Source organism: Adiantum capillus-veneris, chromosome 30, assembly GCF_014529385.1.
Source record: "Adiantum capillus-veneris isolate H3 chromosome 30, ASM1452938v2, whole genome shotgun sequence".
Lineage (NCBI taxonomy): Eukaryota > Viridiplantae > Streptophyta > Polypodiopsida > Polypodiales > Pteridaceae > Adiantum > Adiantum capillus-veneris.
The window spans coordinates 93,102,376-93,174,464 of NC_140960.1; the positions used below are offsets into that span (position 1 = coordinate 93,102,376).

General features: G+C 42.4%; 1 protein-coding gene and 2 pseudogenes across 1 annotated transcript; all 3 read left to right on the forward strand.

Moving 5' to 3' along the window:
• Positions 1-29,188: 29,188 nt before the first annotated feature.
• LOC147418413 (uncharacterized) lies at positions 29,189-29,761 on the forward strand (annotated as a pseudogene).
• Positions 29,762-29,922: 161 nt separating this feature from the next.
• On the forward strand, positions 29,923-30,901 carry LOC147418414 (uncharacterized). The gene has a single exon (XM_086506957.1). It carries the CDS (start codon positions 30,047-30,049, stop codon positions 30,707-30,709), a length of 663 nt encoding a protein of 220 aa, XP_086363083.1. The 5' UTR covers positions 29,923-30,046; the 3' UTR covers positions 30,710-30,901.
• Positions 30,786-33,473, forward strand: LOC147418415 (MDIS1-interacting receptor like kinase 1-like; annotated as a pseudogene).
• The last annotated feature ends 38,616 nt before the right edge of the window (positions 33,474-72,089 follow it).

The window sequence follows — 72,089 nt, forward strand, 5'->3', positions numbered from 1 at the left end:
AGAACAATCAAGAATGTTGGTACTGACATGACTGACAAACATTAAAGATAGAGGGGACTGTAAGGTAAAGAGGTGGGTACAAGAGGTCATCCAGTCGGTGTAACCTTAATGACTCATCAGAGCTTTTTGCGGTAATATACGCGGTAATAAGCGCGGGAAAAGACGCGGTAATACACGCGGTAAAATTTACAGCAAAATTTTTTATATAAAGGGGGCCCTACGTGCCCCCGTGAAATTGAATGCCAAAAATTCAAAAACGAGCTCCTTCTCTGCGTGGGCCTGTTTCCCTCTCCATCTCCAAGCTGTCTCTCCTTCTCCCTCTCCATCTCCAAGCTCTATTACTCTCTTCATCTCCATCCCCACCATATCCAAGCGATCGAGGTCACGACTGTAAGTGCTGAAACTCTCTCTCTTTCTTCTCGTTCTTCTACACACACACACACACACACACACACACACACACACACACACACACACACAAAAACATACACACACACACACACACATGCACTAACATGCACACACACATTGTACACACACGCACACACACACACACTATTTTGTGCACAATCACACACTAATGCAAGCATTAGTGTGTGCATGCATTATATACACACTAATGCTTGCATTAGTGCGTACATGCGTTACAAGCACACACTAATGCTTGCATTAGTGTGTACTTGTGCATGCATTAGTGTGTAAAATTGCATTGGTGTGTGCTTGTGTATGCATTAGTGTGTTTACACACTAATGCATGCACAAGCACACCCTAATGCAAGCATTAGTGTGTGCATGCATTATACACACACACTAATGCTTGCATTAGTGTGTGCATGCGTTACAAGTACACACTAATTCAAGCATTAGTGAATGCATGCATTATACACACACGTGCATGCGTTACAAGCACAAACTAATGCTTGCATTAGTGTGTTCTTGTGCATGCATTAGTGTGTTAACACACTAACATGCACAAACACACACTAATGCAATCATTAGTGTGTGCATGCATTATACACACACACACTAATGCTTGCATTAGTGTGTGATTGTGCACAAATTAGTGTGTGAAAACACACTAATTTGTGCCCAAGCACACAATAATGCAAGCATTAGTGTGTGTGCACAAATTAGTGTGTGGACACACACTAATGCACAAATTAGTGTGTGGAAACACACTAATGCTTGCATTAGTGTGTGATTGTGCACAAATTAGTGTGTTTTCACACACTATTTTGTACACAATCACACACTAATGCCCGCATTAGTGCGTGCATGCGTTACAAGCACACACTAATGCTTGCATTAGTGTTTGCTTGTGCATGCATTAGTGTGTTTACACACTAATGCATACACAAGTACACCCTAATGTGAGCATTAGTGTGTGCATGCATTATACACACACACACTAGTGCTTGCAGTAGTGTGTGATTGTGTACAAATTAATGTGTTTTCACACACTATTTTGTGCACAATCACACACTAATGCCCGCATTAGTGTGTGCATGCATTACAAGCACACACTAATGCAAGCATTAGTGTGTGCATGCATTGTACACACACACACTAATTCAAGCATTAGTATGTGCATGCATTAGTGTGTTTTCACACACTAATTTGTGCCCAAGCACACACTAATGCAAGCGTTAGTGTGTGCATACCTCTCTAGTACACATTAATGCTTGCATTAGTGTGTGCTTGTGCACAAATTAGTGTGTCTACACACTAATGCATGCATAAGCACACACTATTGTGAGGATTGGTGTGTGAAAAAATTGCACACATTAATGCAAGCATTAGTGTGTGCATGTGTTACAAGCACACACTAACGCTTGCATTAGTGTGTACTTAGGCATGCATTAGTGTGTTTTCACACTAATGCTTGCCCAAGCACACACTAATGCAAGCATTAGTGTGCATGCGTTACAAGCATACCAAAACATACCTCCATGTGGGTGTGTGATGATGTTGATTGAGACCCCAATGGTCACCGAGAAGCCCAACGGTAGATTAAGGTCCAATACACACACACTAGATTAATTTCTTTGCCACACACTAACGCACACACACAATAGATTAATTAGAAGCACACACACACACACACACACACACACACACACACACACACACACACACACACACACACTCTAAATGGATGCAAAAAAATAAGCACACAAACCATTTTTTAAATAGGAGATAAAAGGAATCCTATGTAGGGAGGAATCCTATGCAATAAAGAATCTCACTATGACTAGAATCCAATGTTAATTAGGGTCCCTTTTTTTGTGAAATTGTAGGATATGGCATCCTCTTCCACGCCCGGCTATCGAGCCATAGAGGACTTTCTCGCCGACGGCCTCTCTTACGAGGACACTTGTGATGCTTACTACTCGCAGTCTTCTTCCCACCAGCCACAATCGTCCTTCGGCTTTCGATGGTTCCGAGATGCAGTACACGACCCTGACCTCAAGAGGGCATACGGTGAAGGGGATCGGGGAGCACCACAAACGGAGAGTGAGCGAGAGAAGGAGACACACGACACACAGATATGGGTGGGGAGACTCAAAAGAGTGAGCAGCCCCCTATACACTTATGCTATGTATAAGGTATACAAGTCAGTGGGCACCCAGACTCTGGGCGGCCGGGCAAGGCACAGACGCCTATACCCCAACAACCTCCCACTTAAAGGTGACTGTGCCTTTAAGCAAGAGAACCTAGTCTAAAGACTACAAAAGGCGAGAGAAAACCGCTCTCAATCGATGCCCACTGGCTGGCTGTGATCGTGTGCATCCGGCTGTCCTGATCCTGTGTAAGTCCATACACCACTAGACATACCACACACGTACTGCAAGTATGTACGCAATACCTGCATATCTCCCTCGTGCACTATGCCATCATCAGTCAACAAACGACTGACAACCCCAACTGCAAATGCTCCCACTGCAGCTGCGATATCCGGTCTCAAGATCAACATCTCATACATGAGACCACCGAATGCCGATGCAATGCTAGCGGGCCCTGCTAGCTCTACAGAGCATGCATCAACATATATATCCCTAGAAATAGGCATCTCTGACTGACAAGGCGTGTCAGCAACATGCATCTCCTGACTGTCCACAAAAGACGCATCAACCTGTCGTGCAACCTCAGAGAAAACCACTTGCTCTAGGTGTCTGCTGGAAGACATATCCTACACAACTATATCCCCATGCTCACTGTCGAGCATAGAAAGGAATGCCTGCATAATCTTTGACATCTCAGCCTCCTCTGCAATCATCCACTGCAAACATGACCACTCAATCTGCTGTGACTCACTAGAGCTCTCATGCTCTAACTCCGTATGCATAGACTCTTGCACAACGTCCTCCTGTTGTGACTCACTAGAGCAAGACCGCTCTACCTGTCTATCCTGCATAGAAGTATCTTGCACAACTGACTCTCTGCTTTGCTCAGTCACTAGCAAAGCATGCATGTCCGACTCTATCACCTCTCTGTGTGACTGCTCAAGTCGTGCCCCAACTGTGTGCACAACGAGCTCACTACTCTGCACTCCATGCAAAGCATCCTGCAACCCACAAGCAAAAGAGACTCGCCTGCTCTCTCGCTCTCTACCTGGCTGCGTGATCACAGAGACAACACCGTCTCTCGCGTGATCCACATGCAATGGGTAACCTGTACCACTCCTGGCACCTCTCGCAATCACTAGCGAACCCAAATGCATCACAAAATCTCGCTCTCGTAGTGAAATCTGACATCCACAATCTCTAAGCTGACCAATCGAGATCAAAATCACTGTCAAATCTGGTACATAGCACACATGTCGTAACAAGTAAGATGCACCACTCGATAATGACAGTCTCACATCTCCTGCACCTGCTATCGCATGCACCGATCCATCGGTCAAACGTACACTGCCAAGCATCCCGCTAGAATAGCTACAAAACCATGCACGATGCGGCGTGACATGAAACATAGCATCTGCGTCTAGCAACCACTGCGAAGGGAGTGCACTATCCACATGTATAGCATCTCGTGCATAGCTCGAGGTAAAAGTGACATCCCCGTCACTAGTATACTCCGACACTACATGTGCCTCAACTGTCAAAGCAACTGAGTCCATGGCATCACTACATACATCTCTGAGACTGCCATGTCTCCTACGATGTCACATACGACGAAAACAACGCCGTCTAACGTGTCCAGAATGACCACAATACCAACATGTCACCTGTCGGCTTGTTCGTGAATGTACACGTCTCACACGAGTCCGTGATGACTCAGATCTATCATACATATCATGTAATCTGCGCCAAAGTGCTCTCGAAGTAGTCTCATACATAACAAGAGCATATACAGATTCCGCAAGGTGCAAAGAGAGCGTAGATAGTGCCATCTCCTCTAGCTCCTGCCACTGATCATCAGACATGTTTGAAGGTCTACCTACATCACCACTCAATGGTCGATGCAACCCTCGCTGTGTCAATGCATCAAGCATACACTCTCTCCATGCCGCAAAGTCTGACCCATCAAACATGCGCATCTGTGAGAGGTCACAATCTGATCGATCACCTGTCTCTGCCATGAGCACAATGTAGCAAACTAGAAAGCAAAACCACCTCACCAACAACACCTGAAAACTGTATACCAATATGGCTAGAAACACAATGTAAAACCTATGAGACACACTCCAAAATAGAGCTCCCACAATGTCAATACAAGTCAGCCCTAAAATGGCTCGAATTGCATCAACAAAAGTCTGCAAATATGGCTCAAAACCTGATGCAAAGTTGCACCAATAACCGTGCAAAACCTTGCACAAAATCACAAGTCAATATGACTCAATCGCGCATAAATATCTGACAAAATTTTGGCAAAGTCTCCTTTGTAACTGGAGCAAAATCTCAACAATAAACCTCAAAGAGACAATAATATATGCCACAATGGCCAATCCGGGAATAAACTCGACCGGAATCACCTCACAAAGTCATACATATGAGCATACCCGGTCTTGCCGGAGTACCACTCAACGGCACCTCAAATGACATACATGTGAGTGATGATTGCTACCAAAATACCTTTCAATCGATGACCAAATGTCTGCCAGATAACTATAGCAACATTTCACAAAACCTTGCAAGATTTGTCGCTATGCGCAATACGAAATACGGCACACAAGGGCATACACAAGTGACTCCAAACTCCAACCAAATAATGACTGAAAATCACCTGTCAAAGTGGGAGTAAACTCAACCACTAAACTGTCAAAGAGCAACCTACGGATATGTAGAAGCTATGGCGAGAACCTAGATAAAATCCAACAGAGTTTCTTTTAGAAATTGAGCCAAATCTCAAATAATCTTAGCCATAAACAAATACACAAATCCATATATGGCATACATAAACCGCCAAGACCATGGCAACATAGCTCACTCTCGCATGAGTGGCTCTCTGGAAAAATGCATATCCAAAAACCTGTGTACACCTATGAATTTGCGGGTTGCTGCAGAAAATACTCCGTGTGTGTGAGATATACCAAAAACAGTGTTTTTGGGACCCGAAAGTGCACAAATAAACCTGCTGCTGTACCTACTGTAATTCAAATCATAATTTCAGAAAATAGACATCACCATCGCATCCGGAGCGTGCCAAAACCCTGACCTAGACTCCTGGATCATGTAGATCTGACTCTGTATGACGAAGCTACGCAAAAAACTGCGTTTTAGAGCCCGAAAATGGCCAAAACGAGCTGCACAGAGTCTTGAACCTGCTCCTACTCCACTCTGCATGATGCAATGTCCTCTCAATGCAAGCTCCAACGCAAGAGCTCTACCACAACAGCATCCAAGCACTCGAATGTCAAGCTCTCCTCCGTCGAGCACTTCTCTATTTCTTTGCTCAGATCTGTGACCTCTTCGCCATAGCTGACGAGTTCATCGCGAAGCTGTCCATCTACGCTCTCACACCTATCGCTCTGATACCAATTGAAGGGGATCGGGGAGCACCACAGACGGAGAGTGAGCGAGAGAAGGAGACACATGACACACAGATATGGGTGGGGAGACTCAAAAGAGTGAGCAGCCCCCTATACACTTATGCTATGTATAAGGTATACAAGTCAGTGGGCGCCCAGACTCTGGGCGGCCGGGCAAGGCACAGACGCCTATACCCCAACATACGGCGCCCACATAGAGTGGCTATCCTCGCAATAGAGTCTTCTAGGGCGATACACACCCGCACAATTGGCTGCCTATGGGCTCTCACCGCTTGCGACACCGGGCGCCGGCACTCCCTACGTGCAGTGTGTGCCTCCCACAACGCCTCCCTCCACCTTACCCTTGACTTTCTTGTCACCCACACCTCCCTCCACCTTGCATTCGCAGCGATCCACGTCCGCACCATCGAGTTATCCGTCGCCTACACCACCCAACGATTCGGGCTCGGACCAGCGCTCTTCCGGTGGCCAGCGCTCGTCCCGTAGTGGTGGCTCACTCTCTTGTCAAGGTAGTGGCTCGTGTTGCTTTGGTGGTGGAGGGGACATTGCTACAGATTCACTTTTTCTTACACCCCGACCTCCTCGCTCACCCCTTGGAGCTCCACATGAGGATGAGGACCACGATGCGTCCGCCCCGGACACTCGTGGCTACTACTATTATATACATCAAGGGGGGGAGGTGGATCTAGGTTCCTCTTTGGGGAGGACATTTCGAGGGCACCTTAACCAGCTGATCCACTTGACATACCGAGATTTCTTTAAATCTTTCAAAGATCAGGACTCGGCCGACTTGACGTACATTCACACGACATTGCTCATGCGGTTTCCTAATCCGGAAGTGGAAGAGTTCTCCAGGCAATGGCTCGAGGAGTACGTCAAGAATTTCTTGAAAAATAAGAAGTCCAGTGTGCGAAGGGCGGCAAAGCGAACATTTGAATATGAGGGTCACAACTATCACCCTGGAAATGTTCACGACGAGGAGTGGGAGAAAGCCCAGGGCGAGCTGGAGGACGAGAGAGTGGCAGGTGCTAGGGCGCACACTCGTCAGGTAGAGGCAAGGGTGCAGCAAACTCCCACGCATTATGGCTCGGGCGAAAAAGCAACATGGAAAGATAAATTTGTGAGTGCGCGTATTTTTATTTGAATTGATTTAATTTGTGGTAATAAGGTTAGGTTTGTGATATTTTTTAATTGATATATAGCAAAATATTACTATGACCCGCCCAAGCCGAGAGATCTAGAGATACAGAGAGAGCAACTCCGAATATCAGACATGGTGCTGGCTGTATGAAAACAACAAAATCAATCGCGAAGAATGTGAAAATGCATGTCGTACACTACAGCCTGTAAGTGTGAACTTTTAAAAAAAATGAGTGCATGCAGAATTATGTATCCATTTGTATTAATTAAAGGTTATGTTGTTTTTTTCTTTTCCAGAGTCAGGGAGTCCCTCGAGAGGTCCCAGGATCCGAGTAGCTCAATCCTCCGAGTGTTTTTGGGCCCGTCTTCTTTTGGCCACAGTTGTATAGCCCCCATGTATCGCCTATTTGGGCTATTTTGTAATATCCAATATAATTAAACACTTGATTTTGGTGCAAAGTCTTCTTTTGGCCACAGTTGTATAGCCGCCATGCATCGCCTATTTGGGCAATTTTGTAATGAACAGTTTCTCCAATAGAATTAAACATTTGATTTTGGCCCAAAGTTTTTGTGCAATGAAATTGTTGTTTTTTTATTTATTATTTTTTGTGCAATGAAATTGTTGTTTTTTTATTTATTAAATGTATAGGAAAAAAAAGGAAAATGACCATTTGGATGGGTCCTACCAAGGACCATCCAAATGGTCATCTACTTTTTTTTAAAATACTCGCGTGTGCGGTAATGCTTGCGGTAATTCTTGCTGTAACGCCCGCGAAAATAAGCGCGGAAATATAGCCGGGCCGATTACCGCGTGCATTGCTGAAGGACCATTACCGCGAGCATTGACTCTAGCATTACCGCCTCCGATATTTTTTGACTTGAACTTTTCCTTTGTTTTTGTGCGTCTATTTGAGCGGTAATGTGCTCCAAATGTCATAGTGTCATAAGAAATTGGTATTTCAAAATTTACTGAAAGATATGGGTTTACTGGTCCAACCTTTTCAAATGCAAGAAGTTTGTGACACAATTGGGGTGAGTAGAAGGGGTTATAGAGCCATCTCTAAAACCTGGTTTCACGTTTTAAAGTATTACAATATTAAAGCTTTTGGGTTGCCTAGGCCTCACAATGTTGGGAAAGTAAGGACTGTTAAACGAAGAAATACCCGAACATTTTGGAGAGTACTATCATATAGAAGGAACGATGCCATACAAAAAACAGGAAAAAAAATCTTCTTTTGAGTATAATGCTTTTAATAACATTTGGATGAGTATAAAAAAAGTTCAATCTGCTATGGTCAGATACTATAACATGTGAGAAGTAGATGTGAAGGAAAACTTATATTTGTTATGAAATTGGATGAAGCTCAAATTGAGAAATGTCAAAAAATGGAAAGAGTATCCATATCCCTAACGAATAGAGCATTGGATTAGAGCCAGGGTAAGCTTGATTCCTCATACCACAAAACTCAATAAAAAATGGAGCTTTGCTGGATTGGAGCAGCTCAAATACCAGTTGAAAATCACGATATATTGAAATGGCTCTTTTTGCAGACCGATATCCTTCTGTTATACAGGACCAAAATGCAAGTGAACAACTCCGTGTAGATGGCATGGGTGACTTTATTGTAAAATGACACTTGAGTGCCGACCTAAAAGCATTGAAGTGCATGAAAAGTGTATGTGGACGTGCCAATACCAAGTATCCATGTCTGTATTGCATGGCAAGCACTGGAACAAAAGGATGGCTTGTAGAACACGAGATTGGAAAACCACCATCGAGAAATAGTGTGAACGTCATCAACTACCCATTGTCTTCTATGATTTGGGATTCAATTCTAACAATAGATTTAAAAAATGTGTATATATGTACAATGCATGCAGAGATTAGAATCTTCGACAAATTGCTTTGACTCCATCTTGATTATGCATATTCTATTAAGCCAAGTAAACTTGCAGACGAGTGCATAGAAAAATGCGAGGCTTTGCTCTCTCGAATGGCTTTTCATGGTGGTCAAGTGCATCTAAAAAAAGATCCTACTCTTTCAAAAGGAACGGGTGATGTTTTGCAAGATGTTTCAATGGGTGGAGCAAAAGCCAGAAGATTTTTGTGTAACCATGACAACAAACAAGTTGATGCTATGTGAAACTGCTTGAAGGATCTTTGTGTAATAACAACCAATGTCAAAAGTAAACCAAATGTAACCAACAAACGCATGGAAGTGTAGAAGAAGCTCGATAATTTTTTAAAGTTTTGAGACAACAAGTTAGCTCTGCTACTTATGTAGACGACTTTAAAAAGACAATAAAGCTTTTAATAACTGCTATCACAGATGCTTGGGGAGAAAAAGATATCACATATTACTTGGTGAGTATTCAATTACTTTTTAAAGTCTTGGATAGTATTTTAATTGCATCCTATGAGTTCAACTAACTTTTTTTTTAATTTTAGCATATTTTGTACCTGCATGGACTATATTTTGCAAAACAAGGACCCCTTGCAACATGGAATACTCAGGGAATGGAAAAATCTCACTATCAAGCGAGGACTTCTTTTTTCAAATGCACGAGAAAGGGAGGGGGAAAAAGAAGGAGCAATGCACCAAAGAAATTATTCAATTGGTTCTATAGGAGGCAATTACAACTGATGAGATCAAACAACCATGCTGCTCAACCATAGATGGAGATTAATGCTTCACTTTGGAACTTTGTACCAAGTCTTTCTAAAGAGATCCAAATTCACAAAATATAGTTTTGTGCAAAAAATTATCAAATTTACATCAGTTTTTGATTTTTTTGGTATCTCTAGGAATGTCACCCCTATATCTCAAAAACTTTCTTCTTTTATAGCCCCCAAGAAGGTTTACATTTTTCTCCTCAGCCGATGCTGCATAGCTAGAGTAGCAAAGAAAGTATCCTGCTCTTGAGGCATTGAATCCTGCAGCATACCCAAATATTCTAAGCGTTGCAGCTCTCTCAAGTAGCATGATCTTGTTTGCATTGATTTGAAGGGGAGTCTACCCCAAAAACCGTGAGAATATCTTCAGGGAAAATATTGGTAACTTAGGATCTTCAAAATACTGCATGTGAAAAGCACAGAAGGTGGCACTATCCAATGTAGACATTTAGTGCATGAGAGAGGAGGCATCCCTTCTTGAAGTGCCCTCTATTGCTTTCCCTCTCGAGCCTTTAGCTCTCCCAAGAAAATTGTCTTTGTCAAGGAGTTCAATCTGCAAAACAAGACATAATGAGTATTTAAAACAAACTTGAGAAAAAAGAAGATTTCAGAAGGGAGATCAAGGTGAAACTAAATCTACCTTTTGCAACTCATCCTCGGCAATGACTTTTTCTTGAAGGAGATTGCATGATCCTCTCATCTCTCTTATGTCAACGTTCTTTTCAATTTCCTTCACCTTAAAGTCTCTGCCAAAAGATTGGATGCCAAGCTCAACAAGTCTCTTCTCAAAATCCTCATCTTTGAGAGTAGACTGCTCGTCTTCCACTCTTTTCATGCATAGAGCAAGTGCATCAGGAGATTCAGGAAGAAATAGTTTATTGGATGTCTAAAGATCAAGTGCCAAAAACTCCTTTTTTGACTCTTCTTCTATGTCAATGAAATCTTTGGCCACCTCAGAAGCTTCAAAATTGGTTGCAATACAGTAATCCTCCCTCATATTACGCAGACATTGGATATGATGGAGAGGGATATACTCTTTTCATTTGATATAGAAGTAGGGAAGGTTTGGAACAGTAAGGGAGGCCTCAGACACCTCTACCTCCTCTGTGGGCTCATCAATGACAATACTAGCTCTAAATTGAACCACATCAAAATTTGCACTCTCCTGCTCCTCAACTGCAACATCGATTTCCTCCTCTTCTAGAATTTCACTTTTCTCAAGCTGCAAAACTATGGAAACATTTGTATTTTTTCCCTCTTTGTCTGTATCTTTCACTTCATAACCTTTGCCTTGTATATCAACTTTAAGGAACAAAACGAAAAGAAAGGCAACTTCTTTTGGAACAAGGTTGCAAGGCTTTGAATGTAATTGATAAGAAATCTTTGGTGGACAAATAAATGGTCTTCTTAGAAAATCTTCCTAGCCTCCTTGTTACTTTGACTTTCTCGATTGAGTTGGTAGTAAATTCAGTTAGATGGCAATAAGTCTTACGATCTAAAACCAAATAATTGCCTTCAACTGCCTCTTCAAACTCTTTGAATTCTTCTGACGAAAAGTCCTTCAAATTGTCTAGCATAACTGCAAGATCAAACAAAGGATTGAATATTTCATATGCTTTGGTGTACATTTCCATGTCACCAACATCCATGATAGCAACCAAGAGCTTCTCACTTGGGCTCTCCTCTAAAATCTCTTCACGACCTTCATTCATGGTTTGGTTGGAAAAAAGTTCAAACCAAAGAAGCTAGACCAAAACAGAGCGATAGAGGCTTAGGCCGAAGGAGAATCCAAACGGCATGATAGAAGCACCAGGCATACTCTGCTAGCTACGGCTATCACGTCGTGGAGAGGTTTAGGCCGTGGAAGCAAAACCCAAACGACGCGATAGAAGCACGAGGCACAATCTGCTGACTGTCGCTATCGCGTCGTGCGAGTGGTTAAGAACGTGCCAATAGAACCCGAACGAAGCGATAGAGCAATGATCCCGTGATGGATAGAGAGATCAATGAAATAGAGTGGAGAGAGCAGTGAAACAGAGATTTGAAAAGATTAAACTTAAAGATTCTCGCATCATGCGGCACCAAAAAAATTAAAACACCATAAAAAGACGAGTTATATAAGGGGGTAAAAAATGACCGTTATGGACAGGTATCACTCATGCACACATGCCATATGACATGCTTTCAACAGACACTATACGGATGGTTGATTGTATAAAAAGCTTGTGTCACGTGTTCATTTTCCACCACCCCCAAACAACATATTCGCGTCGTTTTGTACCTCCATCATTCTCCACCATCTCTTCTTTCATCTTTATATTGTATTTTTCTCATAGACCCGCACACCCCCCCTTTTGCTTTATTTTGTCGACCCGCACACCCCCTTTCTGTCCAATTTTCTCTCCGGTTGCCGCATTTTTTACAACTTCCCACACAACACGATAGCAAGTACTTCCATACTTTGGGAGTACATCTTATCGCGTCCTGTTGTATTTCATCATCTTTCGGGACGACGCGATAGCGAGTACTTCAAGACTGTGGAAGGACCTGCACACCCTCTTTCTGCCCAATTTGCTCTCCGATTGCCGTATTTTTTTACAACTTCCCGCACGACGCGATAGCGAGTACTTCCAGACTTTGGGAGTACATCTTATCACGTTCTGCGGTATTTTTTCATCTTCTTGGACCACACGATAGCGAGCACTTCGAGATTGTGGGAGGACCTCTTTTCGCATTGTTCTGGATTTTTTAGAAGTCTCTTGGACCTCCCGCGGGCCTTGTTTTGGAGAATTTTGTGGCAAAAGACAACAGTTTCCGACTATCAAATGGCGAGGACAAAGAAACTGCAAGAAAAATTTACCAAGCCCCAAAAATTCAAAGAAAGATGATGACAGCCAGAAGAATCAGTCAATCTAGAGGTTGTGAAGAAAGAAGGGAAACCACCTACACAAACTCGCCAGAGGCCTACTGCTAGAAAAGGATTGAATTATCAACTCAAATCTCTAAAGAAAATAAGGAAAGCACAGAAGTCTTCTCATTCCAAAGCTACCTTTCATGAGAGTTGTCAAAGAGATATCAGATAGACTTGTGAGCATGATAAATATCAAAACCTTTGTTTCAATAAGGTGGCAATCTCAAGCCTTGATGTGCCTTCAGGAGGCTGCTGAGGATTTTCTTATAGACTTTATGAATGATAGCTACATTGCAGTTGCATTTGCTCACAGGGTCACACTGATGAGCAAAGATTTTGTGCTTGTGTCAAGGCTGAGGTACAAGTTTGATAAGGCTCTTGAGCTTATTCCTAGTGAGGATCTTAATGCCTTCCAAATTTTAAATATCCCCCCTTCCATGCAGCAGAAGAATTCAGGGGTTGTCATTGAAGATGTTACACCTCAGTATGAGACAAGAAAGGCCCAGGATATCAAAGCAGGCAAGGAGGTTGAGAGGGAGCAAGACATGATGTCAGAGGATGCTATCCTTATAGAGCAAGCAGAAATTTTAAGAGCATCCAACTCTCTCCTTTATGAAAAAGTTACAAGCCAAATGGTTGTGGATGTCTCCATGTGTGGGGATGATGAGGTGTATTGTGACATATTTCCTCAAGACACAAGTATGCTTGTAAACCCCAACATTGAGCTTGGTGATACTGTGCTCTTTATCTGTCTCAGGTATGTGTTTCCCCTTTGCTAATTATTAGTGCATGTGCAGGCACAAGGGCCTCATTGAGGGATGTGTTTTCCTTTTCAGGTGTCTTATGAGGGATCTTCCAAAGGCTATAGCTATGCAAATTTCCATACTTGATCCTCAGTGACATAGTGCCTATTTAACAAGCAAGGAAGACTTTCAAGTTTTTTTTGAAGATTTTAACATGCTGACCTGCAATTACATAATATACCCCTATGTTGAAGAGTAAATCTTAACTCCTAACAATTTATAACATTTTGTGGTATTCCTAGCTAATTGTTATTTTTTTGTAGAGGACATTGGAGTCTTATTATCTTCAATCTTTTGGAGAAAAATATTATATTTATGAATTCATTGTCAAGTATCCATGGGAGAAATAAACTGTAAGTATGAAGTATGATCTATGCTTAATGGCCCATTGTTTTCTATTAGTAGATTTTTTATTGATGTCTTCTTGCAGTGCTGCCAAACTTATCGTTGGTCACCCGAGTACCACAAATAAGGATTACAATATAGAAGGTTTCAAGTACTACAATCAAAAAGTGCCTTTACAAATAGACTCAACATCTTGTGGATGGAGGATGCTTGCCAATGCATGGAGATATCTTGAGTCAAGGTGCACGATGAATACACTCATTGTAAGTGTGTATCTCATGTGCCATTGATTTATTTTGACTTCTTAACTATGTATATATGTACTCATGTCCTTTAATTTCTTTTTCTATTTGTTGCAATTACATGATTATCTAGAGTCTTGGGTCACGTGGGTGAGAGAGAAGGCTGTTTCTATGGTTTTGGAAAGATCAATAAACCAAAATGATCCAAAATCTCCTATGGCACCAACTACAGATGAAAAAGAGTCTCATTTGCCACCAAAGAAAGGTAGAGCCACCAAGGGTTTGGATGCAAAGAAAAGGGATCACAAGAAGAAGAGTCCTGCAAAGAAAATCCATACAAAGAAAAGCTCTTCAAAGAAAAGGGATCATAAGAAGAAGAGTCCTACAAAGAAGAGCCATGCCAAGATGAGTATTGCCAAGGAGAACAATCCCACCAAGAAGAAGAGCCCTGCAAAAAGAAAAGCCGACACAAAGGGCCATCCATTCCACTCACCATTGAAATTCAAAGTTCAAAAGCGTCGTATAGCTAAGAACATTAAGGGGGAGGCACCTAGCTCACCTTTCAAGCTACCATTCATGTTGCCAAAGAAGGGAAAGTCACCCAAGCCAACCACTCCTCAGGAGTCCAAAGAACCAACCCCCTGCCAAGTCCCCCGTGCCAAGCCTTGAGGAGCCTAAGTCACCACCACCCACTCCTGAACTTTCACCCTCTCCTGAATACAAAAGAAAAAGGGTCTTTGAGGATGCAGAATCCTCTCAAGCAAAAAGAAAAGTGGAGTTTCATGATTGATTACTCCACAAAAGTTATACACACTTTTGTTCATTTTGTCCATATGAACATATATCCTTTGGTGATTCATAATTTTGTACTTCAAATACTTAATACCAACTATTCGATTCTTTAATGTGTATCATGGTGTCATGTAAGTTTAAAACAACATAAATAATGATCACAAAAAGATAGAAAAGAAAAATATATTTGCAAAATGCAATGATTACAATAATGAACTTTTTTTTTCAAGTCCTTGCAAGTGGCTCAAATACAACTCTTTTTGGGGGAAGACATGTGATAGAAGAGGTTGAATTCTCCATCCTTGTGCTCACCACAATTCCATCCACTTTGAATCTATACTCGGGAGATGTTTCATCGAGAAACTCAAGAGATTCTCTAACATCCTGTCATAATAATCAATATCTAATTCTCCTAAATGATTTTCTCATATTAAACTGATCATTTAATGTGGGGAAGGCCAGGGGAGAAAAAGCTAGAATATTGGTTAAGCTAGCAGACCGGCCACAGTAGGGATCCAAAGGAGGGAAAATAGGGATCCAAAGGGGGGGCCATCTGCAAAAGAGCCATGTGCAACAATGGGCTAAAAAGACCCTAAGGTTCAGCCCATTAATACTTCCAAAATGCTAAGGTTCCAAAATTCAAAGGTTGTGTCCAAAGGTCAACCCTAGGGAAAATAGGATGCTTTGTGTGTGCCCTAAAAGTCTTTGCACATCCCTACATGGGAGGGGGCGAGCCCTAAAGGTAGGGGATGAGAGAGAAAGCCACACACACACACATAAGCTCCCTTTACACAAAGGGAATGAGGGACACATGTCAGCTCCCTAGGCCAGATGCCCACAAGGTGTGCCCAATTTCTATTGGATGACCCTTGAAGTGGACCAATGAAAATTAAGCTAGAGTAAATCTAGTTTAATTAATTTAAAAACATTTAATAAAAGAAACCAATGAGAATTAAGTCTCCTAGAAGACTATTGGGCAGTCTCCCAAGGGGTCCAATGAGCATTCAGGAGCCCCATGGCTTGCCTGATTCCTATTGGCCAGGAGGCAAAGGGGTCCAATGAGAGTTTAGTTTAATTATTTAATTACCTAAAGCTCTCACAAAAGGGGAAAGCGGGACACATGTCAGAAGGCTATCACTTATGCTGCTTAATTGTAATTGGCTTGACTTGGGGAGGGCCAATGAGGCTTCAGGAAGAGCATTTAGCAAGAGGGCTCACCCAAGAGAGAGAGGGGGATGGTTTTTGCAAGGCATTATCACACACACACTTACACAAGCTCATGTGTGAAGAAAGAGAAGACTATCTCTTCCCAAGCTTTAATGGAGAACTCATCACCTACTCCAAGCTTGTGAGATAGAAGCCTACATCAACACTCTCTTGGCATGTGGATGCAAATCCAACCAAGAACCAAGCTTCAATGCATGCTCATCTCCTCTACCAAGCTAATTACTAAGCTAAGCTATGCTACATATGAGTGATTATATGAGGAGATGTACATCTTTCTCGTAAGATACTCCTTCTTCCTCTCAATCTACTCTCATACCCTGCTAGCTCTCACCATCTTCGAAGGTGTGTGAGGTCTTGGGTCTGAGAATGGGGATAATTCAAGTTGTGTTTGTTAAGTGTTTTGCTTAGTGAATGAAGTTTCCATCTTCATTGCACTAGCTAGTCTTGAAGGAACACAAAGAATTGTATTGTACAATGTCTCTCTTGATGGGAGAAACCAGAATACAAAGCCTTTTGGAGGGGCGACCGGCTCCATGAAAATCCAGTCCTCAACTATTGTCAATAGCTTAATTGCTCTCTCTTTTGAAAGTATTGTCGATGCTATCTAACTAGGTGTTATGCTTTTTTTTGCTCTCTCCACCCAAGCACGCTTGTAATTCTCATTAGGAATCTACTCTAATGAAATGCCCACTATGTTCATGCTAATTTCCGCTACACATAAGTTATTAAGCCATTAAATGTTACATTGGTATCAGAGCTCAAGGTTTCTCTTTTCTTGCTCAAGAAGGGAGGTCCTCAAGCTAGCTACAAATGGTTGGTATTATTAATTGCCTGTTAGTAAGTAGAATAGGGATTTTTCAGCCTTGCAGTGCGCCTGCCTTCGTGCAGTTAACGGGGCATCACCGTCGAGAGCTATGGTCTTAATAGTGGAGTCCTACGGGGCTTGCCTACGGCTTAACCACTATTGAGCTATTAGAAGCTTGACAGGAGCCGGTGCTGTTTTGGTGTCGAAAGACCCTCTCTTCTATTCCTTGCAATTAATGGTATTCGAGCCGCGGGTACAGTAGCTTGAGTGCTTTTTCTAAAGGGGTAAAGAGGAGTAGCAACTAGGGCTTGAAGTGCCAAAGTACACCTAAAAAGTTTACACCTAAAAGTTGTTAGAATGACTGACAATAGTAAAGAGAGTGAAATTAATGTTGATAACTTTGATTTTGCTCATGAGCAAGCTACTAATGATGCTTCAATGCTTGTTAACTATCTTGTTTCTAGGCTTCAACAAGCCATGGGCAATCCATCTCTCCAAAGTGAAGTGCAATGGCAGCTCCGTGCTCACGGGATTCTCCAAGCTCATCACCATGACGAGAGAACACCTAGGAAGCCTCCTTGTGAGACTACCAAAAGAGGTCTCTCTCCGATTCGTGAAGAAGAAGAGAATCCATATGAAGGGCTCAAGAATTTACTTCTTGATGATGCATCTCCTTCCCAAAGGAGAACTCAAGAGCCTCCACCGAAGGAAGGAGAAAGAAGCGAGTCTCCCGCCACCTCGACGGAGATGGCTCCACGAAGACGGCGGGCTAAACGCTCTCCATCACCACCAAAGCGGAGAAGACCATCACACTCTTCTCCACGCCATAATTCAAAGAGGGATGATAAAAAGCAAGAGAAGAAAAAGGCGAGAAAGAGGACACCCTCTTCTCCATCTTCTTCATCCTCTTCCTCTTATGAAAGCTATGGTGAAGACCACAAAGATCAAGACAAGAAAAAGGCGAGAAAGAGGTCACCCTCTTCTCCACCTTCTTCAAATTTTTCACCTTCTGAAGAAAGTGATGGTGCAACCTTTGAACCATCAAAAAGAAGAGGTCATAGGAAATCCTATGCCGCATGGAAGAGGTCGTCCAAGTTGAAGAAATTCAAAGAGGGAGGGAAGAACATCTCTTTCCTTACCTATGATGGTACCTTTGGTGCTACGGACAAAGTCTTGGCCTTTATCCAACAATTCGATGCGGCGTTTGGAGATGAGGGCTTCACGGAGTCCTCTAAGCTACGCCATGTAGCTATGCACTTTCAAAAGTCCGCCAGACAATGGTGGTCTAGCCTACGAGCCAACGGTGAAGCTCCACGAACATGGAAAGCTTTAAGAGCTTCCATTATGAAGCAGTTTTTGGCCACCGATGCCAAAGACAAAGTACTCACCAAATGGCGAAGCTTAAAGCTCTCTCCCAATGAATCCATCCACAAAAATGTAGACAAGTTTTGGGACCTACAACTCAAATCCACTGTCTTCAAAAGGTTGGATTTTGGAGAGCAAAAGCAACAATTTTGTGTGGGCTTAACCGAAGAAATGGCGGAGTATGTCAACTCCCAAAGACCACGTACCATATCGACGGTAATACACCACACTATGGTCGCCTCTCGAATCAATTTCCAAACGGGGGCAAAAAGAAATAATAAGCCCCCGGAAAACAAGGGTTCCAATAGCCTAAGGGGAAGGACAATGTCCAAAAGTCTCCTAAGGGCAACTCCAACAAAGCTAAAAAGAAGGGAGTTTATAAAGGTAAGAATAAACTCTCTCCTGAAGAGCTTGAGCGTTATCGTAAGGATAACCGGTGTTTCAAGTGCGGCGAACAAGGGCATGCGTACCGCGCTTGTCCCCAAAAGAACAACCGCCAAGATCCTCATAGAGCTTCCTTGGTTGAAATCCAAGAGGAGGAGACTCACCAAACTCACCACAAAGGATCTCCTCTATGCCATGCTTGGGGAAAGGTAAGAGAACATGATGCTTTTATTCTCTTTTATCCTGGTTCTACTCACAATTTTATATCTATAGAGTTGGCCACCAAGCTAGGAATACAATCCTACGAGATGGGAGATGTCCTACCCGCAGACAGTGCCTTCAAGGGGCAAGAAGCTTCAGTCACTCCCTTAATTGGGAAATTGAGGCTTCATGTCCAAGGCTATGTGGACAAAGAGGACTTCTTTATCTCCTCTCAAGCATGAGGATGTAATCCTAGGGGCACCATGGTTTGACCGCCTGGCTGTCGATGTTAAATTTCCTGAAAGGAGAATCTCCTTTAAGTTCAGGGAAAAAGACATGTATATAGATGCTAAGGAAATGGGTAACACCATCCCCATTGTACATACACCAACTTTCAATAAGTCAATAAAGAGCTCTATTTCCGTGTACATGATTTTTGTTAAAGACTCTCAAAATGAACCTAATGCTTTAGCAAAAGAAAATAAAAGCAACCAAAAGGAATTAGAGTTATCCAATTTTCTCAAGGGGTTTCAAGATGTTTTTATTGATGACTTCCCTTGTGAGCTACCTCCTAAACGAGGTAATGATGACCATGCAATTGAACTTCTTCCAGGAAGTTCACCGCCTAATAAACCTCCTTATAGAGTTTCTCAAGCTCAACAAGAGGAGATTATGCGGCAAGTGCATGAGTTAGTTGAGAAGGGCATGGTTAGGCCTAGCTCATCTCCATTTTGCTCACCTGTGCTATTAGTGCAAAAGAAAGACGGCACATATCGTATGTGTGTCGACTATAGAGCACTAAATAGGATCACTATCAAGAATAGGTTTCCCGTTCCACGGGTAAAAGACCTATTTGATAAGCTACAAGGATCGACCTACTTCAGTAGGGTTGACCTAAAGAGTGGCTATCATCAAATAAGGATAGTTGATCAAGACATTGTAAAGACCGCGTTTCGCACTACATTTGGTCTTTACGAATACATTGTCATGCCTTTTGGCTTGACCAATGCACCAGCCACATTCAACCGCTTGATGGAGAAGCTGTTCAGGCCTCATCGAACCTTCACTGGAGTGTTCTTTGATGATATTATCATCTACTCTAATTCATTGGAGGAACACAAGCAACACCTCCAGGTAATATTTCAAGTTGTAAGAGAGAATAAACTTTATGTTAATCGAAAGAAAAGTGAATTTTTCTTGCAATAGATTCAGTATTTAGGTCACATTATCTCTCAAGATGGCATCCAAATGGATCCATCCAAGTTAGAGGTAATAAAAGGATGGCCTAAACCAAGGAATCTTCATGAACTAAGAAGCTTTATAGGTATGTGCGCATACTATAGACGCTTCATAGAAAAGTTCTCACAAATTGCGGGACCATTACATGACCTAACAAAGAAAAGCGTTAGGTATACATGGTCTGCTAAGGAGAACAATGCTTTTGAAAAGCTTAAAGAAAAGCTTATCTCTCAACCTGTGCTTACACTACCGGATCTCTCAAAACCATTTGAGGTCCAATGTGATGCTTGTGGTGATTGCCTTGGAGCTGTTTTGTTCCAAGAAGGGCACGCCATAGGCTATGAGAGCCGAAGGCTCGACCCTGTTGAGCAAGCTCTAGGCATATACGAAAAGGAACTCCTTGCAGTTCTACATGCCTTAGACTCATGGAAGCACTATTTATTGGGGACTCCTTTCATTCTGCGAACGGATCACCAAAGTCTTAAGTACTTCATGACGCAGACCAAGCTCTCCGACAAACAAATGAGGTGGGAAAATTTCCTTTCGCAATTTCATTTTCATATTTCTCACATTGCTGGCAAGCATAATCAAGTAGCCGATGCACTCTCAAGAAGGCCAAGAGTGAATGCGGTTTCCATAGCAACTCACAATGATCTATCTTCAATGATAGATGAGTATGCTATTGATCCCGATTTTAGAGATGTGATTTCAGCCCTTACATTAGGGAAGAAAGAAGAACCATTTATTTTACAAGATGGTTATCTTCTCTATGGCAATAGACTATGCGTTACTAACTCCCTGCGTGAGAAAGTAATGTATGAATCTCATGCTCCCCCATATGCGGGGCATAGAGGGATTCAGTCTACCTTAAAGGGAATTGAAACATATTTCTATTGGCCTACCATGAAAGTGAACATACAAGAGTATGTTTCAAAATGTGTGGTATGTCAAAAGACAAAATTTGATAGAGGGAAGCAACCTGGATTGCTTCAACCCTTGCCAATCCCTAATTCACCATGGGAGAGCATATCCATGGATTTTATCTTTGGATTGCCTAAGTCTATCCATGGGAGTACGGGAATATGGATGATAGTAGACAGGTTCAGTAAACAAGCTCATTTTATCCCTGTCAAAAAGACTATCAAAGCCCATCAAATGGCAACCCTCTTCATTTCACAAATTTTCAAATACCATGGCTTGCCAATGTCCATAGTGTCGGATAGAGATCCTAGAATGACCAGTAATTTCTGGAAGGGTCTCTTTGAGAATTTAGGGACAAGGCTAAATTTCTCTTCGGCCTATCATCCACAAACGGATGGCCAAAGTGAAATAGCTAACCTAACAATTCTCGATCTACTAAAAGCCTATGTAACGGAAGTAGATCAAAGATCCCAATGGGAGAAGTACTTACCCTTAGTGGAGTATGCTTACAATAACACTGTACATACTTCCACAGGAAAAGCACCTTTCGAGGTAATTGAGGGAAGATAAAAAAGTCCCTTGCTACTTAAGGTACATGGGAAGATCTTCGCTGCAGATGAGTATAGCCGAGACCTACAAGAATCTTTCCAAAAGATTAAGGATGCTATCTCTATCTCACAGCAAAGGCAAAAGGCTGCTGCTGACAAGCACAGAAGAGCCCAAGCCTTTAAAGAAAACGATTGGGTCTTGTTAAAGTTTCCCAAGGCTCGATTAAGGCACACAACAGGCAAGAATCCTACGTGTCACCAAAAGTACTATGCTAAACTAGCAAAAAGGTACTATGGTCCCTTTCAGATTCTTAGGCCAATCAATGAGATGGCCTATCAACTCAAGTTGCCCAATCATTGGCTCATACACAATGCTTTTCATGTGAGCCTATTAAAGCCTTACAAAGGAGAGCCACCTCAAGAACCAACTATTGAAGACCCACCGGAGATCGAGGACCAAGAAGAGGTGTTGCAGCCCGAGTCCATTCTCCGACATGAAGACAAGGTACTAAGAGGTGGTAAGACTATCCGACGATATCTTATTAAGTTTAAGAATTATCCTTTTGAAGATGCTAGATAGATGCAAGGCATACAATTAAAGGATAACCTAAACCTTGTCAATGCTTACAATGCTTCCCAAGAGTAAACAAATGTACAAAATGTTAAAAATGAACAAAATTTTTGTCTTATAAGACTCTCTTTTTCTTTATTTGTGCACAAAAATGAAGTAGTATGCATGCTTAGATCAAGTTTGCGGAGACGACGTCTCCCAAACACCAAGTAGAACTTGTCACTCTACTATGGAAGATTGATAGGACTAATGTGCAGACATGCTTGCGAAAACCTCAGGCTCTCAAGCGCCAAATGGACTAGTCATCCATTGTGGAATGATGTCGTAGGGTAACATAGGGATCCTCTACCCGCTAAGAAAAGGACTCATGAACATGCTTTATCTTCTCTACACCATAGTCGAGGACGACTATGATTTCAAGAGAGAGGTAATGTCATAATAATCAATATCTAATTCTCCTAAATGATTTTCTCATATTAAACTGATCATTTAATGTGGGGAAGGCCAGGGGAGAAAAAGCTAGAATATTGGTTAAGCTAGCAGACCGGCCACAGTATGGATCCAAAGGAGGGAAAATAGGGATCCAAAGGGGGGGGCATCTGCAAAAGAGCCATGTGCAACAATGGGCTAAAAAGACCCTAAGGTTCAGCCCATTAAGACTTCCAAAATGCTAAGGTTCCAAAATTCAAAGGTTGTGTCCGAAGGTCAACCCTAGGGAAAATTGGATGCTTTGTGTGTGCCCTAAAAGTCTTTGCACATCCCTACATGGGAGGGGGCGAGCCCTAAAGGTAGGGGATGAGAGAGAAAGCCACACACACACACAGGCTCCCTTTACACAAAGGGAATGAGGGACACATGTCAGCTCCCTAGGCCAGATGCCCACAAGGTGTGCCCAATTTCTATTGGATGACCCTTGAAGTGGACCAATGAAAATTAAGCTAGAGTAAATCTAGTTTAATTAATTTAAAAACATTTAATAAAAGAAACCAATGAGAATTAAGTCTCCTAGAAGACTATTGGGCAGTCTCCCAAGGGGTCCAATGAGCATTCAGGAGCCCCATGGCTTGCCTGATTCCTATTGGCCAGGAGGCAAAGGGGTCCAATGAGAGTTTAGTTTAATTATTTAATTACCTAAATCTCTCACAAAAGGGTAAAGGGGGACACATGTCATAAGGCTATCACTTATGCTGCTTAATTGTAATTGGCTTGACTTGGGGAGGGCCAATGAGGCTTCAGGAAGAGCATTTAGCAAGAGGGCTTGCCCAAGAGAGAGAGGGGGCTGATTTTTGCAAGGCATTATCACACACACACTCACACAAGCTCATGTGTGAAGAAAGAGAAGACTATCTCTTCCCAAGCTTTAATGGAGAACTCATCACCTACTCCAAGCTTGTGAGATAGAAGCCTACATCAACACTCTCTTGGTATGTGGATGCAAATCCAACCAAGAACCAAGCTTCAATGCATGCTCATCTCCTCTACCAAGCTAATTACTAAGCTAAGCTATGCTACATATGAGTGATTATATGAGGAGATGTACATCTTTCTCGTAAGATACTCCTTCTTCCTCTCAATCTACTCTCATACCCTGCTAGCTCTCACCATCTTCGAAGGTGTGTGAGGTCTTGGGTCTGAGAATGGGGATAATTCAAGTTGTGTTTGTTAAGTGTTTTGCTTAGTGCATGAAGTTTCCATCTTCATTGCACTAGCTAGTCTTGAAGGAACACAAAGAATTGTATTGTACAATGTCTCTCTTGATGGGAGAAACCATAATACAAAGCCTTTTGGAGGGGGGACCGGCTCCATGAAAATCCGGTCCTCAACTGTTGTCAATAGCTTAATTTCTCTCTCTTTTGAAAGTATTGTCGATGCTATCTAACTAGGTGTTATGATTTTTGTTGCTCTCTCCACCCAAGCACTCTTGTAATTCTCATTAGGAATCTAATCTAATGAAATGCCCACTATGTTCATGCTAATTTCCGCTACACATAAGTTATTAGGCCATTAAATGTTACACATCCTGTAGTATCCAATTTGTTGTTTACTATAAGGCTTCTATGCTCGGTGTGTGGATGGACTGTGACCTTTAGTTCAAACTCTGGACAATTTTCCTCAGAGTCGAGAGGAACCCAACTACCTAATTTGCTTCTCCATCTCCTATAGTCGTAGCCCAGAACTAATGATTGAAGACATAGTTGATATGAGATAGACATAGAATTTGGGCTTACTCTACAACTAATATTATTGCCAATATTATGGAAAGTTTCTTTGGTACTCCACCCGTCTCCAAGTACATTATCCAATTCAGTCATAGAAAGTCTTCTATTAAGCCACATCGTCTTTTTCCTCTGCAAGTCCATTGTTTTGAAACATGCCACAAAGACATGTATAGGCAAGAACCATTGAACTTTAATCCTTCTTGATATCCTGCCCGGAGACATAGCTTTAAGGATGTATTCTTTGATCTTGGATTTGAAGCTTGATATAGTACATGCATCAGGAGCTTCCCAATCAAGTGAACTTATGGTGGGAACAGGTAACTGATGTAGTTCTCCATATGCACCTTCTTGTGATGGAACCTTGTATTATGCAAAATAGACAAACAAATTCATTGTTTTGTAAAAAGAAGGTGGCTTGTCAGCATACATAGCATCTGCAATCCCTTTATGCATTGCTTTGAACGTCCCACTTAGACTCTCCACAGGCTGTCATTCCACAGCTGCTGAAGGAAATATATATGGAATGGAAATCAAAAAATGAGAAAAACAATGGGAGAATGAAAAATTCATTGTATCAAATAAAAGTTTTTTTTTTACTTATAGTAAGAATGCAGTGTGGGATGTTTGTCTAAGTCTAACACCATATCCTTGGCCATGTACACATGTTGATCCTTCGATCACTTTGAAAGCAAGAACACGACCTTTCCAATGGTTTTTTACTTTATCACGTTTAGTTCTCTTCACTTTGTGTACACCTTTGCATGAAGGAAGCATTGCTACCCAGTCATTCACACGAAAAGATATGGGCTTTCAAAGACCATCCTCTCTAACATTATGGAAGTCACAAGAAGTTATGTTATGTGAAGGGCGGCGTGCAGAAGACGCCATGGAAACTCAGAGATTAGAGAAGAAGAAAGAAAATACAGAGATAGAAAGACTTAAACCTCTCACAAAATAGAGAGAAAGTGAAAAAGGTATATGTTTGAAAAAAGTAGGTGATTTGTCATTAATGGCCTTGTTTTGAGAGCCTTCTCACATAGATTTCATATCTTTTGACAACGATTTTGTGAAATATAAAATAGAAATAAAAGATGAGACTTCATTAGTTTGGCCTGCAAATTTAATGAGCTCACTCGCCGAAAGCACCTAAATATAGTAGTTTCAGTCTTACGATCAAGACATTTAGCCGCTCTCCGTCAAAATAGGACCACCAAAACCCAAAATGGAGGAGACAAGACTGCCCTACTTTTGTATATGTGTCAAATGACTATTGAACTATTCCTTAATCTTTAGATTGACAAACAACCCTTTTTGAGTCGTTTTTGCCCCTAATGATGTTGAAATCGCCCAACACAAAAGTTCTCATTGGTTGGATTGTGCGTTGCAAGGTGCTGCTAAGAGTTTCAAAGATCATGTGTAGTTTTTATTGTACAGTGTGATTGTGCTATTTTGTGGAGAGTGAGAAATTGCATTGTATAATGTTCGCTTATTTGTTATGATGGAGTTGGTGTCTTTTGCTTCTTGCAGACAAATGATGTCACTATATCTATGTACCTTTAAGTCCTCAAAATACTTAGGTAGTGATCTAGTGTTCAGAGTACTTATGATGGTTGTTGATCTTTGTTTAAGAGAAACGGGTCTATTGAGACTTGCCATTTTCCTTCTGTGGTGGACAATATGTGATCTTCATTTTGTACATGTTGATCTAGGGAGAAATTTCTAACTTGTAACGGTTGTAAGAGAAATAGTTGTTCTTTGGTTCTAACTCTAGATAATGTTGTGTAGACTAACCCATGTGTGTGTGCTTTGTTAGGTGAGAAGGCCATGGTGTCTAGAGATAAACCTTGGGATCGATGGATAGTTCTTCTTGATGCTTGTTGAATGGGAAATTGTGTTCTGAATAGTTTGGTTGTGTATGTTCTTTTATATATGGAGCTCCTTTGTGATTGGCAAAATACATGTCCATGTAGATTTATGTGATATTGCTGAAAATGCCCATCGGCACCATTGACAAGGCCATCTGCTATGTCATAATTTCCTGAGCAAAGCTCAACGAGCATTGTTGGTTTAAGCTTGAAACTCTTTTGAAGGCCCGTTGTTTTGTTAACGTCTTGCGCAATTCCTGAAGGCAATGTTGGAGGGGAGTTTATTGCTATTAGGATATATGTTGGACCTTCAATTTCTTGGAACACTTGTTGCGTGTAAAACATGTGTGGCATGTGGATATTGTATCTTTCTTTTGCAAGGCAAATGTTGTTCATGTACTCAATGTCGTGGATATCATGAATGTTTTTCCTTATTTTATTTGAAATGTTTACAAAAGTGGGATCTGTTGGTGCATGACTTGTGTGAGTTCATACTTTTTGAATTTTGCTCGCCATAAATTTGTATGCATTGGTGTAATGTCTATGAAAATCCATTTGTCTTTCGCAGGTGGAAGTTGGTATAAGTCACCAAAAGATATGACACATAACCCTCCAAAGGGCAAATGATGTGTGTGCTCTAGATTGTCTGCAACCTTTTATTGATATGTGTCAACATTGTTGCGCCGATCAACAAGATCTCGTCAATAACGACTACTTTTAGCTCGCTATAATTTTTTGTCAAGTATCCAATTGTTCGTCGGGCACTTGGGTGAGCATGTTTTGATTGATGGGGATTACAGGAGTGTATCGTTGTTCCGTCTTTGTTGTATGTCCCTTTCCCTATGAATGTCAGTTTGAGTACTTTGATTTTAAATGGATCACTTTTGTGGACTGTATTGTAAAATCTTGTTAAGTAAATGTTTGAATATCAAACTCTAATGCTAGAATGAAAATATTCAATAAAGTACTGAATATTCCAAACTAAACACATTTAAAATCTATAATATATACAATTGGTGTTTACCACCAAAAATATATACAATAGATGTAATACCCAAGCACCATAAGTCATTTAAAGTAAACACATAACTTACAACATGTTTATAATGAATTCCATTTCAAACTTGAAAAAGACAATCATGAAATACACACATATCTATATGGATGCATTTATTTCACACAAAGTATCTATGCACCTATTCTTTAGCCCATTTGTAAATGCAATAGAAAGAGAGAGACTTGCAAAACTTTGTTGTCAACCACATTTTGTATTTTTGGTGTTTATACAATAGATATGTTATGTACTGTGGGGGGAGAGAGAGAGAGAGAGAGAGAGAGAGAGAGAACACTACACTATTCATATAAAAATTAAGTAAATGTTTGAATATCAAACTCTAATGCTAGAATGGAAATATTCAGTAAAGTACTGAATATTCCACACTAAACACATCTAGAATCTATAATATATACACTTGGTGTTTACCACCAATAATATATTCAATAAAGTACTAAATATTCCACACTAAACACATCTAGAATCTATAATATATACACTTGGTGTTTAACACCAATAATATATACAATAGATGTAATCCCCAAGGGCCATAAGTCATTTAACATAAACACAAAACTTGATGTCTGACACATTCACAATGAATTCCATTTCAAACTTCGAGAAAGAAAATCATGAAAGACACACATATCTATATGGATGCATTTATTTTACACAAGGTATCTATGCACCTATTCTTTAGCCCATTTGTAAATGCATCAGAAAGAGAGACTTGCAAAACTTTGTTTTCAAACACATTTTGTATTTTTGGCGGTTATACGATATATATGTTATGCATTAATTATGTACTGTGCACAGAGACAGAGAGAGAGAGAGAGAGAGAGAGAGAGAGAGAGAGAGAGAGAGAGAGAGAGAGAGAGAGAGAGAGAGAGAGAGAAGTATCGTTGAGAGCGAGCAATATAGTATATAAACATCAATTATTCACTGTGTGTGTGTGTGTGTGTGTGAGAGAGAGAGAGAGAGAGAGAGAGAGAGAGAGAGAAAGAGAGAGAGAACTACACTATTCAGACAAAAGTTAGGTAAATGTTTGAATATCAAACTCTAATGCTAGAATGGAACACATCTAGAATCTATAATATATATACTGGTGTTTACAACCAAGAATATATACAATAGATGTAATCCCCAAGCGTCATAAATCATTTACTGTAAACACATAAATTGTTGTCTGACACGTTCATAATGAATTCTATTCCAAACTTCGAGAAAGACAATCTCTATATGAATGCATTTATTTTATACAAGGTATCTATGTACCCAATCTTTAGTCCATTTGTAAATGCAACAAAAAGAGACTTAAACAACTATACACACATATAATATGCCTATATGGGAGAGGGAGACACACACACACACACACACACACACACACACACACACACACACATACATAGAAAACAAATAATCGGGCATACTTATTACCCAATTTCTTCGCCCACTGACTTTGTGAGTACGTTTCCACTATGATAGGCAAAACAATGAAATAAGTCAGCAACAGAATGTTTGATTTTGTGAAGTGGCTCTAGAAATCTCGAAGATGTCAATTATTAAGAATAACATATATATTCATGGAAGGCAAAAAAAGATACAAAGAGTCATAGCATCTCAGACTCTCTCTCTCTCTCTCTCTCTCTCTCTCTATATATATATATATATATATATATATATATATATATATATATATATATATACATATATATATATACATATATATACATATATATATGTGTGTGTGTGTGTGTTTTGTTGATTTGATCCCTTTGCTTGTCTCTCGTTCACTCTTCTTTGTGAATTAACCTTCCTGCTTCTCTCTTTGTAATTTGCTTTGTGAGTTGTCTCTATCTCCCTTTTCTCTATGTGAGGTGGTAGTATATGATCAACTCTTTGCCCCTGTCTCTCTTCTCAACTTCCATCATCTCTACTCTTTAGCATCTTCATCTTGGTGGTAGCTACTTCACTGGCACAATTCCGCCCGCATACGGCAAGCTTTGAAGCCTGAAATATCTAGGTCTTGTAGGCAACCTCCTCGTCGACGGAAATCCACCAGAGCTCGATAATCTTGCAAACCTTGAGCATCTAGTTATTGGCTACAACGGGAGCATCCCACCGGAGTTTGAAAGGCTATCCAAATTGGAATACATGGATCTCTACTGCACTAATCTATTTGGCGGTTTATCGCCCGAGCTCGGCCAATTCAAGGCTCTCGAGACACTTTCCCTCTATCGCAACAGCCTGATAGGGAGCCTACCACCAGAGTTTGGCAGCATGACCTCTTCAATGTCGCTCGACTTGACCGTCAACAATTACACCAGCACTATCCCAATGGAATATGGCAACCTACAGAATTTGACCTTCTTAAGTGTGATGCACAACATTTTGAATGGCCTGCTCTTTGCCGAAGTTGGGCTCTCACAAAACCTCCTTGGAGGAGTGGGGGGAGAGTAAACACTACATTCAGCAAAAGCGAAAGACAAGCCAGGAAAGTCGAAGCGCAAAGTTAACCCTGCTAGCATAGGGAGGACATCTTATATCCTCTTGATATGCCCTACAACCTTCTTTATGGTGGCCTCCCAATACCATAGGGAGGATGACTAGCATTCAAAGCGTCCACGCATCTGACGACAACCTCCCGGGGCTCTGTCCCGATGGATTTCGAAGATTGTGCTCCCCTGGGCCCTATCTGTGCTCTCCTTGTCTCGAAATCAAATCGTGGGTGACATTCCAGTGAATATGAGCAGATGCCGCCGCCTCATAACCATTCAACTGCAAGAGAATCAGCTATCTAAGAGCATCTCTGTCAAGCTAGCAAGCATGCTGAATCTTGAAGTTCTTGATGTATCTCAAAACCTGCCGACAGGTGAAATTCCTTACCAATCTCGAAACTCCACTACTTTAGAAGCTTTCAATGTGTTATATAACAATCTCTCAGGCCCACTCCCATTAGAGGGTATGCTTAAAACAGCTAGCATAAGCTCTTTCCTTAGCGCGCTCGCAATGGGAGGCAGCACTTGGTGTAGTGAGGGAAATATTGTGCATGACAATGGGCAATCATGCGCTCCTAGTGTTCTGTACTCAGCTTCATGGGATAAGACAGTAAAAATCTGGAGCTTAAATAGCTACAAATGCATAGAATCCTTCTATGCTCACAATGATGCTATCAATGCAATGATTGTGATTGATGGGTTTATGCTGGTGACAGCATCAGCCAGATTACACAATCAAGCTGTGGACGCGGTGAGGGTTCTCGGGGAAGAAGAGAAAACACAGCCTGCTCACCACACTGCATGGGCAGGGAGCCACGGTGAACGCACTGGCGGTGTCAGTGAATGGGAAAATTCTCTATTCTGGGATTTCAGATGGGGCTACGACAGCATGGAAAAGGGCGTACAATAAGCCTCAGCCAAGGGTGAGCTATTCTTCTAGCAGTGAGAGCAGGAATGTGAGTGGGGAGGGACATAAGGCTGCGGAGATGGACTTGCTCATGTTAGGAGAAGCAAATGATAACAGCAGCTACAAGGGCTTAGCAGGTTTGAGGAGGATCATAATACTAGAGCAGTGGTTGGTGGTGCTACCTTTGTAATGAGGAAGGTGCTGGTGGGCCCACAAGGGCTGTGCTGTCATTGAGCACGGTGGGGAACAATACGGTGTGCAGCAGCTCTGCAGACAAGACCATCAGAGTTTGGAGGGAGGGAGGGAGGCAGGCACTCGCGATCGGCCGGAGAGGCTGGGGCACCGCAGCGGTCATGAGTATGGCTCCGGTGTCCGGCGCGTCGCTGCCCATGAAGCGGGAAGCTTGGTACATTGGGATTACAGGTGCATTGGTCACGAAAAAGCTATCGACAACGAAGAATTGCGAGGGTTCCAAATCCAGTCCGACCTTCTCGACAGCATATGCCATCGGAGCATGTCGTCCTACTTGGATATTGCTCCACAATGTCAACTCTCTGTTTGTTTATGAATGCATGACCAACGGCAGCCTAGATGATCCACTCCATGCCGAGGACAGGACATACATTCTGGCGGGATGGGAGTCGAGATACAATATTGCAATGGGAATCGTACAAGGTCTCTGCTATCTGCAACATGATTGCTTCCCACAGATAGGCCATCGCAATATCAAGTCCAACAACATCTTGATAGATTGCAGTATGGAGGCTCAGCTTGCAGATTTCGGAGTGGCAAAGCTGGTAGAAACCAATGAGACTATATCGATGATTGCAGGCTTTTACAGGTACATCGTGCCTTGTAATGTTCTATGCCTAGTGCCAGGGCTCTTCTTTCCCTATGTTGCTCAGTGTAAATAAGAGAAGAACCCATGTCGACATTGTCATGCACTCGTCTGCATTTCAATTGTTTCTTCTAACTGAAGTGGTGTTTTCTTGCATGTAGAATATGCATACACCCTCAAAGTAGACGAGAAGACTGACATCTACACCTTCGGAGTGGTTTTGTTGGAGCTCTTGACAGGCAGAAGGCCCACCATTGCCGAATTAGGGGAGGCGGTGAACACAGTAGAGTGGGTCAGGAGCAAGATGAGAAGCTCCACAGGCATTGTGGACACGTTGGATGTGAATGTCGGGGCCACATGCAACATGGTGCAAGAGGAGATAATTTTGGTGATAAGAATAGCACTGCTCTGCATAGGTAAGTCGCCACGGGATCGACCGTCCATGAGGGCTGTAGTGACAATGTTGTGGGAGACGAAGCTGAGAAGGAAAGCAATTTCAAAGAGCATGCTCTGTGAGGAGTTTCATAGTACGTGCATACAATGGTCCAGTTAGGTCTGACAAGCCTAAGCTGCCTCCATGATGCCCTGGTTGGGTCATCCACTAGGGCAGTAAAGGATGGTTTTTGTAATGACAGTGGTGCCGTAAGTGCTCGATTATCAGGAGATGCAGCATAAGCGAGGGTGATAGTGGATGACACTTTGTCTCCTGTAATGTAGAACGCTGGCTGTTTTGTGGTCGCCCTTGCCATCGCTTTTTCTGCCAGTTGGCAGTTGTCACTAGTAGTTCTTGCAATTGTCTCGCTCTTAGGGCTGCAGGGCTTTGCGCGTGCCACAGTTATGAAGGGGTTCAATGCAGATGCAAAGGTAACACCCATACAAAGGCTCATCTTGCCATGCAATGCCAGCCCATGATTTTGCCCATATCTTGTAACTGTTGGATTGGTGTTAGGTAGACAGTGTATGAGGATGCAAGTCAAATGGCAACCGATGCTGTCGGCAACATTCGTACCAACGCATCTTTCTGTGCAGAAGATAAAGTGATGAGTCTGTACCATGACATTGTCGCTCTCCACTGCAGAAAGGTGTTCATCAGCATACTGCTTCCCTATATTGGATCAATGACCTTCGAAAGTAGCTGACATGGTTGGCGTTGGACAGAAACATCCACAGACCTTGCTCATCCATGAGTGTTGGAATTATTAAAGGCTCTGTGCGAAACTGAATGAAAAGGGCAGAGAGAAGTTGTTTTTGGAAGCTGGGTTGTCATTGGAGGCTCCTGTAGCTCCACGCAAGCATCAGCTTTCTCACTCTTTTATGTGCGAGCAGCGAAGGTCATTAGGCTGGAGAGGTAGCTAACCAAATCCAGTGGCATGCTAGATCATCTCTGCAAACTTCTAACCACGGTTCTGGGCGTAATTCTGCTGCTTCTGTCCATCGACGAGTATTAAAGGTAAGAGACATTGATGACGGGACAGCAGTACATGAGGACCAGAGCAAGTGGGCTGCTTGGACTTGGGGGGGACGCTGGGTTGGGTGAGCCCCCTGAGAGCGATATTTGTGGGGTGTGTGTAGTAGGAAGCCCCAATCATGAGACTTGATCATTCCAAGGCACGCACGACAGGCTGTGGAATCGTCCTTTATTGACACTATGACATTTGGAGCACATTACCGCTCAGATAGACGCACAAAAACAAAGGAAAAGTTCAAGTCAAAAAATCTCGGAGGTGGTAATGCTGGAGTCAATGCTCGCGGTAATGGTCCTTCAGCAATGCATGCGGTAATCGGTCCGGCTATATTTCCGCGCTTATTTTCGCGGGCCTTACAGCAAGGATTACCGCAACCATTACCGCGCACGTGAGTATTTTAAAAAAAAAGCAGATGATCATTTTTGGATGGTCCTTGGTAGGACCCATCCAAATGGTCATTTGCTTTTTTTTTCCTATACATTTAATAAATAAAAAAACAACAATTTCATTGCACAAAAACTTTGGGCCAAAATCAAATGTTTAATTATATTGGAGAAACTGTTCATTACAAAATTGTCCAAATAGGCGATGCATGGCGGTTATACAACTGTGGCCAAAAAAAGACTTTGGGCGAAATCAAATGTTTAATTATATTGGATATTACAAAATAGCCCAAATAGGCGATACATGGGGGTTATACAACTGTGGCCAAAAGAAGACGGGTCCAAAAACACTTAGAGGATTGAGCTACTCGGATCCTAGGACCTCTCGAGGGACTCCTTGACTCTGGAAAAGGAAAAAAAAACAAAACCTTTAATTAATACAAATGGATACATAATTCTGTATGCACTCATTTTAAAACAAAGTTCACACTTACAACCTGTAGTGTACGACATGCATTTTCAAATTCTTCGCGATTGATTTTGTTGTTTTCATACAGTCGGTACCATGTCTGATATTCGGAGTGGCTCTCTCTGTATCTCTGGATCTCTCGGCTTGAGTGGGTCATAGTAATATTTTGCTGTATACCATTTAAAAAATATCACAAACCTAATCTTATTTCCATAAATTAAATCAATTCAAATGAAAATACGCGCACTCACAAATTTATCTTTCCATGCTGCTTTTCCGTCCGAGCCGTAATGCGTGGGCGTTTGTTGCGCCGTCGTCTCCACCTGTCGAGTGTGCGTCCTAGCACCTGCCGCTCTCTCGTCCTCCAGCTCGCCCTGGGCTTTCTCCCACTCCTCGTCGTGAATATTTCCAGGGCGATAGTTGTGACCCTCAGATTCAAATGTTCGCTTTGCCGCCCTCCGCACACTGGACTTTTTATTTTTCAAGAAATTCTTGACGTACTCCTCGAGCCACTGTCTGGAGAATTCTTCCACTTCCGGATTAGGGAACCGCAGGAGCATTGTCGTGTGAATGTACGTCAAGTCGGCTGGGTCCTGACCTTTGAAAGATTTAAAGCAATCTTGGTATGTCGAGTGGATCAGGTGGTTAAGGTGCCCTCGAAATGTCCTCCCCAAAGAGGAACTTAGATCCACCTCCCCCCCTCGATGTATATAATAGTAGTAGCCACGAGCGTCCGGGGAGGGCGCATCGTGGTCCTCATCCTCATGTGGAGCTCCAAGGGGTGAGCGAGGAGGTCGGGGTATAAGAGGAGGTGAATCTGTAGCACTGCCCCCTCCACCACTAAAGCAGCACGAGCCACTACCTCGACGAGAGCGTGAGCCACCACTACGGGAAGAGCGCTGGCCACTCGAAGAGCGCTGGCCCGAGCCCGAACCGCTGGGTGGTGTAGGCGACGGATAACTCGATGGTGCGGACGTGGATCGCTGCGAATACAAGGTGGAGGGAGCTACGGGTGACGGGAAAGTCGAGGGTAAGGTGGAGGGAGGCACACTCTGTACGATCGGAGTGCCGACGCCCGGTGTCGCAAGTGGCGAGAGCCCTAGGCAGCCAACTGTGCTGGTGTGTACTGCCCTAGAAGACTCTGCTGCGAGGATAGCCACTCTGCCTGGGCGCGGTATGCCCTCTCGAGGTCGGGGTTGTGTACTGCATCTCGGAACCATCGAAAGCCGAAGGTAGATTGTGACTGGTGGGAGGAAGACTCCGAGTAGTAAGCATCACAAGCGTCCTCGTAAGAGAGGCCCTCGGCGAGAAATTCCTCTATGGATCGATAGCCGAGCGTGGAAGAGGATGCCATACAATTTCACAAAAAAAGGGACCCTAGTGAACATTGGATTCTAGTCAAAGTGAGATTCTTTATTGCATAGGATTCCTCCCTGCACAGGATTGCTTTTATCTCCTATTTAAGAAATGGTTTGTGTGTTTATTTTTTTTGCATTCATTTAGAGTGTGTGTGTGTGCGCTTCTAATTAATCTATTGTGTGTGTGCGTTAGTGTGTGGCAAAGAAATTAATCTAGTGTGTCTGTGTTGGACCTTAATCTATCGTTGGGTTTCTCGCTGACCATTGGGGTCTCAATCAACATCATCGCACACCCACATAGAGGTATGTTTTGGTATGCTTGTAACGCATGTACACTAATGCAAGCGTTAGTGTGTGCTTGTAACACATACACACACTAATGCTTGCATTAGTGTGTGCTTATGCACAAATTAGTGTGTGAAAACACACCAATGCATGCACGCACACACACACACACTAATGCGAGCATTAGTGTGTGCTTGTAGCCCATGCACACACTAATGCTCGCATTAGTACACACACACATTAATGCGAGCATTAGTGTGTGCATGCGTTACAAGCACACACTAATGCTTGCATTAGTGTGTGTGTGCATGCATTGGTGTGTTTTCACACAGTAATTAGTGCACAAGCACACACTAATGCTTGCATTAGTGTGTGCAATTTTTTCACACACCAATGCTCACAATAGTGTGTGCTTGTGCATGCATTAGTGTGTAGACACACTAATTTGTGCACAAGCACACACTAATGCTAGAGAGGTATGCACACACTAACGTGGGCATTAGTGGGTGATTGTGCACAAAATAGTGTGTGAAAACACATCAATTTGTGCACAATCACACACTAATGCAAGAATTAGTGTGTGTATTTACACACTAATGCATGCACAAGCTCACCCTAATGCAAGCATTAGTGTGTGCTTGTAACGCATGCACACACTAATGCGGGCATTAATGTGTGATTGTGCACAAAATAGTGTGTGAAAACACATTAATTTGTGCACAATCACACACTAATGCCCCGAGGCAGTCACTTATCAAAAGACCCCTATATCACGTGCGTTCAAGAGGTAATTAATAATACCCCAATATACGTACTATATTTACACTGTGAGCCTATTTAAAAAACCCCAACCCCTCTCTGTATGTATACATTTTAATACATTTTGATCTTTTAATAATCCTCTCCGGTTAACTCACGTGATATCATACACATTCTAAACAGTGACCGTCCCGGGACTAATGCAAGCGTTAGTGTGTGATTGTGCACAAAATAGTGTGTGTGTGCGCGTGTGTGTACAATGTGTGTGTGCATGTGTGTGTATGTTAGTACATGTGTGTATGCATTGTGTGTGTGTGTGCAATGTGTATGCATTGTGTGTGTGCATGTGTGTGTGTGTATATGTTTTTGTGTGTGTGTGTGTGTGTAGAAGAACGAGAAAAAAGAGAGAGTTCGAGCACTTACAGTCGTGACCTCGATCGCTTGGATATGGTGGGGATGGAAATGAAGAGAGTAATAAAGGTTGGAGATGGAGAGGGAGAAGGAGAGAGAGCTTGGAGATAGAGAGGGAGAGGGAAACAGGCCCGCGCAGAGAAGGAGTTCGTTTTTGAATTTTTGGCATTCAATTTCGCGGGGCACGCAGGTGCCTCCCTTTATATAAAAAACTTTGCTGAAAATTTTATCGCACGTATTACCGCGCCTGCTCCCGTGTGTATTACCGCGAAAATCTCTGATGAAACATTAAGGTTACGCCGACTGGATGACCTCTTGTGCCCACCTCCTTACCTTACAGTCCCCTCTATCTTTAATGAGTGTCAGTCATGTCAGTACCAACATTCTTGATTCTTCTTTTTCTTATTTAATTTCTTCTTATTTAGTGTGTGGTCGTGTGTGCAGATCGATTGGGATGATGTGGGTCCGCCGGTTGGCGCGAAACGAGCTCGATGGTTGAGCGAGCGACTACCATGTCCATGTACGCGATGTAAGCATGCGATTGCACGGCTTCGGCTTATATGCTTGGCTCACGTGGATGATTATGGACTATGGGATGATCTGAGAAAACGCGCTCGAATGGAAACTAGCGATCCGAGGGTTTTGACATCCATTAATGTCGCTCCCCATTGGAGTGTGATCGGGGGCGGAGGCGGGAGGAGGACGGAAGAGCCATTGTGCGAGGAAGCAGTCATGGGAGGGGGGTCACACACGCCGCCGTCCGATGTGGGTGGGTCCACACGAGCGCATGCGCATCCTACATCTACCACATATGGGGATCACCCCACCACCCCACCCCACATGCATGGAGGTGGAGGAAGATCATTTGCACAATATAGTTGAGGATCTTCTTGCATGTGAGGCGGCGAATGAGTGTGAGCCTAAGTGTGCATGTGAAGAAGCCGCCCAAAAAACCAAAGATTCATTGTTAGAGACAACACACACCGCTCTTTACGAGGGATGCTCCTACTCCATATTACTAGCGTCTCTTGATATCTTGAATATTCAAGCAATTTTTGGATGGAGCAATGCAAGGGTCAATGCACTATTGAAGTACGTTTAAGTGTAATAAGTGTTAATTGTGAGTTTTTTTCGTAGTTATATGCAATAACGAGTGTTCTTTAATTATGTCATAGGCTATTAGGCAAGATGATTGCAATCATCTTCCAGAAAATCGAAGGAAGACACGACAGGTGGTGACAAGGCTTGGGATGGACTATGATCGCATACATGTATGTGTTAATGATTGCGTGCTATTCCGTAATGAACATGCAGGGCTTGATGCTTGCCCCGAGTGTGGAGAATCAAGGTACAAAGAGGGAATGCAAGGAACCACAATACCTCGCAAGGTTTTTTGTCATTTTCCCCTCATTTCCCGCATCAAGCACATGTTCAATACCAAAGGAACAAGCGAGCTTCTTACATGGCATATGACAAATCGCTCCACCGATGGGGTTATGAGAGTGCCGGCTGACACGCCGGCATGGCAACACATTGAGCAGACATGGACGGAGTTTAGAAAAGAGCCTCGTCACTTGAGGCTTGGTCTGGCTAGTGATGGGGTAAACCCATTTGGGCATCGGTCTACCTCATGGAGTACTTGGCCAGTGGTTGTTGTGAACTACAACATTCCACCATGGGAGTCAACCAAGAAGGGGAACATGTTGCTCTCTCTTCTAGTCCCAGGAAAACACAAGGTGAAGAACATGGATGTATATTTAGCACATTTGATTGAAGAGCTTTAAGAGCTATGGAACGGCATAGATGTTTTTGATGTATCAAGACCACTTCGTGATCGGCGCACAATGATCAAGTGCATTCTCATGTGGACCATGCATGATTACCCCGGGTTTGGAGAGATTTCTGGTAAGCTTATACTTTGGGACGCTCTTTAATGTCTTTTCATTGGTCACTTATATGCGGTTATGTCTTTTGTTTTTGTAGGACTATCGACATCTGGACATAGTGCATGCCCAACTTGTGGACCCTCACTCGTGACAAAGAGACCCGCTCTACTTGGTAAGGTGATCTACCCCAATAACCATCGCTTCTTGCCGCCCATACATCGATCTTATGCTCCACCGTGCAATGGGATGGAGCCACTCCATTGGACCATGGCCGATTGGGCAAGACATTGGAACGAGCATCACAACACATTGCCTCCTCCCAATGATCCACCTAAGGGTATATTTAGGTACTCTATTTTCTTATCACTACCCTATTGGGCTTCATTGAAAATCCAACACCTATTGGATCCAATGCATGTGTTCAAAAATATTGGGCAAGCTATATGGGATCACATAGTAGGCAAGAAAGATTCATTGGGGGCTAGAGAGGACAGGTGGGCCATAAGGAGGCTCCCTCCTTCGGCCACACCTCGCATGGGGCCTCGGGGGAAGATGGTTCTTCCAAAGGCACCTTGGATTCTATCAAGGGTGGATCAAGAGCGGATGAAACAAGTCATTGCATCCATCCGTACTCCAACAGGTTATATGCGTTCGCTCAAGGGTGCCTTCACTAAAACTAAGAAAGGAGTATCTACACAACTGTATGGGCTCAAATCCCATGATTGGCACAAGATTCTTTAGGTAATGTGTGTGTGTATGTGTGTATATGTGAGTGTGTGTGTATGTGGTTTAGGGTTCTGGATACTAATAAGTCTTTTTGTTTGTACAATAGTTTATGCTTCCAATTAGCATTAGTGGATTTGCGGACACGAAGGTAAAGGTTGCAATATTCAAGGTGGGAGAAGTTGTCAGGTATAGCACATTTGATCCTCCCTCCTAAACTTTACTTTGAAGACTAACTTTACTATGAAGATTATGAAGGGTTTTTTGGTTACAGGTTTGTGAGTTCCAAAGAAATCGAAGTTTCAGCCATTCCAACAGCTCGACTTCTAGCGATTGAAGCAACTTGTGCTATTGAGGATGCATTCCCACGTTCTATCCTTGTTAGCCAAGTTCACCTATTGCTCCATCTTGTTGAGGAGATAGTCATTTGTGGTGTGGTTCACTCCAGGTGGATGTTCTTTCTTGAGAGGTTCTTAAAGACCTTGAAAGACTTTGTAAGGCTACGATCACAACCAGAGGTATTCATCGATCTTAAGCCTTAAACCTTATTAGGATTGGATTGTATTCACAACGCTTTTTATTGGTTGCTTTAATCACTAATGGTTTCATGTGTTCAGGCAAGCATGACAGAGGGTTGAATTGTACAAGAGGCTTTTGTGTATGTCTCTCAATATCTTTTCACAATAGACCCATCATTGCCTCGTTTAAAGACGGAGGAAGAGGATCCAAAAAAACACGCAAACATTCAAAGTGGGAAAGGTTCTCTCTTGACTTTGGATAGGGAATTTCAAACCATAGTCAACAACCATTTTGTACTCAATGCTCTCATCATGGACAAATGGGTGGATATGTATGTGGAGATGCGTACAACGAGAGAAAGGGAGAGGGAAGCATGGAAGAGGTCGCATGGCAGTAGGCGAGCACCTCCCTTTCCTAAAGAGCTTACCAAATACCTTGATCTAATTCCAGTTGGGTGGATATACAATGCCATGACAAAGGCCAAGGCACAAGGAGAACAAATAAGCCCTAAAGAATGGGAGTACGCGCGAGGATGTCTACCAAGGGTAATATACTCAATGTGTTTAGTGTGTGTGTGTGTGTGTGTGTGTGTGTGTGTGTGTATGTGTGTCATCTCTCTCTCTCTCTCTCTCTCTCTCATCTATCTTGATTGGTTTTTGCAGGCCTTCACATTCAACTCTATGTGGTCCGAAGGACGTCATTTTTAAACCCGCAAGATAGTTAGGCGGTCCGGGGCGGGCAACAAGAAGAGCGGCCTCTAAACACCCTTTGAGGCTCCCGTGCTGCTCAAATGGGGCTGTGGCAAGCACAATCAGAGACAACAACAACCCACAGCCAAAAACCAAACAAAAAAAGGGGCACCACCTAGTTGTAGATGCGAACTAGGACGCACGTGATTTCTCCTTGTACTCAAACGCACAAAGAGAGGGGAATGCAAGATAGCCATACACACCAAACACAAACATTCACCACGCCAGAGAGAGGTAAAGCGCACAAATCAACTTGAGCAACTCATTCTTAGCCTTAAAGACTAGATGCACACAAAGCTTGATGAGAAATAGAGAGACAACACAAAACTTGACCTTGTTGCCAATACACAAATTGTCTTAAGGTCACGTGAGCCTTCTCACCGAGCACCCTCTTAGAATTGAAAGTTTTGGCAAACAATTCAACAAGCCCTCAAACCACCAAGCATGAAATGGCACAACAAACTTCAAGGACAATATACCTTCAACCACCTGATGAGCCAACTTATCAAGTCAATTTGGAGAGAAGAGTCGTAGTTGCAGCATACAATTGCACCCAAAACTATGAATCTTATTTATTGACAAGAGTAGGCTACAAGTGTAATTGCAGAGTATAGTATCACTCCACTCCTCTAGATGGCATAACTAACTTCAAGCTTCTCCGTGCACCTATGTGTAGTGATGGAATAGAGCACTCACAATGCACACACTCTACACAACTAGGCTTGAAGAGTCGTGTGTTATGTGTTGAGAATGGTGTGGTGTAGTGTGATTATGGGATGATTTACAAGGGAGAGAAGGGCTGTATTTATAGGTTTTAGAAGCCCCGATTAGGATTAGACATAATCAAGTTTATTTGAAGAAATCAAAGATTATGCAATTTTTATTTTTTTAAAATGAGGGTGGGCCTCTCTTATCCTTTGAGTCACATGGATGTGGGCTCAAGGTAAGAGAATTATTGAGGATAAAAGGAGAGAGGATTAAGTGAATAATTTGGGAGTGCATACTCTAGTAGAGGGTGCATTTTACAATAAGGTTAGTGGTTAGTAGTTAGTAATTATCACTACAAAATATTTACAAAATCATTCACCAAATGGTGAGATATATGAAGAGAAAATTTAGAGAAGGGATGAGCTTGTAAAGAGAGGTTGAAGCTTTGGAGAAGTTGACATTCACCTCTTTACAGCACCGGAAGAAGAAGTAGTCAGCATGGCGAAGCAGCGCGTGTCGATGAAGCTATGTTATTTCAAACCTTGGAAAATTCATGATAAAAGCCTTCATTTGCAGAGGTTATCCTTGGATTTTTGCTTATTTTTTGAAGTTCTTTACAAAGCTGAAGAGAGTATGGTAATATGGACATATATGTAGAGAGAAAGGGGGACACATAGGGTGTAGAAATGGAGGATGAAGGCTATGGAGGTGTGAGAGATGTGGCAATGGTGAAGAGGGTGAATTAGGACATGGGAGATGCAGGTTTGGGAGTGGGAAGGAGAGGGAGCAGTGTGTGTGAAAGAGGAAAATGATAAAGTGGAAGAGGGAGTGTGGCTGCATAGCATGGGCAAACTGGGGTCCACCAATAAAATCATAGCTCACAGCTCGTAGCTCAAAAAAATATGAAAAAATTTGAGGTGAAATTTCAGCTCACGAGCTACAACTTTTGTTTGTGTCACCTTTTCAAATTCGGGGAGCATGTGATCTTTAAATATTCAGCAAAATCGACTGTTTTTTCCATTGCACAAGGTCCTTGTGAGGTCCTTCTTTGGATGATTCTTTTGAATACCTCCAAGAGTGAGCTCCTCATGGTTCATGCATGCATGCCACATATCTTTGACCTTATTTGGTAGGTCTATAATTGAAGATATTGTTGAGATCATGATATAAGTGAATAGTACAACTAAGAAAATCAAATATTGAGGGGTCTAAAAAAATATGTACATGTCAAATATAAATAATATAGATGGAAAAATATAAAGGGGTCAAAATAAATCTCTCTCATTATAATTCTACCATAAAAAGATGAATATTTTTGGTGTTCTAATTTATGAGAGTAAAAGAGAATAGATGTAGGAAGGAAAAATCACAATAGTGAAAAAATATACACATAAATAAAACTAGTTTTTTTGGATTTTTGTTAGGATGGAGTTACACCAAAAATAAAAGAAGCTTACATGAAATTATTTTTATATGGAATAAAGAGTATGCAAAATGGTAAGAAAAAATATGGTAATGGTGAGTCAATGTACATAGCATAAATAACACACCATAGGTAGAAATATTTAAATAAATACCAAAATAATTATGAAAAATCCTTTTATTTAGACCCTATATACAATGAAATATTTACACACAAATGGGCCATAATATACTTATATTTTTTTGACTCAACTAGCACAGTGACTAGCTAATTAAGGGTTTTTAAGAAGATATGGAAAAAGTCCCCTAACTCACACACGCCTATGTACAGTGAAATGGTAGGGATAGCCATAGTGTTTAAGTGATTTGATAGGGTGGGTTAACTTACTATGGCAATTACGGACAGCCGAAAAACGGTTATCAATAGATGAGCGTCGAACCACTCACGATAGTGGAGTTATGGGCAACTTTGACACGACGACACAAGAGGTGAGGGAATGTGGAACAATAGAGAGGATAATCAAAGTGGATTTCAGAACATTTCACAAATATCTCTTTGACTGCCGATGGTTTGCGGGTGAGGTTAAGAGACATGAGAATGGGCTCTATATGGTAGACTCCCGATAATTTCATTGCGGGAAGACCGACAACTTGGTGCAACCTAGTAGTTGTGAGCAGGTAAAGTCCATGCGCAACTCACTAAAACATTATATGATACATATAAAATTACATTCATGTTGTTGTTTGCTCTATGACCTACATGTGTTTTATGTGCCTTGTATGTATCGAAGACGACTTTGGTATGTTATTCCAGTCACACCACAGAGCAGATCTATCTTTACAGATACGAACATAGAGACTTTGGCAGATCTCACCATACCATCTCAAGAAGACGCCAATGATGATGATGCAGTTGAGGTCGAGAGAACCAACCATTTCCAATAACCAACCATAGTGAGGAGGAGGACGAGGATGGAGAGGATGATGATGATTCAATAGTAGAGGCTGTAGAGGATGAATCAATAGATTTATTTGTTGATTTAGCTACCGTGGGGTTGGACATGGATGTAAGCACTTATAGAGATCTCTTGGAGGATGAAAATCAATAAATATCTTTTGGATTTTGTCTTCTTTCTCTACTTATACTGTACAAAAGGGCTATTTGTTTATGAACGCAAGACAATACAATTTTGATCATCGTTCGCTTGCCATTTCCATATGAATGCATAGTTGACATAAGATTTTGAGGTGGAAACAAAATATTTTTTGATATAGAATCTCATGGAGTACAAATGAGTAGAGTAGGAGAATCATACCAATAGATGAGGCAAGCAAAAAGAAGAGAGGTACTAAAAATCCCAATGAGAATCGGATTTCTTACACTCCATGCAAAAAGGGGGTGACAATACAATTTTGATCATCGTTCGCTTGCCATTTCCATATGAATGGATAGTTGACATAAGATTTTGAGGTGGAAAAAAAATATTTTTTGATATAGAATCTCATGGAGTACAAATGAGTAGAGTAGGAGAATCATACCAATAGATGAGGCAAGCAAAGAGAAGAGAGGTACTAAAAATCCCAATGAGAATGGGATTTCTTACACTCCATGCAAAAAGGGGGTACCAATTTCTGAAAAGTAACAAAATAGAATAGGATTTAAAGAAAGGGAAAAGTGGGAGAGGAATGGGTGCGTCCGGCCGCGTGGATTCTTTTTCTATTGCGGTAATCTGCGCGGCTATATGTGCGATAATACATGCGGTAATACTCGCGGAAAAATTGGAAAACGCGCCGACGGGAGTGTTGCATACAATCTCTCTCTTTCTTGAAGCTCTCTCTCTCCTCTTATGCGGTAATGCTCTGTGGTAACAACAGCATTCTACCATAGTGTGAATCCTCTCTCTCTCTCTCTCTCTCTCTCTCACACACACACACACACACACACACACACACACACACACACACACACACACACAACATTACTGATCCGCATACTTTGTGCTCCTCTCGAGCATATATTGATGTGCCAATCCCCAAAAACCAAAAAATCATCAAAATCTTTCATATGCACAATCAAATGCTCATAGACTACATAACTCAACATCCTTAACACTCAATATCAAGATTCGAGCATTATGAAATACTCAGACCATTAAATTGGTTGCACAAAAGGTTTCCAGTTTGGAACGTCAACCTACATATAAGAATGTGACATGGCAATCTATAGGACCAGGAAAGGGCAAGGGTACCCAGATAATTCTGTGTGTGTTTTCCTTTCTCTGGTTCTAATGTTCAGGCTTAATTTAGATGGGCAAAGGTCTTTTAGTAAAGTAAGGCTAGCGTGGCTTTTTTAGACTATGCGCCCAATGTGGGGAGTGTTCGTGCAGAGTTTTGGTCACAAATTGTTGAGTCTCTGCCACAGACCGAACATTGGTGCATAGGAGGGGACTTCAACATGTTGGAGGACCCTTCTGACAGGATTGGTGGCAGCCATGCTAATGTGCATGGAGTTGAGTTGGCAGCTTGGGAGAGGTTTTGTATGACTTTGAGGGTCTCAGATGCGTGGCAACACTCTGGTTTTGTTAGGCCCCCAGACAGTCTTGCCTTCTCTCGATCGGACCGCAGAGTGGGAGGAGTGAATCTATCGCAGATAGATAACTTCTACACTAGTGACCACTTCAGTGACTTGGGAGGGTCAGTGGGCATCCTGGCAGGGACCTCCTTCTCGGACCATGCACCAGTGATCCTCACAGTGGCAGACAGACAGAGGAGTGGGAGCACGATGCTTCGCATCCCAGAGAGGGTCTTGTTGGACTTAGCACTCAGAGAGAGGGTAGAGGCTCTCTGAACAGAGGGCATGGACATGCAGGATTCTCCTGTTGACAGAGTGGCCTCAGGCCTAGCTCAGATTAGCCATTTTTCTTCAGGAGTCTCTCGCTCGTCGGGCTGCAGGGAGAGACGCGGAGCAGCGTGTTAGACAGGGCATTGCTTTGTTACAGAGGATGTAGGAGCAGCATCCAGACAGTCCTTGGTTGGAGGAGCAGTTACAGCAGGCTCGACAGGAGCTTGCTAGCACAGAGGAGAGGCGACATAAGTTTGCTTTCCACCGATAGGCATCTCAGTGGACTCAGGTGGGCGACAGAGTGACTGGTGCTTTCTTTGAGGCAGTGGGACCTCGACACTCGCATGCCAAGGTCAGTCAGTTGAGGAGGCCCTACAGGTCAGTTGCTTCTGAGCCCGAGGATATGCATGCAGTTGCTACTGACTTCTACTGTGAGCTACTGTCTGCAGAGCCCCAGTCAGAGCATCATGATGCATGCAAGGAGCAGGTTTGGGCACAGATGCCTTGTCTTGTGACTGAGGAGATACGTCAGAGGCTAGAGCTGCTACTTCAGCTTGAGGAGCTGCACACAGCTCTTAGGGCCTTCCCCCGTGGTAGCTGTCCAGGCGAGGATGGGTTGACTCCTAGTTTTTTCTTGGAGTACTGGGACCTCCTTGGCCCAGATTTCTGTAGTGCTTTTCAAAACATTTTGCACACAGGAGTGATGCCTGACAGCATGAGTGAGGGCCTGATCTACCTCATTCCCAAGGAGGGTGGCTCCTTGGATGAGATTCGACAGTGGCGCCCCATCACCATCCTCAACTCAGCCTACAAAATTCTTGCCAAGGCTCTGAGTTTGAGGATTCAGCCACTTCTTGAGAGGCTTATACGTGGGACCCAAACAGGTATTGTCAAGGAACGCAGTATCCTTGACAACATCTTTACTTTTTGGGAGGCTTCTGCCCTGGCACGGCTCCGTGGTGAGGACCTCGTGATTCTTCTTCTCGATTTTGAGAAGGCATACGACAGAGTTGACTGGGACTTTCTAGAGGGCACTCTACGCAGGATGGGCTTCTCAGATGCTTGGATTAGAGGGGTGTCAGCCTTGTACAGACAGGCTCATAGTCAGGTACTTTTGGCAGGAGGTAGAGGTGACCGCTTTATGCTTACATGTTTGGTCAGACAGGGATGTCCTCTTGCCCCCTTCCTCTTTCTATTCTATGCGAAGGTGATGAGCAGGTTTTTGGTGTCACAACAGGTTGGTCTACGGGGCTTAGCACTCCCTATCCGGGGAGATGAGCTACTGGGCGCTAAGTTTGCCGACGACTCAGCCTTGTACTTAGATGGCCAGGAGGCCAACCTTCACAGATGTGAGCAGGCTTTGGAGACCTTCTGTTGTGCATCGGGCGCACTGATCAACTGGAGAAAGACAGTGGCTTTCTCGGTTGGTAGTGCTCCTGTGCCAGATTGGATGCCAGGAGAGGAGAGGGTTTCAGGTGGACTCCCCTAGGGACTGCAGTTCGGTACTTGGGGTGTCAGGTTGGGTTGGACTACTCTCCCGAGCAACAGATTGCTCCCCTTCTCCTGTCTATCAGGAGAAAGTTGTTACATTGGAGCTCAGCACGACTTTCTTTGGCTGGCAGAGTAGTAGTTGCCAACCAGATGTTGTTGGCAACTATGTGGTACATCACTTCCTGCTGGATCTTCTCGAGTTCTTGTATCAGCCAGGTAGAGAGGCTGATCAGGAACTTCCTTTGGTCAGGACGTGACACTCAGAGCCCGAGCCAAGGTGGCTTGGCAGGTCATCACTCTTCCTTGTTCACAGGGAGGGCTTGGGATCATTGATCCAGCATAGCAGAGCAGAGCCCTTCTTGGGAAGTTCATTGTCAGAGGACTTCTTCCAGGTGAGGAGCCCTGGAAGGAGTTCTTGCTACAGCGGCTTCGTGCTAGGGTGCCTCAATCAGGAGGCCCTTGGAAACCTTCGACCAGATGGATCTTTACAGAGATACGCAGAGTTGGTTTGAGCAGGAGACTGAAGGACTGCTTCGCTGTGAGTTTTCTTCGATCTTGGGAGCTCTTACGGCGTGGCTTGGAGCAGAGACAACCGACGTGCAAGGAGGAGCGCCTACGGCAGCCCCTCTCCTGGAACCCCATGGTTAGCACTCAGAGAGGCCACTTGGTTGGTAGTCGGCCTCATGTTTCCTGGGGTCCCATGGCAACAAGTCCAGCGCGCTCTCTAGGTGACTGGCTAGAGTTCACAGGTTTGTCAGAGGAGGTGGAGGGGCTCCAGCTACAGGGCATGAGAGGGGTGCAGAGCATGTGTCAGGTCATCTCAGAGTCAGTTCCAACTGAGTGGCTCACGCCTCTCGAGCCAGTAGCACCCCGATGGATGGGAGTCTTCACACGACTGGAGGTTCTCATCTCAGTCAGGGCCTGTTCAGAGATTGTCCTAGTCTTGTTCTTCGAGCTTTAGAGTGGGGGATGCCTACAGCGAGTTGCAGTAGAGGCCCCGCAGGTAGCAGAGTGCTGTTTTCAGAGGATTTGAGTAGTGGGCATTTGTGGGAGGACTTGCGTCATAGACCTTGACCCAGCAGCTCTTGAGACTGGACACTGGAGGCTATGGGCTTGGGAGTGTTGTCCACTGACACGAGTACAGTGGGATCCTGGTGAGTGGCTATGGAGGGACCCCTTCTCCTCTGCAGACCACCCAGGAGTCCCGTTCTTTTAGTACACTGTTCGACTGGGACATCATATACTAGCAACACAGAGAGAGGCCCACCTCGCTGCAACACCTCATTGGCAGGAGGAGGGTCTCACAGTTGAGTTCTTGGCAGCCTTTTGGGAGAGGTTGTGGGATCCAGACAGCCAAGGCGAGTCACCTTGTTTCAGTGGCTGGTCGTACACAGAGCTACAGCAGTAGGGAGCTGGCTAGTGCATAGTGGTCTCTCGGTCGCATGTGCAGCTTGTGACCATTTGGTGGAGAGTCAGCGCCACTGTCTTTGGGACTGTCCCTCGGCCCAGTAGGTGTGGCTACGAGTTCTTCGACTGATGCCTGCTCTCTCCACGGCTCGACATTACACTTGGGGGGCAGCGGCTTGGTCCACCCTCACGGGCCCGACACTTTAGTTTGAGCTATCTTCCACCAGCAGGATGATAGTGATGCAGGAGGGGCGACCTACACTCCAGCCTGCTATAGAGCTTACTCCACAGGAGTGGTGCAATGAGAGAGGAGTGTTGGGAGCTCATCAGTGGCCTGACACTCTGGTTCATCTGGCGGGCCCGCTGTTTCCGCATCTTTGAGGCTCGCCCTGTGCCACCAGCAGAGACTGTTCGTGACTTTTGGCTACAGCTGATCCATACTCTCAGAGGACAGCTTGAGGGACTACAGGGCAGCTCCGATCGCATGCGGGAGCGCCGCGAGGCTTTCCTTCGACTTTGGCGTCCTGGGCCTTTCTACACCATAGTCCAGGGTGTACTCCGATGGCATTACCGACCACCCGTGTGGCTCTTCCCTCCCCCCATTTCTTGATTTAACCCCATTGTACATATACTGGTTTTTTAATTGGGAGAGTCTCCCACCATGGTTGTTGTAGCCCTCTCTTGAAGAGATGGTTGTAGCCCTATGGGCAATTTCAGTAACTAATAGAAGGATCTTTTTCTCGGGAAAAAAATAAAGAAAGCACATAGTTCCAAGACCTGCATACGGCTTGGAACAGGAGGACCTGGTGCAGGGGTAGCAGGGCCATAACATGCCACTGACAGTCCTCAATGAGGGAACTCCATCGACTCTCGTCTTGGTCCTGGCCAGTCCTTTTAGGAGGACACTTGTGCCCTCTAGTCGCTGCCTCTTACTATCCTCCTCATTCTGCTGTCGAAGGAAACTTGTGCCCTCTCCCTTCCTCTTTTTTTTCCTGCTGCTGCTGCCCCCTCCGCTTCTTCCTCCCCTCATCCAATCCTAGGCGGTAGCAGAAGTTGCTTACCTTCATCAACATTGTGCATGCTTGATCTGATGTCTTCTAAGTTGTCCTAGAAGAGGATACCCTAGCTTCAGAGCACATGCAGCTGGCACTTATGTTCATCACTCTTAATGTTCTGCAAGATGGCATCTTCCTCCTCTTCTTTTAAGCTGTTGCGGAAGAGGGCCCTGTAGTGCACAACGGCACCTTTCGCCTCTTCCGAGCTGTTATAGAAGAAGAGGCCCCACCCTCGATGTATCCGCAAGGCCCTGAAATACAAGAGAGCACCTTTGGCCTCTTCCGGGCCGTTGTAGAAGAGGAGGCCCTAGCCTTGATGTCAGTGTCCATGCTTTTTTTAACCAAGTCAAAGAAACTCAAGTGTCAGCAGGCTGTTAAGTTGTCTTATTGAGCCTCATTATTGCATTTTGTAAAGTTCCCTAAGAAGGCTGTGTTGGACTAGTCACTTTGTGGTGAAGATTGAGGAAGGCCAAAGCAGACACATTAGGTGCATGGCACATAATTGCAGGGCAATCTGTGATGAAGATGACATAAAGAAACTCGTTTCTCGAACACATCCAGTAGTGGCTACAAAGCTCTCACGGTATCTGCTGGAGTCTTACGTTGAAGACACTAGCAAAGTCAAATGGTGTCCTAGTGTCCCTCATTGTGGTAACGCTACACGTGTCGAAGGTGATCCGTTCTATGAAGTGGAGTGTTTATGCGCGCAACAATTTTGTTTCAATTGCTCAATCCAAAGCTCTTGCGAGTCATGTTTCTTGAGCGATCCCAAATGAAGTAGGTACTCTATGAGACTAACACTGAGAGAAATCTGAGATTACCCATATATCCATTCTGCATATTGAGCTGCACAACACCCCAAAGGCGTTGCCAAAAGCTGGCTAACACGAATTCCTTACCAACAACTCTCACATTGGCAAATCGTTATGGAAATCCGGGAGCTCAGGCATGGCAGCATAAGATGCTATGGGTGAGGTGGAAAGTTTCGGTTGTCAAAATGAGAACAGGATGTCATCTCTGAGACTACAACATACTACAACAGAGCATCAATGATTACAATGGCAAATTTAAAACATCTTGCATTTAAAAAAAAGTTATGACGGCCTGGGTTTACAGTTTGGAGAATTAACCAGTCAAACACCAGACTCGGTTAGAGAAGTGAGCAGCTAAGGTCATTAGGTTGGAGAGGTAGCTAACCAGATCCAGTGGCATGCTAGATCATCTCTGGAAACTTCTAACCACAGTTCTGGGCATAATTCTGTTGCTTCTGTCCATCGAGGAGTATTAAAGGTAAGAGATAGCAGTACATGAGGACCAGAGCAGGTGGGCTACTTGGACTTGGGAGGCACGCTGGGTCGGGTGACCCCCTGAGAGCGATATTTGTCGGGTGTGTGTAGTAGGAAGCCCCAATCATGAGACCTGATCATTCCAAGGCAGGCACGATAGGCTGTGGAATCGTCCTTTACTGAATCCTCTCTCTCTCTCTCTCTCTCTCTCTCTCTCTCTCTCTCTCACACACACACACACACACACACACGCGCGCGCACACACACACACACAACACTATTGGTCCGCATACCTTGTGCTCCTCCTACCTTGCGCGTAAACGCTCTGTTGCTTGCTCCTGCTCTCGTCCTTGCGATGGCAGAGGTTTTCTTCAGCAAGAGCACAAAATCAGCGCTAATTTTAACAAGCACCGCTATTTTTATCACGGGTCGAAGGGGAATCTGAAAATAGCCTCAAAAAACCTAAAAAACGGGCTAAAAAATGTGTACCTTTAAAAATTTCATTGCAAGCAGGCAGTGCTAACAAAGGCGAACCCACCTCTAAGAGAATTCTAGCTTAACATTGGTGCACACCACTTGACCACAATGCGGATCTACCACTTGACCGCAATGCGGATCTGGTCATCGAACTAAACACTGGATATACAAAAGAACTTGCCTCTTGGCTTCCTCGGCTCTTGCACGAGACATGCACCCTTTTTCTGCCCCCTCACCTGCGCATGCAAGGCAAAGTAGCACGTCTTTGTTGCTGGGAGGGTGGCCGGCCATCTGTGGACAACAGCCCATGAGTGTGGCCCTTAGTGCGATAGCCCATGAGAGTGACCCTGCTACGATAGCCCATGAGTGTGGCCTGCTACGATAGGCCATGAGTGCTCCTAAGCTTGTAATTACTGGTGGCAAGTTACTTTCTTATGTCTTTGCCATAAGCACGCTTTGAATTACTAATTAGAGAGACACAAAATGGTACTTCGACTGATTCCAAGGAACATTTGTTCGGGTTATCATTTTACAAGGGCTCAAAAAATGAGAGAGATTGGGTAAGGTTGTAATACACATCACCAACATTATCCGGCCATAGCTAATGTTATAAAAAAATCCATACAGGGGGAAGGATAGAACCAAAATTCAGAAACCATTCAGTGCAAGGGAGAGCATCGAGCTCCATTTGTAGACTACCTTATGCTTTTGCTCTTCAATCACGGGTCCATTCATCCATGTGGGCTTAGTTCCCATCGTTGATCGCTGCACATCAGCCTTCATCTTGCAAGGTTTCATAGAGCTCGGCCATATCCTTGAGAATGGCACACCTCTTGCGTCGAATTCGAATATAGCCCTGGCATAATTGTCTATCTGTCAAGAATACATCATGAAAAAGTATTATCAGACTTGGCGTCTACTAAGCACCTTTATATGCATAAAAGGTTCTCTACCTCAAATAATCCACAAGAACTTTGATCCAGCTTTATTCCAAAAAACACAAAGAAGGCCAACATTCTCTCCTAAAGTAACTATTGCAAGGAAGGATGAAATCCTCTCACTTTAATTGAGGCATCAGTAATGGGTTGATTGAAGGGACAACTCATGAACAAATGAACAATATCCTTAGAACCTAACTTGCATCGACAAATGGCTTTCCCGATGCCCATCTTTAGTAGCCTGGATCTATGCATGATGAGCCATAGGAGGACAGTTCTCTTGGGGTGAATGCATGTAGCCCATAAACTCTAAAATTTGAATGACCAGAATTTCATGTCCTTCCTAAGCCATATCTTTTTGAGAGTGGTATGAATATTGGGGGTAGGGTGAGACAAGCAAACATGCAGGTGCTTGTCCTCCTCTCCATATGAAAGCCTTGAAGGATAGGGGGGTTGAGTGCAAAGAGTCCACAACATATTTTCAAGGAAAAGGACACATACGGAGCAGATATGGACCTTATGAGTTGGATTCCCCAAGGTGTGAGACTGAAGTACATAGATAGTTCTATGTCAGGGATCTACTGACCTATAAAGGGGTCCCAAATATCTCCTGACATCCTAATTAATCTTTGTTGTGAAGTTTTAATCCTTGTATCCGAGGACCCTCCCCAATCTCAACAATGTGAATAGTGGGTCACCATGTCCACCGTAGGGACTATCATACTATAATGGGAGTCCCTGTTGATACTCGGTTTGTCTTTGTGCTTATTTCATGCTTTCCACAATGAATGCATAAGATCTGAACCAGAGGGTAGGACATCAAATCTACTAAATAAGAGGGAAGTCAAGGGAGAGATTTCATCCCTTGGCTTGTGCTAAATTAAACTTGTCCAGACTCCTCAGAAGGAGGACAAACCATTCAGCTTATGAACTAACCAAATTAGAAGTAATTTTCTTAATGGACATTTTGTCATCCAAAATATTAACTATCCCAATAACTCCTTTCTCTTTAAGGAGATAGCAGTATCCCATTTGACCTTTGTAGATTCCTACATACCTCGACTGTTCAAGATGGGAGCGTGAAGGGCTCTAGTAGGCCAAAAAAAAAACACATATGCAACTAGAAAGTGGTTGATGACCATGACCCTTCCTACCATGGAGCCATGGAAGCCCTCCCACCAGTTAAGTTTCCTCTTGACATTGGCACACACACCCAATTCCAACATTGATTGGAATCCCCAATAGCCTAAATAATTTTCTTTCTCTGATGGCAGAGCAACCTTCAATATTGATGGAATAGTTAGGAATATTATAGTTACTAGCATACACTCCATTCTTGCGGTGTTTTGTCTTGGAGCTTGAAGAAGAGTAGAATGTGTCAAGGGCTGCCTAAAATATGCTCAAGGAGTTTGCATCATGCATTAGTATCGTCGGTAAATTGTGATAGATAGTGGGACTGGATTCCGTTAACCAAACCTCTAGAGATTTTTGTCAATGATGAGATAGTTGAGACCATCAAGTGCAATTGAATATAGGAGAGGGGCTACGTGGAAACCTTGCCCAACCGACCTTTGAAGAGAAAATGGTTCAGACAGAATCCCATTGGCAGCTAGTCTTGACTAGGAGTTGCCAAACAATAAGCAAACAATGCTTGCACGTATTCTCTAAATTTGGGGTCAAAGCCCATTTTTTCCAAGGTTTCCAATAGGAAGAGCATTCAAGTCCATCATAGGCTTTGTCAAACTCATTCTTGAAGAATAGAATCTCTTCGGAAGATTCTTGTGCATATTCAATGCCTTCTCAAATAGAGATGGCTGCTTTGACAAGCTTTCAACCTCTTCTAAATGTTGACCGGGTATTGCTCACTCAGAAGTTGCTAAGTCGGATATTTCTCTGAAATCGGATGTTGGTTAGTCAAATTCTGTTAGGAGGTAAGTTAAGGCTATAAATTGTAATGTTTGATACGAGCAAGACATGAAAGCAGTTACGAGTCTCTCTCTCTCTCTCTCTCTCTCTCTCTCTCTCTCTCTCTCTCTCTCTCGTTGCTCTCTCTCAATCTTTACATATGCTGTTTTTGTTAAAGAATATGATGTTAAAGAATATGCCCATTGTGCTATGGGCGGCTGGACACTGACTATACTATGTTGTAAATATACTTTGGATAATAGTTCAAGAAAAGAAGATGAAGAGAAGAGCAGCTCGTTGAATGGCTGCTACAGGGTAACGATTGTGTGTGTGTGTCTCGATTTGTGTTGGTGTGTGTGCGTAGTCTTCTTTCCTACCTTCTCCATCACCTGCGCACTCTACAAAGTGGTATCAGAGCTCAGTTTGAGGAGCTACAGTCAATACACAGGTTTCCGCAGCTCCGGAAAACAGCAAAAAAGAGAGGTTTTTTGGTCATAACTCCCTCACCCGAACTCGGAATACAGTGATCCAGGAGTCTATCTTTATGTTTTTGGGCGTTCCGGACGCATTGGCATACTCAGATTTGCCAAAATCTGCAATTTTCTGCAGCAAACAGCCAGTTCACACAAGCATAGGAGATGTCGAGTTTTGCACTCGGCAGTAGATTTACAGGTTACAGGTGAAGAATTCAGCATTTACACAGGTTTTGGAGAGCGACATAGAGCTTTTGCATCATGACATTGTGTTATCGAAGATTATGTTTGGTTGTTGTGGGTCCGTTATGGACAGCCGCCTATGTAAGAAAGGTTGTGGGAAGAAGTTGAGGCGGTTATATTGTCAGATTGAGTACTTTGTGGTTATGTATGGATATGCGGTCAATGTATTTTGGAAAACTGCAGCCTTTGTGAGGGTCGAGTGAGGTTTTTTGAAGCCTTGCCTTGGGAGCTTTGGTACCTTGGCAAGGTGGATTAGGTACTGGAGCGAACCCCCGACTGGCCCCGCGAAAGACCTCATACGTCGTTTACGACTATGGGAAGAAGGTGGATGTATGGATATGTGGTACAGGACAGCGTATGGATTGCATTTGCATACAGGTCCATGTGGACATTGTTTTAGAGTATTTATGCATAGTACTGAGTCAGTCTGTGGCAAAGTGAGTCAGTGGATTTTCCCTTGGCAGTGAGAGATTTTATGTCAGTGTTTATGAGAACTTTGGTTGAGATTGTCACTTGAGATATTGTCCAAATACAAACGAAACTCTGCCGAAATTTTGTCAAAATCCTTTGAAAGAAATTGAGAGAGTGAAGATGGCAGAAAGTTCAACTCAAGTCACACAGATTGTTGGAGAGAAGCTGACCAGAGAGAACTACAGCATATGGTCTTACAGGATGGAGAACTTTATCATGGGCAAAGGTTTATGGGATTATGTTACAGGTGAACAAGAGTGTCCAGAGGTTGGTTTGGAACCAAATAGAGAGAATGTTGAAGCACATAAAACATGGCAAGCAGGAGTAGAAGCTTACAAGAAGTGGATCGAGAATTCAAGGAAAGTGATGCATTGGATTTCACTATGCATTAGTGACTTCTTTATACCACATGTGAAGAAGGCTCAATCTCCAAAGGAAGCATGGGAGATACTAGCAAGAATGAACAGCTCCAATACAGAACCATGAAAAGTTCACTTGAAGCAAAGGTTACATTGTGTATGGCGAGGAAATAGATCCATATCAGATTATGTGACAGAGATAAAGCAAATACAGGAAGATCTTGCGAGCATTAATGTTGAAGTTCCAGATGATGACTTAGTTTCAGTGACATTGAATGGTTTGGGACCGGAATACAAGTCATTGGATACATCTATATCTGTTCGAGGACACATGCCTGATTTTGAAGAGTTAGTAAACCTTTGTTTGCAAGAAGAGGTGAAGTTAGGAAAGTCAGGTCCTTCTACATCAAATAACAATTCCAGAGATCAGGTTTTTTACTCTAGAGGTCGTGGAAACAATAGAGGTGGAAGAGGAAACTATGGTCGTGGAAACAATGTTGGAAGAGGTCAATGGCAAAACCAACAAAGTCAAAGTTACAATGATTATAGCCAAAGAGGCAGGGGGAGAGCCCGAACTCGTGGACGTGGAGGTGGACGATTTGTACATCCTCAAAGAGATGGATATTGTAACAGATGTGGCATTTATGGTCACTTTGAAAGAGAATGTTACACAAGGCTAAATCAAAATCGTGATCGTGCTGGAAGAGGCCGAGGTTATGGCAGACATGGAGGAAACTTTGCTGGATACAATCCTCATGATCAAAATATATATGACAATAGGTCGAGTGGACATTTATTTCCTATGGAGCATGTTGTTGGAAGCATGGTGGAGCCACATCATACAGATGATTGGTATTTAGATAGTGGTGCCACAAATCATATGACATATCATGGTGAATGGTTTGACAGAAAAGAGAAGTTAGAAGAGGATGAGTTTGTCGCTACAGGTGATGATACTATGCATCGGATTACACATGTTGGTTCAGTTCCATTGCTAGAAAAAGACGGGACATACAACACATTGGGAGATGTTCTATATGTGCCTTCAATCACAAAGAATTTAGCATCAGTTGGACAGATGACAGATCAAGGGTTGCAAGTCCGTTTTAATCGTTATGGCTGCTTCATAGAGGAGTTTCACAACGGCAAACCAGGCAAGATATTGGCACGTGGAAGAAAGAAAGGCCGCTTGTTCTCATTGGAAGCTGGAGATCCATGTTTACACAGTGGTATGTATGCAAACAAATCAGCCACTCAAGATGATTGGGCAAATTTATGGCATAAGAGAATCGGTCATGTCAATTTTAGAAGATTAAAGCATATGCAATCAAATCAAATTGTACGTGGATTACCAAAGTTTGGCAGATTGAATTTTGATCATGTTTGTGAAGCTTGTCAATTTGGAAAGCAATCTCGTTTACCATTTCCAAAGAGGGGGAGAATTAGCCAGAGTCCTTTGGAAATTGTTCATTCAGATATTTGGGGACCTTGTGATCATGCTACACCAAATGGTTGTCGATATTTTATCACATTTACGGATGATTACAGCAGAATGACATGGGTTTACTTTCTCAAGGCAAAGTCAGAGGCATTTGAAGTATTTTTGGAGTTCAAAGTTATGGTTGAGAAAGAGAATGGTTGTCAAATTAAATGCCTACGTACAGATGGAGGGGGAGAGTATATGTCACACAGTTTTGATGATTACTTACGTGAACAAGGCATAAGAAGACAGATTACTTGCAGATACACACCACAACAAAATGGAGTTGCTGAGAGAAAGAATAGAGTCATAGCAGAGATTGCAAGAGCCATGATGAATGAGATGAATATGCCATTAACATATTGGGCTGAAGCAGTTCATACAGCAGTACACATTATGAATCGAACACCAACAGCTGCCATTCATGAAATTTCACCTTATGAGAGACTTTATGGGATCAAGCCAACAGTTTCCTACATGAAAGTTTTTGGATGTGTTTGCTATGTTCATGTACCAAATGAAGCAAGAAAGAAGATGGAGCCAAAGGCAGTGAAGTGTATATTCTTGGGCTATCCAGTTGAAAAGAAAGGTTACAAGTGCTATGATCCTACGACAAGACAAGTTTATGTCAGTAGAGATGTCAGATTTTGTGAGCATGAACCATGGTATAAACCAAAGCCAGTGATGATAGAAGATGAGTATGAAGAGCAAGAGAATGTGCGTCATGTTGTTGATAAGCCAGGACCATCAACAAGAACTATTTCAGGACCACATATGGCGGAGGAGAGTACAGGAAGTGTCAACCCATGGAGTGGTCGTTTGCGAGATAAGAAGCAAGACGAGAAAGGCAAGAAGAAAGTGGTTGAAGAGAGTTCTGGAGATGAAAGCCTCGATGAAGAGCATGATTTACCACATTTGAGGACACCTGGTAGTAAGCATATTGAGAAATATGTACCCCCATATGCAAGAGTTGAAGAGAAGAGTGCACCACAGTTGAGAAGATCAGAGAGGGTACGTTATCCAGTTGATAGATTGACATACAACGGTTACATGCGTACACATTATGCATACATGGTTTCACGTGTGCAACATAAAGAGCCTACATGTTTTCAAGAGGCAATTGGAAAATCAGAATGGGAGTCAGCTATGGATGATGAGATGGATGCTCTTGTGAAGAATGACACTTGGGATTTGGTTCGCTTGCCAAGTGGAAAGAAAGCAATTGGTTCAAAATGGGTATACAAAGTCAAGTGCAAGTCAGATGGTAGTGTGGAAAGATACAAAGCGAGGCTTGTTGCTAAAGGTTATGCACAAACAAAAGGTCTTGATTATGATGAGACATTTAGTCCAGTTGCAAAGATGACAACAGTCAGATTGGTGATAGCAATGGCAAGTATGTTCGGTTGGAAGTTACGGCAAATGGATGTAGATAATGCATTCTTGAATGGTGACTTGGAAGAAGAAGTTTATATGATACAGCCAGAGGGTTATCAACATCCAGAGTTTCCATATTATGTGTGTAAGTTGAAGAAAGCATTGTATGGTTTGAAGCAAGCATCTAGAGCTTGGTGTGAAAAGATAACCAGATTCTTGAAGAAGATTGGATTTAAACAATCTACTGCTGATCACTCATTATTTTTGAAGCATGTTGATGGAGAGATCGTCGTTATTGTTATCTATGTTGATGACTTGATTCTCACTGGAAATCATGCTGAGCAAATTTTGCATGTCAAGAAGAGTTTGTTGAGAGAATTCAACATGAAGGACCTTGGTGAGTTGAGATATTTCTTGGGAATTGAAATTGTCAATACTTTATCAGGAATTTGGATGATACAAAGACAATACGCATTGGATATGCTTGAGAAGTATGGAATGACAGCATGCAAACCGGTTGATACACCTCTTGATCAAAATGTGAAGTTGTTTGATGATGGACATTACATTGAGGATGTCACTATGTATCGCAAGATGGTTGGAAGCCTTATTTACTTGACAATAACAAGGCCAGATTTGAGTTATGCAGTGGGTGTTGTGAGTCAATTCATGCAAAAGCCATGTAAAAGTCATCTTGATGCAGTGAGACGGATTATGAGATATGTGAAAGCCACTGTCAGTTATGGAATGTTTTATGAAAAGAATGGGAAGCTTTGTCTTTATGGTTACACAGATGCAGATTGGGCAGGAGATTTTATGGATAGAAGATCTACAAGTGGTTATGCATTTTCCATTGGCAATGGTATGATAAGTTGGAGTAGCAAGAAGCAATCAACTGTAGCATTATCAAGTACAGAAGCTGAATATCGTGGAGCAGCTTTGGCAGCATGTGAAGAGTCATGGTTGAGAGTACTTATGGTAGAATTTGGTTTTGACTATCTTGACAGTGTCATTATATATTGTGACAATATTAGCAGCATCATGTTGGCAAAGAATCCAGTCTACCATGCTCGCACTAAACACATTGAGGTACATTATCACTTCATTAGAGAAAAAGTTTTGGCAAATGAGATTGATTTGGTGTATGTGAAGACAAATGATCAAGTTGCGGATATATTCACAAAAGCTCTTGGAAAGGAGAAGTTTTGCTACTTTCGTGAAGCATTGGGAATCCATCATATGCAAGCTCACTCTGAGCTTGAGGGGGAGTGTTAAAGAATATGATGTTAAAGAATATGCCCATTGTGCTATGGGCGGCTGGACACTGACTATACTATGTTGTAAATATACTGTGGATAATAGTTCAAGAAAAGAAGATGAAGAGAAGAGCAGCTCGTTGAATGGCTGCTACAGGGTAACGATTGTGTGTGTGTGTCTCGATTTGTGTTGGTGTGTGTGCGTAGTCTTCTTTCCTACCTTCTCCATCACCTGCGCACTCTACAGTTTTGAGAGCCGTCTCTGTGTTTTTCCTTGTTGAGGGTGTATGCCCTCAACACTTTGGAGATCACGGTGTTTTAGTGATGAAGACTCACCATTTCCTGTACTACTGAGATGCAATACAGTCGCCAAAGTGTATGCCCTCAACACTTTGGCGATCACGGTGTTTTAGTGATGAAGACTCACCATTTCCTGTACTACTGAGATGCAATACAGTCACAAACACACACACACACACACACACACACACACACACACACACACACACACACACACACACACACACACACACACACACACACACACACACACACAAACATAAATCTTTGGTGGGATCTTGTTGAATCAATTGCACCTACATCATTTACGCATGTTCTTTGCAGTAGTCATCTCCACTATTTGCAAGAAAAGTTTCCTTCATTCTCTCTTGCAGAATCCCAGTTTGTGATTTCTTATTTCAATTTATGTTCTCTAATTTCCCTTTCTGTAGCGCTATCTCTGATCTCGTTCTCCATAGTTTTCTCTGCATCACTTAGCCTAATCTGAAGAGCAAGCTTTCAGCCAAGAAGCCCAAATTTGTACCTGCAGATTTTCATGAAGGAAAAGAATTTAGAAGACATGGTACAAGTGAACACCATCAACCTTGCTGTAGTCTCTCATCTCATTTGAGGGGAAAACCAAAATCTGAATCAATATTTCAAGCACACTACAATTGACATCAAGAAGAAAAATTACATCAACATGCAAACAAAAAGCATGGACATTAGACGGTGTATTTCTGAAGCGGTTTCGAGATGATGACTCTTGGCAAGGACAAAATGATCCAAAGGGTGCATACCTGCAAAGCGAAGATTGGATGTACTACCTAAAGACATTGCCATGTGATAAGGCATTTGACTGTGATCAAGGGATATGTGAATCCATGTCGAATTTCTACGAAATCCACCACTGGGACGTGCCATGTGTTGAACGGGTATTGCTCACTCAGAAGTTGCTAAGTCGGATATTTCTTTGATATTTCTCTGAAATCGGATATTTCTCGGATAGTTCTCTGAAATCGAATGTTTCTCTGATATTTCTCTGAAATCGGATATTTCTCTGAAATTAGATGTTTGTTAGTTAGATTCTGTTAGGCTTAGTCGGATTCAGTTAGGAGGTAGGTTAAGGCTATAAATTGTAATGTTTGATACGAGCAAAGACATGAAAGCAGTTACGAGTCTCTCTCTCTCTTCTTGCTCTCTTAATCTTTACGTATGCTATTTTGACAGTCGTCTCTATGTTTTTCCATGTTGAGGGTGTATGCCCTCAACACTAAATCCTTCATGTGGCTAAATCTCGGCAAAAGATTTTCTATTTAGTGTTAAGCATAGTCAAAGGTCTCGAAGTGGCCAAGTCTTCCTTAGGCCCTCTTTTATACGAAAGCTTGATGACTCCCCAATGTTGATAGATCAGAGGAGGGTATGATGCTTCAAAGAATCCTCCCAAACTTGGACAATAAGGACATAGTAAGGCTTTGAAATCCTCGAAAAACTCAGATGACAGCCCATTTAGACTAGAAGTCTTCTTGGGTTTGAGGCCTTCTATAGCTACTTGAATTTCAAAATAGATAGGTAGGTCCAACAATATGGAGATGCAAGGAGCGATAACATTTCCTAGGGTGGTACATATGCTCTCTCTACTTGCTACCTTGTCTACTAAGATAAATTCCAAAGGGTTGAGTTTGAAAAATCTCCTTGGATGGTTTGTCCATCTTTCTTGCCCAGCAATCTATTCATGTAGGAGGGAAACCCACTATTCACCACACTTTTTATGCTTCTTGTCGCTCTTGCATGAATTTAGCATAGTTGGATGGCTCTTTGAGTAGCCGATTTTATTGCAAGGGGTCTATTCAACTTAATTTTTTGTGCTTAGTGTCGCCCTTGCAAAAATTCACCTTAGTCGAATGGTTGTTCGAGTTCCAAGGTATCGACCATGGAAAAATTATAGTACCACATAAATGCATGGAAAGGGAGAGAAGGGGGAGGGGGGTTGGGTTTAAAGGCTCATTAGTGATTGAGTTAGGTTAGGCCCCTAGAAATTAATCTCCTAAAGTTAAAAATAGGAAAGGGAGTGGTTAAATTTAGAAAGAGGGGAAGGATGCAAAGAAACGGATTTATTGTGTCTCATAAGAATGGCTACGCAATTGAGAAACATCCCTCTCCTCTAAATTGTGAGATAATAGGCATGTAGATACAAAGGGTACTAGTATCAATTTGTATCACATCTGCGTTGTTTCCCCCAAGGAGTTCTTGTTTAGTACATAATTGTCCAAATGACTTTCTTGTTTCTTTTGGAAAACGATCCTTTGTAACAAAACAGTTATAAATATTTATTGTAAAAGGATTCCCACTTTGATTCATCCTATCCTATTATGTAGATTCACTTGAGTATAAATATTTAGTGTAGAAGGATTCCTACTTTGATTCATCTTGTTATGTTATGTAGATTCACTTGAGTCCAACTCGTATATCATCAGTTAAGGGTATAATAATTTTTAAGCTGAAAACCATATAAGCGTTAAAAAGGGGGGTCATTATACAAGTCATAAATATAGATTTTTCCCAGACTTTGTGCTCGTAGGTGGCATTGTCTTTTTTGTAAAGAGAGAATCTCTTGGCATCCGAGTAGCCTAATTTGTGCAAGGGAGAAACTCTCCATTCAACTTCATTTTTTTGCTTTGTGTCTCTCTTGCATGAATTTATCTTCGTCTGATGGCTTTCGCAATAGCCTAATATTGCATAAGGGGAAACCCTCTTCAAAAAAATTTTATTGGTGTCACTCTTGCACATATTCACCTTAGTTAGATGGCTCTCCGAGTAGCCTGATTTTGTGCATAACGGAACCCTCCATTCATCAAAATTGTCCTAACACACTTTCTTTTATGGTATCCCTTTTAACTCACAATGGTCACCAGCATGGCAGAAGCTTGTAAATTGTTTGGTTCTTTTATGGTATCCTAAGTTGAACATTAAAATAAAGTATTATAATGTAGGTGATCCTTATTTTCACTTATGCTTTGATTATGATTGATGTTGTAGGGGGCGAAATTTGATTAAAGTCAAGACTCAATGACCAAGCAAAGCGGTAGGAAGGTCCCAAAGTTAAACATTGGTAAAGAGGATCTACTTGATGAGGACAAAGAAAACAAAGAAGAGGGATCAAAGCAAGCAAAGAAGCCTCCAAAAAAAATCAACCACCAAAAAAGGGAACAAAGGATGATTCACAAAAAGCAAGTGATAGAAAGATCCCAATCAAGCATGTTTCAAAGGAGAGAAGGTTTTCTTAGAGAGTCGCTTGCTTGAGGGAGATTACCAAAGCACAAAATATAATGGGTATGGAAATTCCTAGGCTTCTTTTTTAGGAGACCTTGCAGACAAGTTGGAGAGCAATTCAAAATAGATATGAGATGGACAAGGAGTGCCTTGAATTCATGGAGGAGATTTCTTAATTGAGCTTTTTCAAAATGCATACATTTGTGTAGCTCTTCCATAGGGTTGCACTTATGGATAAAGACATTATTATCCTAAGGAGGCTGAGGTACATGTTTAGTAAAATTCTAGAACCAGTCCCACTTCAAGATGAGAAGACCTTTAATATCCTTAGCATACCTGTATCTACAAAATCCAAAGACAAAGAACTAATACTTGAAGAGTTCACATAGAAGGATAAGGAGGAGATAAGGAAGGAAAAGAAAGAGGGAAAGATTAATAGGGAGGAGCTGGAAAATAGTGGAAGCCAAGCACCTAAGGGAGTCTGCATCCAAACTTCCCTCAATGTTGAGAAATGTCAACCCAAGTGGCTTCATGGTGGATTCCTTTCTTGAAGATGACATGCATCAAAGGAAAGACAATGTGGTTTCAGATGTTGAGTGTCTTAGCATTCTTAAAGATTGAAAGAGGAAAATGAATGACTCTTATCATTTTTGCATCTTTAAGGTTTGGCCTTTCTACTCAAGTCCTCGCAATGAGGAAGCATGTTGAAAGTTGATAATTAACCTTTGTATCTTTTTGCAGATTCATGACGCATGACTATGATTTTGATATCCACAGTAGAAAGTGGAAATGGTGGATTATACCATCTCCCACTTTTCTAGGACTGAATTATCTCTCAATGAATTCAAGAAATGGCTCTCCAATGTTGATTTTGTAAAATGTGAGCTTATTTTGTTCCCTTATCATGAGAGGTATGCTTATTTGCAAAGGCTATCCCAATTTGATGGTAGTATCTTTGATTTCTACAAACTACTTTACTTTGGTCACATTTCACATTAGAGTTTCATAGCAATTGATAGCATTGACAAGACATGCTACATTTTGAACCGTCTTGAAGGAGCCCATGGAATGGCTACAATGCTCGGGAGGGTCACTATGTATAAATTGTGTATATCATTTGCATTCAAGGACTATTTCTAAAATTCCTTATCCGTGAGATTTTCACATATAAAACATCCTTTTCCTATTCAATCTATAAAAAAAAAATCCACTTCCATTCTATGGTACCCTTTTGTATGTGAAAATGTGAGAAAAATGAAATTCAATAAGCCCTTTTGCTGCATTGATATGATAGTTGCATAATTATTATGTGACCCCTTGAGCTAGGATGTAAGTGTCATTTTCTTTTACTTTAATTGACATAAGTCATGGCTTGATATGCTTTATTTATCTTTAAATAGTTTTGCCTCAATGCTTGTGGAGACAATTCAGTAGTGTCCACCTATTTTGAAGCTCATGGACAATATCTAGTTCTTAAAAGTCAAGGTATAGTTTTGTAATGTTTCACATCAAATTAATGGTTTATAGTAATATCTCTTCGATATCCACCTCTATGTGTGCAACCCCCCTTACAATTGGAGTCTTATTTTCTAAGGATGAAGAGTTGTAAAAATTGCAAAATTAATTATAGATTACATCTACTACAACCCAAACAAGGAGATTCGGGTATTTTAATTGTTAGCTCAATTATTGTGCACATATTTTAATACTTGTTGAAAACTCACATAGTACTGGGTTTATTCTTGGCTAGATCAGCAGGGATTGCTATCCTAAACACCATGTTTGTGTGAGTGCAGGAATGCGGTGCGTGTGCGGAGAATGAGAAGGGGAGAGAGACAGAGAGAGACACACACAGAGAGAGAGAGAGAGAGAGAGAGAGAGAGAGAGAGAGAGAGAGAGAGAGAGAGAGAGAGAGAGTACACAGGATGTGGGTGGAGATCCCAAATCTCACTGTATGAGCACAATGTGAGCGTGAGTGAGAGATCCTTATTCTTTGTATGTATAAAGATAAGGAGATGAATGTGGGCGGTCGAACACTGACCGATGGACACGAGCAAAGCACGGTCAGGCACATCGCCTTTACCTAACATTCTTCCACTAAAGGCTGTGTGCCGATAAGTGGAGACAAGACTAGCCTACAACTAGTATATACAAGAGGTGAGAGAAGACGGCTCTCAACATATGCCCACTGGCTCACTCTATAACCACTCTAGTGTAGATGCAACATGCATACCACTAGGGCTAGAGCTACGATGACACTCCGGATGCAAGTATCAAGTGACGACCTGCATGGCTCCACAATGCACAATGCCAGTGCCAATCATCGCACGACTGACAACTCCCACTACAAGTGCACCAACCGCATAAGTAAGATCAACTCTCGAGACCAAAAGGTCAGACATGAGAAACCCGAATGCCGACGAAACATGCACTATGTGTGTCAACCTATCCCTGTCAGCAACCTCGGTGCCAAATGCATCCTTGTCAGAAACCACCTGACTATGCATCACCACGTCAACATCGTCTGGCAAAGGCATATCTACTGAGAATTACTGTAGAATCGAAAAATCAGCACCACTGCAATCACACATAGATGTCTGAAGGACATTGTTGTCCTCAGATGTATCAGACGCATCATAGAACAATGCATCGGCCTCTGGCTCAACTGATGTCACCTCAATTGATGACTGACAAAGTTGTGCATCCCCAGAGATACCATTGTCTACATGAACATCACCACAAGACAAATGCACAACCTGCTCTCCATGCAACACATCCGCAAAAGAGACATGTCTCGTCTCTCGCTCCAAACATGGATGCAAATACACAGAGACTACACCGCCTCGTGTGTCAAAAATATACAAAGGATATACCAAATCACTCCTAGCACACTAGTGATCACATATGCATGTGAATTGACCGCTCTCCAGTAGTACATAATGTCCACTACTCTGCAACAACTGACGCGCTGAAATGAGACTCTGGGCTGAGTCCTGGTACATAACATACATTTCGTAGCGTAAGCAATGCACCGCTAGGCAAGAACATGCATGCATCTCAAGCACCCTCTATGTCATATGCTGAACCATTAGCAAACTGCACACAACCAAGTCTCTCACTAGAGAAAGAGGAAAACAAATCACGACGTGGTGTCACGTAAAAAACTACATGCTCGTCTAGTAGAAAACACGTAGACAATGTGTTATCCCAAGACACAAAGTAGTATGAAGGCAAGCTAGACTCAAAAGTGACTTGCCCGTCACATGCATACTCTCTAGTATCTCTCCTCATAGTAGCACCATGCATTTTCCTCTTCTGCTGTCTCATACGCCTAAAGCAATGGCGCCTAATATGCCCATCGTGGCTGCAGTGCCAACATATCAGTCATGATCGTGAACGAGAACTGCCTCTAGCCTGAAGCATCTCCATATACATGCCAAAACTATGGCAAACAAAGTGGAAGATAACTCGACCACTACACAATGGTCAAAAGCATGATCAATCGCAACAAAATCGATGCTCACATATGCATAAAACAACTCCATAATCTGCAAACTCTGCAAGCATAAATTAGGATAAACTGCTCAATTGAGCGTAAAGCGCATAACCATATGCGCATAACCATATACGCAAGTAGAGAGCAAACTAGCTCAAAATGGGTCCCACAAGAGATACTGCTTGCAGAAATCTGCAAAAACCTATAAAACCTATGACTAGCGTGTATTATAGCCACACAAGCATACAAATATCCTCACTCCTGCGAGAGTGGATACAAGAACACCAACCGTGTCTAAATTGACAAAATGTGTCAAAAGTGAGAGTAAACACTCGATCATTGTCAAAGTGGGAATATATCGACCACTATACCATGAGAGAGCAAACTGTAAATATGCAAAAACCATGGCAAGAGTTTGGGAAAAATCCGGCAAAAGCTCAAAAAATGTCACCAAATATGCATGACAATAGACACTATCTCGGTAGCAAAATCCACAAATGGTCTACATGCAATGCCAAAAGCCTGGCAAATTGGCTCACTTCTAACCGAGTAGCTCTATGGATGTGTACCTACCCAAAAAGCATTGCAAACCTCTGAACCTGCTACCTCTGAGCTATGGCTAGCTCACATTGTATCCGCATAATGCATACATATCATGAAACTGCACAGAATTGTGCTAAAAAACACTCTCTGAAATGTCCCACACAATCAAACAATCGATTGAAACCGCACTCGGATGTGTAACGATCCGAAAGTCACATCTTAAAGTATCACTTGCATACACAAAAACAAGGTGAATTCTCTCTCAAATAGCACCACAGTGTGCCATACATAGCCAAAGGTGCAAACCGCATCACTCTCTACACTGTAGGAATCAAACTACAAAACCTCGATATATCGAGATTGTTGACATGCTACTGCAAAAATTCAGCACTCAAAATTTTAAAATTCTCGTACGACCAATGCGGTCGAAACATGCCAAAACCTCAGGGTAGACTCGTGGATCACATGTTTCCGATTCCGGGTGTGAGAGATATGCCAAAACCTCTGTTTTTGATCAAAAAACATAGCGTAAACTTTCTACTATTGCACCTGCTGTAATTCAGAGAATAATTTCAGAAAATGGACATCACCATCACGTTCGAAACATGCCAAAATCCCAACCTAGACTCTGGGATCATATCCATGTGACTCCATATGACAAAAATATGCAAAACAATGTTTCGAGAGTAAAAAACAGAAAAAACGAGCTGCAACACTTCTTGTTCCTGCTCTTTTTTTGCAAAATTCAGAAATGGATTGCTACACAAGATCTACACAAGCTAAATATACATTCTTATGCTAAAATCTGACACCGTCAAGCCGTATCCACCTTCGCCGAGCTCAAGCCGCCATAGCTGAGCTTTGTCGCTTCCGTCTCGCCGGGAAGCCGTCGCATGCGCGTCGCCAAAGCTCTGATACCAATTGTGAGTGCATGAATGTGATGCGTGTGCCGGGGGGGGGGGGGAGAGAGAGAGAGAGAGAGAGAGAGAGAGAGAGAGAGAGAGAGAGAGAGAGAGAGAGAGAGAGAGAGAGAGAGAGAGAGAGAGAGAGTGGGTGGAGCACCCAAATCTCACTGTATGAGCACAATGTGAGAGTGAGTGAGAGCTCCTTATTCTTTGTATGTATAAAGAATAAGGAGATGAATGTGGGCGGTTGGACACTGACCGATGGACACGAGCAAAGCACGATGAGGCACACCGCCTTTACTAACAGTTTGGTGGGTCAGGGAAAAGATAATCAACTGTGTGCTTAGTGTGTAGAAGCCACTAGGGATAGGAACATCAAAGCCAAAAGTTGGAATAAGGAAGAGGCCAGGAAACAAAGATGGCTCCAAGTTAAACCCATCAAAGAAAGCAAAGGGGGAGGCGAAGAAGAAGGATAAGAAATGTGATCCCTAGAAAGAGTCCAAGAAGAGCACAAACACAGGCTAAAGAGGAAGAGGAGGCTATGGAGGAGAAGACAAGGAGCTAAGTTGGAGGCAAAGGAGCAGAAGAAAAAAGGTCCAACCACCCCAATGAAAAACCCAAGGTGGGTATAGGAGGCCATTCCAAGGAAGAGCCCTAGGAATTTTGGTAAAATGTAGGTATAAACACCAAGGAAGAGCACATAACATTTTGTAAGGCATCTCCTTTTTTAAACAAACAATTTGTATAGCTATACCTCTTGCAAAGTTAATTTTGTTGATTTCAAACCAAGGAAATGGAGGGAATACTACATCTAGTGCACATTCTAGATACTAGTTGCTTGCCCAACAACTTTAATCATACTGCTAAACATCTACTATAGATACACTAACAATACAAAGATGATAGACAATCAATAATATCAAAGCACAGTGAAATGAGCAACATTCCCTTCATTCATTTGCTAACACAGAATACAATGCTTAGTGTATGGTTCAAAGGGATAGCTATATATTGATGCGCCTACAATTGGTACTTCTTTAGACTTTGCTATTACAACCGCTTGGTGACTCAACATAACTACTTACTCGTCAAGGGGGTCACTATGTGTAAGTTGTGTATATCACGTGCATTCAAGGACTATTTCTAAAATTACTTATCTGTAAATTTTTGAAAAATAAAATACACCCTTTTCCTATTCAATCTATAAATTGTTTTCCCAATTCCATTTTATGGCACCCTTTTGTATATGAAAATGTGAGAAAAAAAACCCCTTCTGCTGCACTCACGTGATAGTCACATGATTATTAAGTGACCCCCTCTCGATACTACTTACTCAATAGGCACTGCTGACTCAACCTACCTACGGCTCAAAATAGTGCTTCTAAACTAAGTGTTGGTGACCTAGGGTTAAGACATGCACACCTAGTGGATGGATTGAAAATCCAAGACCAATATCCAACAATCCCTGATCACAAAAGATCCCAATGTTAATAGATTTAAGGAGTCTTTAAGCAATGCAAAGGGCTGTACCTGGAATTTAATCCAAGGTACACAAGCTACATCACTTAGCTTGACCATTATCATTGCTACAATATGTATGTCTTCCCAAAATTGGAATGTTTCTTATTTTTCAAAAATGGTTTTTTCAAAAAGAAAATAAAAAGAAATTTTTTTAGTATTTAAAAGCGTTGTTGGTGTTCTAAGCCTTTGCATCTTTAGCCACTGCTTCCTCTGCAAGTAGATCCAACTTTGATGCTTCAACATTAGTTGCTTCTTCCACATTCTATCAATTCTTCTTGTTTTGAATCACATTTCCTTTGTCACACTGGTTGGACCGGAGCTACTGTTGCACTATCTTCTTGCCAAATCAAATTCTACACAAGACTTATCTCTATGACACTATAGCGGGTAACACTAAAAACGTTACCATAAGTGTTCTAAACTCTTTATCAAACTTTGATGTCTGTTTCTTCAACATGATTTCTAGCTCCTCATTCTACTTGTGAATTTCCATACCAACTCCTATAACTCTGTCAATTGTTTCACTTGAACATATCATTCCAATGGTAAATTGCTTCATTCTTCAACAAGCCTAAGTCTACTTCACTCATCAGTACTCTAATTCTTCAATATGCTTCTTCATCAGTTTTTTGTTAGCTTCTTCCACATCCTACACAGGCAATGTTTTCAAATTTGAATTTACTACGACTACCAAGTCATCAATTCATAGTTTAAATACATCCAAGGACTTCCTACTTCTGACTTGTACTTTCTCTCCTACTTCACATCTATATTGTAGATCCTCCTTCTCTTTCTAGTTTTTGTGTTTCTGCTCTTGCATGGGTTTTTTCAAACTATCTATTTCATTAAGCTTGCATCTAATCATTCCTTGAGATATAAGAATGCAACTTCTCTCATCTTGCAATATCTGCACCTCTTCTTTCTGGTGTTCCTATTGGCACAGAAACTTTCCAACAAATTGCAGGGCTAATAGAACTTTTTGAGAAGTTGACTGTTGGCGGGTTTTTGCGATCGGACGTCTACAAGATAGCTATCTGGCACTAACATAATATGATGTCAATACTCAAGGAAGAGACTCAGATGGGGCACAAAGAATCTTTGAGGTTGTCAATCTCAAGAAGTGAAACTAACAAGCAAACAGACCAAATCAAAAACCAAACCACCACTCAATGATCAAAAAATATGTCTATGTCCTTTCTCACTGCTACAGGTCATAACACCATTTTGGCACCCCAACGAAGTATAAATGGAACGAAACTTTAGGAAGAGGTCTAAGAGGTCTAGGGGAACTATCCTACCAAGTATGGTTGCAATACAGCAAGGTATCAAAATCATGACCCATCATGATCAAGGTTCTGAAAACTGCAACATAACTATCCGGAAAGGTTTACCTACGGTCTAGGAACACTTTTCTATGGTCAAAGCGTCAAAAAACAGTGATTTAAGTACTCAAATTTTTAGGATTAGGCTCACTAATGCTTACAATTTATTGAAATAGCAAAGAAAGAGGAGCACAATGCAAGTTTTGGAATCAACACAAGAATAACCAATCATTAGAAAAGTTTATTACAAATTGGAGCAGCTTGGCCGCTTGAGTGTACGTATAGTAGAGCTCTTTCTTTCCCTAAAAGATAAGCCTCCCTTTCACATTAAATGTATTGACTGTTATACATAGGGATTTCTAAATGGCTAATGGCCAGCTCACATGGGCCTTTGCACATATCATGGAAGATTTACAACTCAAGGAATCGACTTGCTCTTGTAGAATCAGGATTTACACACAATATAGCTACACTAGCTCAAAAAAATAATAAAGTACAAATGTGGCATCCGTCTAGGTGTTCAACTAGGTGGGTGCCCGTTAGTGAATCCGCCAACATTAGCTTGTATCGTCCCTTGACACGACCATGCCCCAATCTTGGTAGTAGGGTTGTCTTCATCTTTGTCTTTAAGACTGATCTTGAGATTTTAAATTGCTTTATAGTTGGCGACTCTCCCCCCTTCCTTGATTGATTCATATCTATTGTGCTCTTGTTGGTGCGTGTGTTGGACAAGGATTGTTGAGGCAACTTTATATCTTGCTCATTTTCAGTGGCCACTTTTGGCCGTGAAGATGCCTTTCGTGTTGCTTGCTTTTGTGGAAACTGAGCTTGTTTGGGTTGTGGATTCGATGATGGAATTTCCCTTTGGTTCCACTACAATGCGAGTCCTTTGAAAAATTTCATTAATTTTGAAGCACTATGTGAGCTCTTTGTGATTTTTGTTGATAGCTCTCTTGTTGAATTTGTCATTGCTTATCGTTGTAGGTCATTTTTCAACGTGCCATTGTTTGA

Coding starts and splice junctions, on each gene's coding strand:
- LOC147418414 (XM_086506957.1), top strand. CDS start 30,047: ATGAGCAGATGCCGCCGCCTCATAACCATTCAACTGCAAGAGAATCAG.